The following is a 65,117-nucleotide window of genomic DNA, read 5'->3' on the forward strand; positions in this document are numbered from 1 at the left end:
TCAAGCACCTTTAAGCCACAATTTGCTTCAAATTAACTCAAAATTTAAAAGGATAAAAGTAGTTGTTAGTCAGTAAATTAGGTGTTTAAACTGTTCAAGGACACTTGTGTGACATGATAACTATTTAAAAAACTCCATTAATAATATAAACCCTTGGCCACATGGTTAAACTGTGAGTGTGAGTGTACATGACATCATTTACAGTGTACAGGCTTTAACAGCTGTATTAACAGTGGAGTCTGCTCAGCGCAGCAGCTACCTTACGGAACACTGTGATGTCATAGTAAGGTCACATCCATCAGAACTCTATATAAGCAGCACTTACACTGTCAGTTATCATTTCATCTTTGACGAGCGATCGAGCAACACTGTACTTTTGAGCTAGAGAGATATTAATTGTGATAAGGTTTAAACATGTGGAGGTTTAATGATAATTTGCGAACACACCTGGATGAGCGGTTTGTCATGGAACGGATCTGGCTCGAGGAGCGTCTAGACCAGAACCAGACCAACCTGAGCCAAAGGCTTAGCCAGAAAATGGCTCTTATGAAAGCTGAGTGGAGAAAAGAGGAAAGGATGAGGAGAGAGCAAGAGGAAAAGACAAGGCCTGATGGCAATGTGGATAGTAAGTCACTCCAAGCAAGCTCAATATTAGTGGACAATGAGGTGTTAAATCTAGCTTAAGTTAAGGCTATGAGGTGGCTTTTTTATCTGTAGCTGTGATTGACTATTTCATATACTAAATAGAGGGTTTTATTCCAAAAGGCATTTAGAGCAAAACCATAACTGATATACACAATAATAAAAAACAACAGCAGTCAAATTAGCATGAGTATAAAGATTTAAGGATAATAAACTATCTGCTTTTTAAAAATATAATTCTGGTCAGGTACACAGTGGGTCTGGGGCACCAACAAAGACAATGTGCAAAGCAAAACAAAATTGGAAAAGGTAGCAATTCTTGGCAGGGTGATACACATTCAGCAATTCACCCACTCACTCATAGGGCCAATTTAAAACAGCCACATGATCTCTTCTCTGCAGGTTAAAGAAAAAGGCACAAAAAAAAAAACATTTTCAATATTTCTGGATCTGACATGTGCTATAGGTTTATTCAGATTGTAATATGTTGTAATCCTACATTACAGATCTGAAGGACATCCTTGAGAAAGTGAAGCAGATGGAGGAGAGGATGATGAAAAAGGAGGAAACATTGGATCAGAAGTTGCTGGAAGTCAGTGAGACTCTGAAGCAACAGAAAGAAGGGTACAATCTCCTACAGGAGGAATTCGAAAAGATTAAGATTGAAAGAGAGGAAATGTCAGCAAGAAAGTTGGAAATTGACAGAGAGAATGAGAGTCTGAGAAAGCAACAGGAGAAATTGGTGGCTGAGGAAAAAAATCAACTCATGAAAGTCATTCAACAAAAAGAAGAACTTGTCCATCAGTGGGAAAAGTTTTCTTTGGAGAGACAAAAACTTGAAGAGATAAAATGTGTAAGAGAACAGAAACAGAAGGAGATGGAAATTAGGATTATGGAAGCTGTAAAGAATGAAGAGCTAGCAAAGCAGCGAGCAAAAGCTCTAGAGATAGAAAAGAACATGGAGATTGAGCGTATGAAAATTGAGATGGAAAAAGAGGCCATCAAGAAAGAAAAAGAGAGAGAGCAAGCATTGCAAGCTCTAAGACAGACTGTGGCCAAACTGGAAATGAAAGAGCAGAAGAAGAAAATCACAAGAGAGGAGAAAGAGAGAAAGAGAGAGATGGAGGAGGAATGGAGGACTATTGAGGGGGAGAAAAAGATCATCGGAGAGGAGTGGAATGCCATTGAAAATGAGAAAAAAAAGCTTATGAAACAACAGAAAGATGTTGAGAAAAGCATAGAAAGATCCCAGGAAGACATTGCATATCAAGACAATGAGAAAAGACCAAAGAAAATACCAAAAGAGAATTCAGCTGAAGAAAAAACACAGCAGGAAAAACGCATGGGTAAAGACGACCAAGTAACATCCCAGGCATTAATGGAAACAGAGATGGCATTTGAAAATAAATGGTGGGAGAAAAAAGAGAATGAGGTGGCAGAATGGCAGGCTGCAGAAAAGAAAATGACAAAGGATCAAAAAAGAGAGGAGAAAGAGAGAAAGAGAGAGATGGAGGAGGAATGGAGGACTATTGAGGGGAAGAAAAAGATAATCGGAGAGGAGTGGAATGCCACTGAAAATGAGGAAAAAAAGCTTATAAAGCAACAGAAAGATGTTGAGAAAAAGACAGAAAGATCCAAGAAGGACATTGCATATCAAGACAATGAGAAAAGACCAAAGAAAATACCAAAAGAGAATTCAGCTGAAGAACAAACAAAGGTGGAAAAACGCATGGGTAAAGACGACCAAGTGACATCCCAGGCATTAATGGAAACAAAGATGGCATTTGAAAATAAATGGTGGGAGAAAAATGGGAATGAGGTGGCAGAATGGCAGGCTGCAGAAAAGAAAATGACAAAGGATCAAAAAAGAGCAGATGTGGGCACTGCCCCTGTACTGATGGAGTCGGAAAGCAAAAAGATTGAGAAAAGCATGGCAGACAAGAAAAAGAAAAAAAGAGAGGAGAAGCTTGTTAGAGAGAGACTTGATACAAAAACTGAGATGGACAGTAAAGAGGAGCTGTTTAAAACTAAAAAAGAGACAGCTTCTCTCCTGACTTGCAATTCTCTCAGGCCTCCTCCCACTCCTTCCCCGATGTCTGAACAAGGACCAGCACTTTCCATCAGGAACAAAGCTAAAACAGATAAGCTCCGATTTAACTTTAGGAAAAACAACCTGAAAGAAGCCGACATCAAACCAATTGAAGCAAAGGTTGTCTCCCAAAATGTTCTTATTACACCAAAATTAACAAAAGAGGTAGATCCTCGAGATGAATTTGACAGAGAGCTTGATGCTCTACTGGACTCTGAAACTGAGAAAGATTGTGAGAAAGACCTGTTTAAAACAAAAAAAGGGACAGCTCCTCTCCCAACTTGCAGTCCTTTGCCGACTTGCAATCCTCTCCCAGCATGGACAAAGACTGAACAAGGATCAGAAAGTCGCATCCAGAACAAAGCTGGTACAGATCAGCTCAGATTTAACTTAGGAAAAAACAACCTGAAAGAAGCTGACATCAACCCAACTGAAGCAAAGGTTGTCTCCCAAAATGTTCTTATTTCACCAAAAAGAACAAAAGAGGCAGATCCTCAAGAGGAGTTTGACAGAGAGCTTGATGCTCTACTGGACTCTGAAACTGAGAAGGATGGTGAGAAGGACCTGTTCAAAACCAAAAAAGAGACAGCTCCTCTCCCGACATGCAAACCTGATGGTGAGAAGGGCCTGTTTAAAACGGAAAAAGAGACAGTTCCTCTCCTGACTTGCAGTCCTCCCCCAGCATGCACAAAGACTGAACAAAGATCAGGATGTCGCATCCAGAAAAAATCTGATAAATGCCAGCTCATATTTAACTTTGGGAAAAACAACATAAAAGAAGCCGACATCAAACCCAAAGAAACAGAGGTTGTCTCCCAAAATGTTCTCATCACACCAAAATTAACAAAAGAGATAGATCCTCAGGAGAAGTTTGACAGCGAGCCTGATGCTCTACTGGACTCTGAAATGGAGAAAGACGGTGAGAAGGACCTGTTTAAAACAAAAAAAGGGACAGCTCCTCTCCCAACTTGCAGTCCTTTGCCGACTTGCAATTCTCTCCCAGCATGGACAAAGACTGAACAAGGATCAGAAAGTCACATCCAAAATAAAGCTGGTACAGATCAGCTCAGATTTAACTTAGGAAAAAACAACCTGAAAGAAGCTGACATCAACCCAACTGAAACAAAGGTTGTCTCCCAAAATGTTCTTATTTCACCAAAAAGAACAAAAGAGGCAGATCCTCAAGAGGAGTTTGACAGAGAGCTTGATGCTCTACTGGACTCTGAAACTGAGAAGGATGGTGAGAAGGACCTGTTCAAAACGGAAAAAGAGACAGCTCCTCTCCTGACTTGCAGTCCTCCCCCAGCATGCACAAAGACTGAACAAAGATCAGGACGTCGCATCCAGAAAAAATCTGATAAATACCAGCTCATATTTAACTTTGGGAAAAACAACATAAAAGAAGCCGACATCAAACCCAAAGAAACAAAGGTTGTCTCCCAAAATGTTCTCATCACACCAAAATTAACAAAAGAGATAGATCCTCGAGAGAAGTTCGACAGAGAACTTGATGCTCTACTGGACTCCCTTTGACCTCAAAGCTCTGCACTGGTGGGCTAGCATTTCTGACTGATGTGCCACCCAAAGACCTTCAAAGTGAAGAAATGATACTCTGTCAACCCTCCACCCTATTGCCGAATGAACCTTACATTTTTCCAGACCAGTTGCAGACCCCTTTTAATGTAACACATCTTTTGCTGATTTCATTGTACCAATATATTATTCAATAAAATATAATAAAAAATGTTGATTGTTGTTGACTGTTGATTGATGACTGTTTAATGTGATTATTACTGAGAGTACGAACTGGTAGAAAAGTGCAGTATTTAGAGAGACTGAATTAAAGGCCTTACTTAAGCTGTCCTAGACTGCCACCTGGTGGTACCAGAGCCCTAGTGCCACTGATATTACTACTGGCTGTCATGTTGCATGGCACAGGTGTTACACCCTTACTTCTAATGCAAATCCTATAAACATTAAACAAAAAAACATATAAACATATTTAATTCGTATTGAAACAATTTCCTTAGTGGCAATTCTAAATCTGTGAATGGTAATACACACTTTTCATTTAATAAACAATTAATACATATTTTAAATATTAGGGCCCATGGGTGGCGCTGCTGAAATCTGGGTTTAAATCTAAGTAGTAGTATCTATGCAGACATCAAGTCTGGGTTGGTACTCTGTCCAGGGTATTCCTGCCTTGTGTCCAGTGTTTCTTATTTTTATCCCTACACCAGTGTCTACACCAGGTATTTTTTAAATAGCCATTATTTTTAATGAATGTGCAAGCGTTAAATTAAATATATATTGCACATAGCACATTAACTATTAATTACTAGAACCATTTTTTTACTACAAATCTCTTCTTGTTAAAACTATACATTTGGCACTAATACAACATAACTTATATGTTTGCAATTTATTTATTAGTAATTAATTAATTATTTATTAGTAGTAACAAACATTTGAAGTTTGGAAAAGATAAAAAGTAAGAATATAAAAACAAGCCATGTACTGTTACCTAGCTCCTGGCTTGGGTAATTTCAGGTTTGAATGAACTAACACATCATCAACAACAACTTATACTACTACTACAGACAAAAATCCTGCATTGGTAAAGTCAGAAAAAGGTCCTGTTCATGTGATTTCAGTAGCAATTCTTCCAGCAGGACACACTGGAGGACCAGCAGATCAAGACCCTGACATGGCCTATTGAGAACCTTTAGAATGTGATCAAAAGGAAGATTGATGGTCTTCAGTCATCAAACAATGCCAAACTGCTTGTATTATTGCAACAGGAGTGGCATAAAGTCACCCAAAAGTAATACAAAACACTGGAATATATGATTAAAAGGGTTATTCCACCAAGTCTTCCTATATTAAATCATTCATATTTTCTTTTTAAAAATATATGAACTTGTTTTCTTTGCATTATTCAAGGACTAAAAAACTGTATTGTTATTTTAACCATTTCTTATAGAATAACTTTTTCTTGCTTCATCCTGGTCTGGGTTGCGGCAAGTACAGGTTAATTCGGAACATATGAATCAGGGCGTGTCCATCACAGGGCTTTGCCAAAATGAGCCTAGAAGGGATGGGAACAGCTCTGAAGACCCACCCACAACAGCAGGTCTCTGGCTGGAAGACAGCACATAGGAAAACGTATATGTAATTTACCGGCACTATTAGGAAGAAGATGCCGATAGGCCTATTATCAAAGCAAGACAGTGAGTGAGTTAATAAATGACGTAGCCCAGCCCAGCCCAGGTACCACTAGCACCTACTGGTTCACAAAAGGCATTTAGCACTGATCAAGATCAAAGCCATTCAGCCCCATGCTGCTAAACTGAAAGGCAAAACTAGCAATCATCTTTACCCTCGCTCTAATAGTGTCCCTTTTATAAAGTTAATAAACTGCACATTTCGGTCAAACTAAATCAGTCAAATGGTTCTGAGATCTAATAACTTGAAAGCAGAGAACCACTGCTATTGCCCTCTTTGAACTGAACTGTGGAGTGTGTTGTGTGTGCATGTCTGTGCTGGGGGGGGGGGGCACATCAAAGCCCTCTAGTGGTGTGTTAAAATCAGAAGGCATACACACTTTGCTTGAAAAAAAAAAAAACATTAAAGAGACACAATTCATTGGCCATGAACTTCGCAGGTGTTTCCTTTTTGACTAGTCCGAGAAGAGCAGCACTGAAAAGTGGACATGTGTGCTACAGAAGTCGAGGCCTTTCCTAATGAGCTCAATCTTTGTTGTGCATAACCTTTTGATCTTTTGATCTAAGACCAAAGGAGAGGAATGGCTGATCAAAAGTGGGTGAAAAATAGCAAAGAGACAAGGATTAAACTGTAGTGTTGGAGGCGGTTACCTAAGCATCAATTACTCTGCTTGGTTTTAACTCAACACCAGATGAAGTAGAAATCTTTATTTTAATATTATTCAAAAATGTGTCTGATCTGGTGTGCTGTAAAACGTTTCAATTAATGCTCTCAAAAGACTCTGGTACTAGAGCTGTGTTCAAGAGCACTCCAAGTCCAAGAACAAGACTACAAATAGCTAAAAGCCATCACAACCAAGTTTCAGTTTAAAGCAGATTAATAATTTGGGACAATCAATATGCCTTTTATTATTGTTGCCAGTTAATGTATTAAGCAAAGTGCTTCTTAATATGTTATCATTCTGACAAACACTGAAATATTCCTATAACTATATCAGATTATTAATTAGATTAATTGGAACTGAATACATTTAGTCTTTCCTATTAATGGGAAGGTAAAGGGTCACAAAGCCCTCTGGTGGTCCTTTACACTTTGCTTTAATTGATTAAATATGAACAAATGATCAGCAGGTGTTTCCTTTTTTGTTGGCCAGCTGACCAATCAGAGGAGAGCAACACTACAAAGTGGACGTGTATATTGCTTTTCCATAACATGAAGGTATTTGTAATGAGGTTAATCTTAGTTGTGGATAACCTTTTGATCTAGGCCTGTGAAGAGGGTCTCTGATAGAAAACATTATTAATCAGTGTGTAAAGGTAGTGCTGTGGGCCTGCTTAAGCTTTAACTGCTTAAAAAGCCAGAAAAGCAACTTTATGACATTGATGGGCTCAGTCGGGAACAACGAGGTCCGTCATTTAAACATGCTAATCTACCTAATGTATTTTCCGAGTGTTGGTTTATAAAGATCAGGCTGATGTCTCAGAGGAGGCTTGTGCTACCCTAACTGTCATTTACCAACACAACGCCAGCTATTTTGTTATAGAAAACACCCGGAAAATGGGTGGAATTTACTGGCTTGCATCATTCTCTGACATTTTGTGCTGGATTAGTTAGCAGCCTGTGCGTGGGCCATGCTGTCTAAGCCCACCCTCCCGTAGGAGTGTCCTACTGGGCAAGAGGGAACACCAACAGACTCAGTCTCTCTCACACAGATGCCTACAGAATAAATACCATTTCCGAATTCTGAACTATTTTAGGTCAAGATCAAAGTGGCCATTCTCCTCTACTGACAACCATGTGGGTGTTTTTTTTTTAGCTGGACACTCATCGTAGGTCAGCCTACACTGCAGCCTCTGTGTAATTAGTAGCCACACGGAGGTTTATACAACTTGAGAGCTTCCAGAGAAGATGTTTTTTCTGTGATCAGAGGAGTTAAAAATGACCAACAGACAAAGGTTTTAACATCTGGTCAAATTTTAAGCCCATGAAAGTGGTAATGGAAAAACTTAATGTTCATAATGATTATTACAAGCACCATTAATTCAGGAAATGTATGGTAATTTACCAGGATGGGATTAAATGTACATACAAGCCAGAGTTGAAATCTTGGGTTGATGGTCACGATCATGTAATGGGTTGAAGCCTGTAATTCCCAGAGTATACATGTGAACAAGAGCTCAGAAGTTACACAGTTAAAGGCAGGTAGTTTTAAAATAAATTTAGCACAGTAAAAAAAAAAAAACAGGAAATAATTAAGCTGATCATTATTCATAAAAGCAATTACAATCACAAATTACTCCTAAAAAGAAAACTGTGGATTAATGGGTTTATGTGTAAAAGGGCTTTAGACAATGTGTACCATATTCCTCTGACTGTATATTACATTCCTTCCTACACTATCCTGTACTATATAAGGGGGTTGGGAGACTACATTAAATATTTTTTAATTAAAGCCCATATTACATATTAAAACCCATACTAGTGGAATGGAAAGTCCAACAAGCTCATGGTCAGCTGTCAACACATTTTTGACCATATAAAAATTTTTTTTTTAATTAATTAAACACAACATGGTAAACTAAAACTACCTCAAAGACTTGTAGTGTCTAATAATTATACAGTAGACTATATTGTATAAAGTTTAGCTGTCTTGCAAACACAGCTTTAACACACCGCTGCCATTCAACTTGGGAAGAATGAAAGCACTTTTTCTGTTGTTCCATTATTTTGGCACACCCTGACACGTTGGACCTTTTGATAGCCGTTACTTATACTTAGAAACTCAGAGCCAGAGCTGCAGAGCCCTGCTGTGACCCTTGTTCATGAACTGAGTAGAAAAAGAAACTCCCACATTTGCTTTGATAAGCTGCTTGCTCCCAAATATGTAGGATTGGATTCCACATTGTGAGTTCCCATGAAACAATTTGGGTTTTTGGGTTAGTTTTTTTCCCTCACCCCCCAAAGGTTTTAGAGAGCAGGGTACAGAGAGGGGCTGCCTCGCTGGGTCTCTGGAGAAAGAGTTAGCTCTCAGCTTGGCTGCTCCACATAAGAGGAAAAGGCAAGCACAGTGAAGCTATTCAAATCTCTCTCACACCCCCTACAAACACAAACTCTCTGTTTTTTTTCTCTTTCTTGTTCATTCACTTCCACTTTCTGTGAGTCTTTCCTCTTGGATAACCTCAGAACTATGGCACTGGAAGAGAGTTCTTTTTTTGGTGCTGTGCCTCTGATCCAGATGTGTTGAGTTCCATGTGCACTGAGTCAGACTGATCTGACAAATTAAATAAATAAACAAAATCAAAATCTGTGTGTGTGTGTGGGGGGGGGGGGACGACTTCACACTCAAATATACATTCAGCGTCAACGTTAGGCAATCAGCTTCAAAGCTGTCGGCTTCTGAAGACTTAATTAGGTTCTGATACACCAGATGAGACATTTTCGTGGATTTGAATCATTATTCCCACAGAGAAAAAGGCAGAGAGTAAGAGGTAAGATGGGCAGTAAAAAGCAATGAGGGCAAATGTACACAACACAGGGGGTCTGTGATTAGCCAGGGGGTCTTTGAAACTACCAATGATTGACAGTAACTGCAAATCATGTGATCAAGTCTAGCATCCAATCAACTTGGGCAGCTGATTCATTAAGACTTAGGTGGTGGATCAGCAGGACCTCAGAGGATCTCAAAGCAGGCCATAGGGAGGGGGAGGAAAATTAAAAGACTATTTGGACCGGTATCTCATTACTTGGCCAGAGAAGGAAGGCCTGCACATTTTGGTTGAACTTTTTACTTCTGCTGGAGCTAAAGCATTTCCTTTGGACCACAAGATGAAAAGCAGCTAAGGCATAGCAAAGTTAGTGGCACCAAATGGTTACTTTCATCAGGGCTGCTGATGCTGGACTTTGTTCAGTTGTGAACTGACTGTGTCCTGTGGATGTGCAACAACGGTGTAACAAATGAAAATCTGAAAAATGTGAAAATCATAGAAGAAGGACATATTACTCACGTATACAGTAAACGTTTGCATATGCTAGTAAAAGACATGTCATGTCAGGTTTTTTTTCTTCTTTTTTTTAATTTATTTATGCATTTTCTCCCTGTTTCTCCCGATTTAGCAAAGCCAGTTAGCTGGGGATGCGTGCACAGTCCCTCCACTTCTGCACAGGCACCTTGTGCTGCTAAACATGGTCCAGTCTTTTGCCACCCAGCAGACTTGATGGCCAATTTTGTCCGCTGCAGGCACTGCCAATTGTGTCTGCTAGATGGCATTCAACCAACCGGTACCAAAGCTGAGATTCGAACCAGGGAGTTCAGAATCTCAGTGCTTTTACATCTTTCTTTCAACTGAATAATTAGAACACATACTTCTTTGTTTTTTAAACATTTTAACATTGTTCAAAATTAAGCAAACTTTATATCATCTTGGACTGATCGGCTGAAAGTTTGTTGAAAAGGAAAAACGAGGGGTTAAGGGGGTCACCGCTTTGAAACCCACAGAAATGTAAAGCTCACCTGTGATCCATCAGCTTCATGACAGACCTGATTTCACTGGTGCCTGAATTACATCTGACAATCTGGAAAAATTCACTGGGCATAAGGTGACAATTTGAGTTCTCCTTCCTATCTCGGAAAGGTGAACACTGTTCCATATACTTTTTTTTAACAGGTACAGCAAAACTAAGAAGTCACCGGCTGTACTCACTTCTAAGAAAATAGGAAGCCATGCCTCAAAGTTACATGACATGACAGAACTTTCCACACCACTGGATTAATACGAATCTAAGTTGCTGTGTGTATATTTTTAACCAACCCATTATATTTTAGGAAACCCAAAAAAATATCCTCCGTTTTTGAGGTATGTAGTCAGTAAAATGTTGTAGTGGCTGTGACAAAACATTACACAACCACAAAATGTCTTGTTTTATTACTGGATAGTTTTTATAAGTATTAAAACAAATGATGGGAATAGACTAAATGTGTTTTATCTGGATTGTTAAAAACCAGATGGCGTGTTAACTGTGATATCACACACCATGACTAATCCGAGTTACACCAAAACAAGCCCAGCAAATAGATAAATTATGAAGCTTTTTAACGGCTGTTTTTATGTTAGCTGTTATCAGTGATATTTTAAATTTTTAGTCACATACAAGATGTAGGAATAATAAACAGATGTATTCAGCGTTCACACATGTGCACTCTCACTCTTCTGTGGGTAACACACTCATGCACACCTGTACAGGATTAGCTGTGCTTTAGCAACACTGAGCACTGCCATCCCCATTTAAATTCTCTCTCTCTTACTCACTCGCTCTCTGTGGTTTGATCCCCTTTACTATAATATTTCCCACATTTTTCTCTTCTCTTTCTCCAGTTGGGCCCACTGAGACTTCCCTGTTTGACTGTTACACACCCCATCCTCTCCTCCTTTTCCCATGGATGTATCTGGAAATGTTCACATGTGGGTAACAGCTCGAACCAATACACAAACATTAAAGGAAAGAAAGTCACTGTGACATCAGTTAGTTTATTTTTCATCTTATCATTTTTGAAGTGGCGATAGGAGGGGGTAAAGGAAGCTGTTATGGTCAATATACGCTTTAAAAAAATCAAAATCTCTGTAAAATATTATTTTTAGTTGATCCATAAAACAAATCAAAAGAAAGAAACAGAAGCATTTCAACAATTCAACAAAAATGTAGAAAATAAATTAACAAGATTTAAAAAATGTCACTTTGACGAGCTTTGACCCGAGTATGCTGAACTGTTCGATAGTCAGTAGGTACAGGGGATTGGGTGTGATTCTCACCTCTGGACATTGCCTATGCAGAGTTTAGCCTGTTTACCCCAGTGTTTGTGTTTGTTTCCTTAAGATACTCCAGTTGCCTCCAAACTGTCATAAACATGCAGAAAGTGTAATTGATAAAAGTAATGGTACCTGAAACCCAGTATTTCCAGGCAGCCTTGGACCCACTGTGATAGTGACCAGTGTATACAGTATGTAACACATTAAGACTGTCCAAATGTGATCCACCTGACATTAAACGTGTGACTGATGGGTAGATGTATGATTCTGACATGCATTCTGACAGCAAGCAAAGTACAAAGACAGCGATTGCGCTTTTTATCAGTTGCTTTGTGTTGGTGACTTGCTGTCAATCAAACATGGCATAATGGTATGGAACTGGCACAGACATAAAAGCCTCAAAAAGCTGAAAGGAATATGGCATCTGGGGCAAGAGATGAGAGAGACAGAATGAGCGGGGGGTGGGAGGGGGAGAAAGGGTAAAGAGTAGAAGATCACAAATCACGCTAGAAGAAAGAAAGAAGAGGGTAAAGAGAAACAGATAAGCGGGAAATAGGAAGAGTGGTGAAGAGCTGTAAGGGGGTCAGGAAGAAAGACAAGGAGGAACAAAAAAACAGTGGGAAAGAATAATAAGGACAACAAGCAGACGCTGAGGAAAAAAAGAGAAAATAAAGGCATGTACGTAAGATGTCAGACAAGACGTGTCTCATAAGAGAAGACTGTGAACACTGTGTGTTTCTGTTTTACTATGCAGTGGGACATAAGTTGACTAAGACAAAGTGTGGCACTTCAAGAGCATGAAAAAAGTATTCATAAAATCAAAAGAACAAAGCTAAACACGTATAAACAATAGACTTAAATGTAAAAAGAAGTAGTAGGATACTGTATAATAAGTATTCATACTCCTTTTATTTAAAAGACCAGATTTAATGCAACAAATTTGCTTGCCAATTCAGAATCAGAAACTAATTAATCTAACCAAACCTCTCGACTGACTGTAAACCCCACAACTTAATGCATTGAAAACACCAGCCGTTACATACATTTGGATTATGCATTTACTATGTTGCAAAATTGAACACAGGTTATTTCAAAACTAACACAAAAGCAGTTCTAGTACTGGTCTTCACTGCTTCAGTGCTATAAAAGTACTATTATTGTTCATCTTACCGTTTTGAAATGGCAATAGGAGGGAAAAAGGCAGCCGTTATGGTCAATATACGCCTTCAAATATTCAAAACCCTTCTAATATATTTTATGTAATCTCTAGCTGCACATTAAAACATTCAAGACAGTTATTTTAGTTGATTCATTAAGCAAATCAAAAGAAACGTGTAAAAAAATTAAAATAAGAAATTAGTGAGTTAAAAAAAAAAAAAGACTAGCTTTGACCCGAGTATACTGAATTGTTTGATAGTCAGTGGTGTAACTAGGAGCCCCCTGAACAAATTTCATACATATGCTGCATTCTAAATGGCTGAGCTGAATGTCACTCACATATCGCCAATACAATATTGTAATATAATAAAAATGACCTGGTGAGTGCAGCCAATTGGGGGGGGGTTTGGAATTTCAGTGCAGTGGGGGGGTTGAGTGGTGGAGGACAAAAATAATTATCTGTGTGGTCAGTGACGCAGAGGCTGAGCAGAACTAATCAAATAAAAAATACAATGAAAAAAGTCTTGGACCAAACGATACAAGATGCTCTGAGTATGTATTGTAAGAAAGTTAAAAAAGAGAATTGATAATAATGGTTCCTGGAATACAAACTGTTATTCTGACTGAGTTGCAGAAGGCAGTGAATGTGACTGATATACGTATATAAGCCTTCCAGTTATGTCGACATTACATGGCAATTTTTTAAAAATGATTAAAAAGTACTATTATCACAGTACTAAAGTTTTAACTTTGTCATACCTATGTTAACTGTTACACACTTAGATTAGTATTTACATTCCTATATCCCTATTTATCTGATCTCTCTTCTGGTAACTTATAGCACTGCAGATCTTAGTGCATCACCTCAAGTCGAAGATGTTTCATTTCTGTCAAACGTAAATTTTTAAAGATCTAAATGTCCACGGCAAGCCTGGACTATTCTGAAAATGTTTAGCATAGGCTTGTCACTGAAAGAGCAAGAAGAAAGTGATACAGACAGCTTTATTGTGCTGCCAAGGGCAGAGTAAAGCCCTGCTTAGATCAAGTCTCCTTATTAGATCAAAGCTATGCTTAGAAAAGCATGGTGAATAGAGTGGCCTCTGCCTCCGATCTTTAGTGTTAGTGCACAGGTGATGTAGACGATATAACTGATTCTAATGCCACGCTAATCTGGGTGCTGCAATAAAACGTACAACAACGCTATCTGAACTCATTTAATAAAATTCTTATTAAAATTAATGCTCACTGTTAACACACTTGGTTGTCTGTGCTCAGTAGAAAAAAGATATTTTTTTGTAACCCATTCTAAAATCACAACCTTTAATTTAGAACCAGGATCAAGGTCATGGCTCTGTGCAGGTTACTGGAGTTCCTTCACACCAATCTTGTCAATCTTTGTGCACAGGGACACAAACATGCCAGAACATAAGAGGTGGGTTTTTCCAAACTGTTGTCAAAAAGTTACAAGCACATTACTGTGCATTTAATTACTTATTTTATATCATATATTTTATACACGTTGGCTGTGTGTATGGTTCTTTATTAAGAAAGGATGTCCATGTGCTTTTGGGCATTTAGCTTATAAGAGCAGAAGATCATTCTCAGCACATCAAAGACACTGACAAAGTGGTGCTTCTGTAATTTCACTGAACCTGTTAGTAATTCAATTTAAGCCACCAAACTAAAACTAGCACAAACTTACATGAGCAAGTCCTTATTAAATCACAGCTTAAAATGATAAGTAAACTTGCATCACAGAGCCATGGCCACCCCCTGTTGTCTCTAAGAGGAAATGCAGATTATGAACTTAAAAAAAGCTATTTATTTGTGTTTTATTGCAACTGACCTACCACATGGTTTTGCTAGAAAGTAAGGGTGAACAATACAGCTGAAATCTCTTATCGCTGTTCATGTAATTTTTATATAATGCTACAGGTACATATTACAATTAGTACTTTAGTTGGGAAATTTAAAACAAACTGAGCCAAATTCACACATACAACACGTGTGGCCTTTTAATTACAAGCTCATTCTTTGGTTTATTTGAAGTCCTGTATAAATGAATTCACACTCTCCTTTACAACACTGTCTACCAAGGTATAAAAAATATAGCAAAATCTTTAACAGTTCACATATCCATATAATTATATATTTATACAATTAAAATACATTAAATTGTCACATATAAATAAATATAAATAAACACATGTACAGGACAATGAAATTCTTTAGCTGGGCTCAGAGCGCAGGGTCAGCCACTGTACAGCGCCCCTGAAGCCGAGAGGGTTAAGAGCCTTGTTCAAGGGCCCAACAGTGGCTGCGTGGCAGGGCTAAGATTCGAACCCTAACCTTTCGATTGATAGCCGAAAGCTCTACCCACTAGGCTACTACTGTCCCCATATTATATTATGTATCATATATATTCACATATCGCCCAGCCATACTAGAGCACACAGATGAGAGTGTAAAAGCATCTGACTGGTTGATGTTGCGCCAGTCACTGATTATGCCAGTGAAACACGTGTACGTTGTGTTAGGCTGTTGAAAAGAGTCAGAAAAGCAGCATGTGACAAGACACCAGAATAACCTCTTTACACAGACAAAAAGGAACATCAAAGGTGCTGAAAGCATGCAGTCAAAGCGAGGCTTCAGCACCAGTAATTGTGCAACATTTGATTAAAGAAGGATTATGATTTCAAACGGACTTCAAAAGTCCTACATGACTAAGATGTAGCATCTTAAGAAGCTCAATTTAGTGCCGCTCAGACATGAAGGGCTGACCTAATCCAACTATTATGCTCTCCAATTTCAGGACTCTTTCCCTTACTTTCCTTATCCAGAACACGCACTTCAAAGCATGGAGTGGCATTAATGATTTATGCTAAATGGGCATGTCCTAATGAAATTATGATGAAAGCGTTTTTCGCTAACCTCGATTGTTGCTTTTATTTTTTGGGGGAGCGGGATGTGCACGCTGCCTGTAATCACTGTCCCCAAGTTGACAGAATAGGAAGATTAAGTGACACAAACCACGCCACTTGTGAGTGGATTCTTGAGTCATGTCAATGTCATGCCTGTGTGTGATGTGACTTCAGGTCTCTGACTGATAATTATAGAGAGAAATCTGGTAGCCGATTCTATGTAACAAGCCCATCTGCAGAGGTGATTGGCGACGTGGCTTGGTTATGGAATCATGTGCTTCTGCACTGCCAAATATGACTGTCAGAGGGGGCATAGAGGCACAGATGATTGATGTGTCAGTTCATCTTAATTAATTGTCACCTGCAACTCGTTAAACAATAATTAGCTCTAGGTGGAAGTGTTTCTATTTATCATGGTTTCCACACTTTTGTCTCTTTTTTACAGTCGGTGTCACAGCACTTTTTTTGGCATCACAATAGAAGCCCCCTGGATAAGTGAGCTGCCCCAGAGGCAGAACAATGGCTCTTTTCCATAGCCAGCCCCACATTTGCACCTACACTTTATGTGGGTTGCACAAGTTGGTGGGGTGGGGTGCAGCTCAGCTTGTTCCGAGTTTTCTATCTTTCCTCTTTGTCCAAGAACTTGGTTGTCTTGAATTTTATTTCTGTGCTATCCCTTGTCTATCCCCCTACTCCACTGTGGACTGTAGATGTTTTGTGTCTTTCATCTGTTACATTGTTGTCATTATTTTGGCCACGGCTTTTATTTTTCTATTACACTTTTTGTGGCTTTTTAGCCACAGTGTTAATCCTTGGGTAAGCATCCAAAAACCATGATCCCTGCAAATTGGGTTCATTTAAACTGGAGGGAACTGGTGTGGAGCTACAGTAGCAAGGCACAATCTACTCCATTACATACTACCAAAATTTAATGTGGTTGTTAACATAGCTTAACATGATATAGCATAGCACATGACACCATGGCAGGCAGATGACTTACTTAATCGAGAAGACACTTCCAGTGCTTTAATCCAGCCTGTACTTTTAGACGAGACTGTGGTACCCATTCAGTTTGACAATAATGATACTTTATAAAAAATTTTTTAAACTTAGGTATTTCTATTAGGCTATAGGTATTTCAATTCTAAGTCAATTCATCCCTACTAGTGAACTCCTGTTGTTGCTAGCAACTCTGTCTCCCAGCTGTCACTCACATACATGCTAATCTGATCTCATAAGACCTGACAGACATTTCACCCCTCACCTCCTCTTCTGGCTCCACAGATAAATACATACATCTGCTGAGGGAGACAGCAGACCTGCTCTGGGCTTTCAAGTGTCGGCACAACACATATATGCCTGCTGTTTACACACTAGTGCAGGAAGGCTATCCAACAGTGTTTAAACACAGGCCAGAGACAGACTGGGAACAGCTACAGTGAAACAAGCAGGACAAAAGCCTCCTAGACTTGAAGGTGCCAGACTAGGTCCTCCCATCTGACCCCAGACTCAAGGGCAGGACAAGAGAGAGGTCAGCTTTCAATGTGTTCCATTAAGACAATGGACATTTTGACATTTTGAGTTACCGTCTTTGTTCTTACACTCATCCTCTTCATGATCCTTTTAATCGTTACTCTTCCCTCAGGGATAATTCACCTAATGTTCTATTATTAGCTGAGTTTGAAATTATTGTCTCCGAGTCAATACATACTAAATGAATTTAGTTCTGAACCTTGGTTAAAATCTAGTCATATCCAATTCCCCAGCTGTAACTTCGTCCAGCACTGAAGACCCCACACAATGACCGAGAAAAGCTGCAGATGTTCACGTGCCACCTCCCACACATGCGACAAATACACAAACATAAAAGATATCAGAAAGGGGCAAATACCTTTTTACAGCACTCCACCAAAAAAAGCAACTAATGTCAATTTGCACAATAACAGATGGCCTTTTTTTATTAACATTTTAAGTTTTGCCAGGTTACGTAAGGAGCAGGAATGTACAATACTTAGGTGATGGTACAAAGGTTCAGTGGGATTAAGATTAGACCGACTACACAACTAAGTTTTACAAAACAACAGCCGATGGTAAAAGACTAAATTATTTGCAATCTTGCATTGAGAAACGTTGTTTTTGAACTGATTTGAACAGTGTTTCTGGGTAAAACTGGCCAAACACAACCTGAACAGGATAAAGCAGTGGTAAAAATAAAAAGAAATTATCTCAAGTTTGACATAAAGTGGTGAGTCAAGGCCAGTGTTGTTTGCAAAGACTGAGACTTTGGTGGATCCTCCTTTTATACCCAATCATGATTCCCTCACTTTTTACCAACTCACCTACTTATTGTGAAACACTGTAACTCAAAAACTCTATAGCTGCACCACATATCTAACAGAAACATCCTCTAGCAAGGGAGATAAACGTACAAATATCATTGCATTTTCTCTTCTGAAACTGGGTAAACTGAACTCCTGTCACTCAATGGCTTAATAATGTGAGAAAAGCAATAATAGGGGAAAAAGAAGAAGAAGAAGAAAGAATCCCCCAGATCCCTTTGGCAGAAGAACACCTTTAAATCTGGATTTCCTTGCTGGGAAGAAGCCTTTGAAACCTAATGCATAAACATTATCCTTCCTCCCTCCCCTACTAAAAGCGCCGGCTTCCCAGTGACTTTGGAGAACTTTCCCTTTATGAAACCCTCTTCAGTAACTTAAATAAGAGTCTGCTCAGGCTTTGAGATCTCTTATGTTTCATCAAAGAGAAAAATGTGCAGGAAAGTGTCAGCTTCTTCCAGACGTCACTCACTGTGCCTCTAGTTAGAGTTTCTGAACTGATTTACTGAGGAGTAGGAGAGATGTGTATTGTACTAAGATCCGGGACACATTATTTAAGTGATTGACATTTTTACATCGATTACAGTCTCTTTATCTATTTCTGTTACTAATAATTACTGGGGCAAATCAAAGCAGTAAAGTCATCATTTAAAAGGTAGTACATTATTACAGACAGTATTTGCTTAACTTCAGAATAACAGTATTGTAGCTTTCTCAATACTAAGGTGAGGTCAAGAAAAGACCAATAAATATATCAAGATATATTTTAAGCCCTAAATAGTTCATTTCTGCTTATCTTGCTGGCCTTCTAAAGCTGTACAACCCACTCCATTAACTTGCTTTGCCAACGCAGGACTTCTGGTAAGTTCTAAGATCATTTCCACAGTAATGTGAAATACTATCATGTAAAGCATGTATGTGCAGAAAACGACAACTCATCAAAATGATAAAAAAGATGCAGTTTGCAGACATTGAATAATGCAAAAAAAAAGTGACACTGACACTCATTGTATCCTTTTGGCAATAAAGCATGGTCAATAGATATTTTGACAAAGTCAGTGCAACAACTGCTTTTCAGCAGTTCTAAACACTTCGAAATTCTGAAATGTATTAGATTTTTACTTTTTTCCATTACAGTAATGACATATTTTGTAATAAAAATAATGCATTCAAATCAAGAAAAACACAAATAGAAAGATTTTCCATGTTGACACTGACTTTTAGCCTCCAATGTACAGTATGTGTGTGTACATATAAGTCGCTATTCCACCCATAAGTGTTATCCGTATTTAGATCCTTACTGAACTTCATTGTGTGTGGTTTGTACCTGCATTCCTGGAATAGTTGAAGCTAGCATTCTTTACAAGCTCTCCTTCTTGCTCAGCACACTCGGTTGCCTAGAGACACCTGCAGGGAATGCTGGGAGTTTCTTAAAGGGAATAGAAGAGCACCAACAAATCAAAGAAATTATGCCTTAGTTTGGACTAAAACCACTCATTATTAAATTAGAATTAAAAAGCATGTTGTTCTTTGTTCAGAATCTCACGCAACAAAATCCAAGTGAGAAAATTAGTTATATTAGCATAATTATATTTAACTCAGAACATGAACAGAAACAATCAATTGTATAATAAAGAAAAGTTATTCTTTTTAGACTGTTAGATTGTTGTTTTTTACATAATAGATAGTATTAACATTATGCACTTAGATGATAGAGTATTGCTATATCTGAGAAAGAGGAGTTGGTGGAAGAGCCCTGTAGTGGATTTACTCCCTGTACTGGGTGTAATCCTGCCTTGCGCCCAGTTTCCAGGTAAAACAAACCAAACACAACCCTGAACCAATAAAGCAATGGTGAAAATATATATTAAATTAAAATTAACACTGGTAAGTTTTTTGGTATGGTTTTATGAACGCACACTAAAGAACAATTTTTAGTGCAGTTTTAGAGTGTACAAATAATTACCAAAAAAAGAAGCTGATATAGTAAAATGGTTTAAAAAAATTTCTGGACTGATATATAATTCACTAAAACTCTTGGTCCAAGACAAAACTAAATATGGTTGAGACTAAGATAAGACCAAGACTGGTCTTGAGAACTACAACCCTGTCCTTTCCCAGAGATTAGTCATCCTCAAACCTAACCCAATGTCAACTTGTCTCATGTTTCCCTGGGATAAATCTCAAACATCTGAGTGTCCTCAGCCTTTTTTTCTTTAACCACAAACAACACGTGGGTGGGCCTTTCCCTTCAGCCATGTCTGATCTTTAGCCAGAAAGAATTTCTTCTTCTCCAGAAGGGCATATGGAGCTAATCACGACCGGCCATTGTTGACATCACCATCATGTGAGGATATCTCCAGGTGCACTTCCGGGACTCCTGAGGTTTCTTTAAAGTCCTGGTAACACCGAAGTTGCATCTGTGACCTTTTTCCAGCCACCTTAATTTCCCTGCTTTTAACTGCTTCAAGGGAGATTCCATTTAAGTATGTTATTTAGCAATGATGTCATTGCCATTAGGAGAGAGAAATCACAGCTTAAATTTAGAAAAAAAAAACAAATAATCATCTAACACTATAATCCAGTGATCAGGCAGCCATGAAACTGGCTCAGTATCCTGTTTTTTTTCCATTTACACTCAGCAAACATTTAAATGACTGTTGAATAAACAGATGGTGGAATATTTGGAATATGCATCCCAGGATTCCCAGTTCCCCCATAATGTGGGAAGTAGGCTGAGAATTCTGAATAGTCTCAGGAGGAAATGTACATGAATAAAGTCAGACATTGAAGCATTGCCAAAAAGATGCTCTTGTGTTTTTAATGTAAAGGGGCATTAATCATGAACTTCAATCAGCAACTTCAACTCGTGTGAAATTCACCATGACGATCAGGATTCCCAGCTCCACCTTTTTTAAAAGCATGGCTTATGTTACCAAAGAGCAACTGCATCCCTGAGTTAAATAAGCATCTCAGTGTTGTTTGGTTGTACCAGTGACCTTCAGTATAAAATTAAGGGAACAATGAGGTGTAGGGTGGCACTCTTAGTCAGCACATGGAGGTGAGATTACACAGGTTAAAACCTGCTAAAAATAGAAGGAATGAGACATGAAGGACATTAGAGAGAACAATTCTGCCTGTACAGCAGGTACACAATGTTGCTGAGCTCTGATACTGAGTGTACAGCTGTGTGCCAAGTAATGTATCTGTGGGCATTTTATGAGTGCAGTGAGTGCATTAGCATCCTCTACTGTATATCCCAACGTTACACTAAATATTGATTTTTTTTTTTACTGAAATATTGTATTGTAAGCAGGAAAATTATACTTTTTAAAATCAGATTTTTGGACATAATTTACATAGATCAGTTAAGTACACTTTAAGGCTAGATTAGCATTTGAATAAAGTAGACACAGAAAGAACTGTTTTAAATTTTGTTTTAATGTTTGATTCATTATGTATTTATTAGGACAATAAAAAATAGTAATTAATACATAAATCACTAAGTATATAAATATATGTAAATTAATACGTTAAGGCTTTAAGATTTTTTATATTACTGTTGATGGATTACAGAACTACTTTTGGCTGGAAGCTTTACCAGTTCTGGTTAGTCAGACAGAGGCTCGGTTTTTTCTTTAAGACGTGACATTAGTAAATGCAAATTTAACACTGCATAACCTTCGACAAATACTCGCACTGCTGTTAAACAGAAACACAGCCAAGGTTTTTACATCCTATTCTAAATTCGGCAAAGCTACTTTATATATCTGTTACTAAAATATCTGTCATGAACCCACAGTGTTTATTATATAAATACATTATATAAATGATGGAATTCACAAAGACTTTCACCCTGCCTGTGGTGGAGAAATTTACTTTCAGGAAGAAATTAAAACTCCCTCTTTCCTTTTCTGTTTTTCCTCACTTCTATCCCAAACATTTATTATACAATTATTATATAAATATTACCATATGGGATTACACTATTGGTGAATAAATGATTAGAACGAGTACATCATTGTCTGGGGGGGAAAAAAACTTCCCATGACTTTGTGTTCTTTTATTTAATTGTGAATTTCCTAGACATATAATCCTAACCTTAAGCTTAAAAACATACAAAGAGACATGGCCCAAATATAAGAATCCCATCAACCTATTTAAATAAAATCTGAATTAAGTTAAAAATTTAATTTTGATTTATGACTGAGCATATTTAAAATAGCTGCTCAGGGGGCACAGCAGTAAGTTGACCCCACTACCGCCGGGATCCATGGTTCAAATTCCAGTGGTGCTGTTGGCTGCTACCAAAATGTATCAGTTCTGTTTTACAGAAGCATCAATGTTATTTTGACAGCAAGTTAAAAACTTGGGAACTCCAACCATTCATTATTAGTCTGTACTGTTTTTTTTTTTTTTTACAAATTGTGTGCATACTTTAGTCATTAACTTGGAATAAAACTAGATTTTTAATACATTATTGATATGCTAACAAACACTGTTGTTTCATGATATTCAGAAGTCCATTCCGTTAGTATTACTATTTTGAAACCTTTGTAAAAAAAATTTTATCTTCACTGACCCATATATAGTCCCATATACACACTGTATATATATATACAGTTCTGCCCATATTTGCAAACAGATTATGACAGGTCTGCCCCGCTTTTCATGTCCAACCTTGGAGTGAGCATGCGATTTTCCCATAAGATAAGAAAAAAACATGTTTTTCACCACCCGACAGCATCCCTCCTACGACTACATTGCAGTACAGGTTGTCACTGCCGGGCTCCGGTGATGTTTTACACTGACACTTGGCTCTGTGATGCTTCAACCTGGGCCGGCACTCGCACAAGCGCACACATACACATGCACACAACTGTCAGCCTGGCCTGACAGAGCGTGCTAGACAGCTAGCGGCAAACACATACCGCTATGCCGGAGTTAAGAGGACGGGCGCCCATTATTCCGGCAGCAGCAGGGACAAGGAGATCCAACGAACCACACAGAACATGATGAAAAGCCATGCCCAAGCGTTCTCTCAGCAAGTCTGGCTAGGCTTTGACTATTTCTGTCTCTTCCACCTCCACAACTACAGCGCTACAGAAACTTTTAGACTTTTTCTTGTGCCGTGACATAGAATGCTTCGAGTGCTTACAGAGTTTTGTGGAGAAGTCATTGCTGGTATGAGACAGTGGCTATACTTTCTTCATGGCCAAAAGAATGTGGACACCTCTTGGAACTGATGGACTTGGTTAGTTCAGCAACTCCCACAGCTAATAGATTCATATTAAGCATACAATCAAGCATAGGTCGTCGTAGAATAATCTCCACAGAAAAACACTGCTGGACCTTTGTTCTCGACCACTTTTGAAAATGTTGTTTTTCAAGAACTATCAAAAAATATCAACCGTATAAAAGTTAAAAAAATAATCTTTTGTTTATATGTTTAATAAGATTAGGCTGATTATATTACTAAGAGGCACCAATGCTCTGTGATTGATTCGGATTGTCAAAGTTGATTTGTCGGATGTCTCCCCTCAAACACCAAATAAAGAATCCTATTGTCACGCTATAACCTTCCCTGGTATTGTTTGCCTTGACATCAAAGCATGATGGGGCACATTAGCATTTTTAATCAGCAGCTGGGCGCCACGCTGGCACAGGATGCCTCTGGCCTCCTGTGCGTCCATTACCCTCTCTCCTACAGGAAAGCCAAACAAAACGGCTCCCTTTCAGTGCGCAAAGTGACCCGTCACTAGAAATTAGCGAGACCCCCTTTCAGCTCTCACCCCTGCCACTTGGCACTGGCTCATCCACAGGATCTCTTTTCATCTCATTTGCAGATGGGCAGATGGAGAGTAATGAGAGCAGGCTCAGCTTGTTCCCCTTGTGTGCTCCCCTCAAACCTTAAACCATTAAAGACCACTCTGCAGGAGAGAAGGCTGAAGCAAACACCACTTGAGAACTAATCCCGCTCATCATTGTATGCTAAAACGAAAAAAGCATGTAAAAATTAAGCTTTGTTCAAGTACAATAAACATAAGGTAAGTACAAGTACTGACTGCAGAGGAAGTGCTGGCCATGACCCTCAATCCCCATCTAAAGACACACCTGAATAATTTTCCATTCCAGACAGACCAAGCATAAAAGCAGCTGCCGAACCACAAAAGACACACAACAATAGGTGTCATGAAAGAGGGTGCCAGAACACACTGAGCAAAAACAAATGTGCCAGCTACACATTTAACATACCATGCAGTGCAGCGGGAGGCTCAAACATCTTGTTTGTTTTGCCAGGCTTTGTGAATATACACAATGGTTCCACTAGAAGGGAGCTGAAAACATTATGACACACTATTTAAAGAGAACTGTGGGATTTGAGATTCAAGCAATTAAACATGAAACACACTTTCTTGAATTGTTCATCTCCTCTCTTTCCACTACATTGTCCTTTTTATTGCCTATAAGTGAGTAAGCACCTGTCAAGAAGCTGCCATGTACAGAGGAAATAAAAATGAGAATGTCTCGGTTATGCTTTACAGACCGTTTTACCAACATGATTTTTAACTCAGCTACCTAACAACATAAAACTGACCTGTTGATGCATGTTCAATAATCCAGGTACACAAATCCACAAAGTTAAATCAGTTCATCTGGACACAAGTTTGTTGTAGAGATACGTTTCGCCACTCAATCCAAGTGACTTCTTCAGTCTGAGCTGGTGGTGGATAAAACTGATTAAAAAAAACCAGTACCTAATTCTAGAGAGACATCAGAGTTTTATTTGGTAAAAAGCCATGCTGTGTATACCATGTAGTATGTCCAAATCCTTACATGCTCAGACTGTCTATGTCCATTTTCAATAAATCAATAATGCACATCCCAAAGTCAGCCCAATTACATTTCACCCAGTCACCCATAGCTAAACTTGGATTAAAGTTTGAGAAAAAAAAAAAACATTACATGGGATTTTGCCAACACACCAATATATATTTGTTTAGAGCCAAATATATAACATTGCTCAGGTACACTGCATCAATAATTAGAAAGTTAGTTGTAATTTACATTACACAAACTAAACATTGATCAACATTGTGGTTGATAAAACACTACAAATTATTCTAAAGCAATAACATATTAATATATCTCAGTATTGTTTTAGTCACCGGTTAGGTAAATAGAACTATAAGTCTTTAATGGTAAGGATTTATTACTTTTTTTGTTTTTGTTTTAAAAGTTGTTTTGTTTGATCCCATTTATGTTTTCATTTATTTTGTTTTATGTGGAACAATTAAACTAATAAATACCACTGTGAATTGTGCATTTTTATCTTCTAAACAATGTGATGTGGCTAAATACTAAAAGAGCAGTGAAAACAGCATCAGGGTTAATGTTAATATGACATTCGTTTCAGACTTTTAGTCTGTCTTAATAATAATAATAATAATAATAATAATAATAATAATAATAATAATAATAATAATAAATAGAAGAAGAAGAAGAAGAAGAAGAAGAAAATAATAATAATAATAAAGCATCAGGTTTAATGTTAATATGACATTCTCAGACTTTTAGTCCATCTTAATAATAATAATAATAATAATAATAATAATAATAATGATTAATAATAATGATTATACAAAGAATAAGACCAGTGCTGTAAAAGCGAAATGAAAACTGACACAGGGAATCTAAAGACTCTGCATTATACGCATAAAACTAAATGAAAATACACGTACAGAGCACTTTATTAGGTCCACCTGTCTAGTACATACATTAATTGATAATTTTATACATCTACACTAACCATACAGATTAATTCCATGGGTATATAATTACTGACTGTACGCCCATTAGATGTTTTGCATTAAAATATCTTGAAGTGACAAACTAAGGTGTCTTTTGTTATGGAGTTGTGCCACCTTGTGTGAGTTCTACAAGACTGAAACTGTCCGGAGGTACCTGAACACAACAATTCTTTCCCTTTGAACCTGCTGTGCCACTGTACTGTCATGTTGTAATACATGATGGTATCCTTCCAAATGAACTGTTGAACCTTCCTTGAGAACGGATATGAACATCCTATACCCCATTGACCAAAACAAGTGTGCGTGCATGCCTGCCACTTGACAGTAATTAATATGCGGCACTGCTGAAAGGCTCGGTTGCTCTTCCTGTATCCATTCATGATTTTCCTATCATTCACTGCATCACTTTTTTCCTGTGCCATCTCGTGATGTCCAGCCCTCACACAGACAGGTTGACCTGCTGCCCGGGGCACATTGGTAAAAAAGTTTTATGACTGTGTGTGGATAGTAAGAGAGAGAGAGAGAGAAATGCAGAAGAGAACAAACAAAGTCGGGCTGAGACAGCTCTCACCAACATCCTGCCTGTCCAACTTAAAAGCACAGGAAGGAGACTGCTCTCTCTTTATGGCCCGCAAGCTCCCCCAGATAAGAGCAGAAGGCCCAGGAGGGGCAGAAAGAAACACAGCTGGACAGTTAGGGTCTAAAGGAGGAGGAGAAGTATGAGAAGGCTGGCAATCTTTCTACCAAGCAGGTTCCAAAATTTTCATCAAGCCAAAACAAGAAATGACACCCCTACACTTCTGTCATATTTTATTTCTTGTTCTGCCTCTAGAGATTAAATAATGAGAAAAATGAGCTTGGAGCCACATTGCTATTGATGTTCAAACACACACACACTTTTTTGGAAAAAGCAGATCCGAACAAAAGGAGGAAGGATCTCATTTCAGTGACATGACAGAAAACACTGAATGATGGTCTAAGAATGATTTAAAGACAGACAGTCATTAACGAATGACCTGGAAACTTGCGTTGAATGAGAGCGCCTACTAACTTATCCAATTTGCCGACGTATTTCTTGAATATAAGAACTGAGGCACTGCAAATGTATCCAGTGGGAATTTTCAAAAACTCACATTTCAATATAAAATGAGCAAATTTATGGGGAGATTAGGGACTAATATACCCTCTGTGATGACCAAAAAGATATCCCGATTTCAGGCTGGTCTTGACAAATTATCTGCTCAGATTACATTTTGGCTTATAACTAGAGTCAAAGGAAAAAGTCAGACATTGGGGGGACAAAATCCGATCACAATTTTGATTAAACTTAGAGTTTTAAGGGTCAAATCAGTAGCATTTGTGACAGTAAATGTGTAATTTTAGCCATTCTTTACAAGAATTTCAACCACCTATCTTAGGGATTTTATAAATAACAATTTGTAAAATACAAACGTAAAAATGCCAGGCCTTAGAAAAGCAACCACCAACCCTGGAACACCAGCACAACAATCTGTGCACCAAACCTAAACAATAACAAACAGTCATGTACATGGACAAGAGGGATAGACAAGAGCTCAGAGCACTTATCAGTGAATGGATAAAAGCTGCACTTACCCAGGAAAGCGGGGAGATGGACATCACTAGCTGCTTTGCACCAGAAACTGTCTCTCTCTCTGTTTTGCCAGAGGAAGAATCTTTTTTCTGCAACACAAGTAAGATACAGCCCTCAGGGAACAAACCAGGACCTGTCACTCTTCCCTTGTACACCTCCTGCTCACCTGTTACTACATGACCCCACAGGCACCTTTCCATCATAGTACAGTCCCTAACTTTTAATAAATATACCATCTACGGTTTAATAAAGCCCTCGCTGAAAGTGAGGGCTGAGATCAGGAGGATTGGTTCTGTATTCTGGCTCCATATCTTACAATTTATATTACTTTAGGGTGCCCTTCTTTATTGACCTCCTAATCCTACCTCAATCAAAGACTGGTGCTGAGATGCACCTGGACCACATACATCCACTTGGCAGCCACATAAGCAGCAAAAACTTAATTGCTAGCATCTGTAAATGCTTCCACTGGCCAGGTCTTGATGCGAAAGGAATGGACAAGTTGGGATGGACATTATGGGTTTGCTGCCATGTTCAGTCCATCCTGGTCATCACTGACCATGCAACCGGCCTCCCTAAAGCCTTCCCCCTAAGAAAGCAACCTCCTGTAACATCTCCAGGTATTTAATGGTGATATTTATTAATGTGGGAATAAATATCACCACATGCAGAAGAACACATGCAGAAGGCCCAGCATGCAGGACAATAAAAAAAGCTTGGTCCTCTGGTCCTGATTGTTATGGTCTCAAAGGGCAACAAGACCCATTGGGTTTGTCACAACATCCATAGGCTCAACAAAGTCTCTTGACACCTATTCCATGCCACAATTTGACACCTATTCCATGCCACAAGTAGGCAAGCTGATCCAGCACCTTGAGTGATAGACATCTCGCACCTTGATCTAAACAAGGGTTATTGACAGCTGCCCTGGGCATCAGAAGCACACCCAAAACAATCTTTGTTACACCCAACAACCTCTGGCAGTACAACCCTTCAGGCTCCAGAGATGTAAAAAATAGAGATTAGTGCATGACGCTCTATAGGTGATTCTGATCCCTGTGTGAACCTGCCTGGTGCAAGTGAAAATATGCGGTTGGCGGCTACAAAGGAGAGCTACAACTGGGTACTTAGATATGACTACATTGAAAGAAATAATGTAATTTTTAATGTTATGGATGTCTTCGGGGTATATAAACTGTTAGTGAGTTCCTAAAGATTTAATGGCAGCTTTTGTGGCATCAGTTGAAAAAAGCATGGGGGGGGTCAGCCTTTCAAGAATAACAAGGGACATATAAAGAGTGATAGAGAGATGAAGAGAATACCTCAGATCTCTGCCATATTCTTAAGGATATTTGAGAGAAAACCTCAGAACCTGTGCTTTCCTCCTTTCTCTCTCTCTCTCTTGCCCTTTTCCCTTTCTTTCAGCCCAACTCTCCAGCTGGTCAGGGTCACGCAGGCGCAGTGATGTTCATATCTTGCGATTACCCTATGTGTCTTAAAAGGAAGACTTTGAAGTGACACCAAAGTCGGCCTCTTGTATCTCTCATCTAGGAGCTTTCTTTTAACACCAGAGGACCGACATTTCAGGCTTCTCACTCTCTTTGTGTGCTTTGAATTCCTTTTAAACACTAATTTTAAAATCTTCAAGGTAGAGGCTAAACCTCAGTTAAGATTTTACTCTTTGACGTCTTCCTTTGGAGCCAAACAAGAAGTATTCAAGGAAAGCTAAAGCCTATAAGAAGCAAAGGAGGGTATACTGGGTAAGGCGTTTGTACACCTTATATATTACAAGATATAAAAATATATATTATGTATTCATTTATTTATCTTTAGTAATCACTTAAACTGCATGAATACATGGACGCAACCCAAATTTAGTTCTTGGCACATTAGGTCTCATAATACTAATTAAGCATTATTTGAAGGCTGGAGCCTTTTTGAGTGCATCAAGTGCATCCCAAGTGCATCCCTTTATGGCCAAGATTTACTTAATTATAAGGACTACTTCCAGCATTATAATGTGCCATTGCATTTCAAAATAGTCCTTTTAACATGACAATGGGTTTGTCATGGTCTCCAGCCTGGCCTGTTCAAAAAGACAATAGGTTCTAACCCAGTGTTAGTGTGGTGTTTTTAATAAAGTGATTATATATAAATACTACAAAAAAATACAAATCTGTGCAAAGTGTTAAAAAACTGAATTAACACTGTACTGCTGAGATCTAGGATCTAGGATTCTAGGGTTCAAATCTTAGCAGTGCTATTGGCCGGTCGGCCATCTGCATGGGCAGGATTGGCTAATGTCCAAGGATGAGAAGGGATGCCTGAAACAGCCTAGCCACTAGTAGGCACACTTGTTGGTGTGCTCTCAGTGCTGGTCCAAATCCAGGATAACAATAAGAGAGTTGCATCAGGTAAAAACTGTGGTATGTGAACCAGATCTGCTGTGGAGATCCCTGTATACAGGAGCAGCAAAAAGGGAAAAAAAAAAAAAAACATTTTATCAGATTATTTATGCCACGATTTTTGCTTTTTATCGCATAAGTAATTGAATAGGTGAGAACATGTTTTAAAAATTAGAGTCAAAATGTACTGTGGTAGAATGATTTACAAAAGTCTAGGTAAATTTAATCTTTATATACCAATTTGGTAGTGTGAAATTTATTGACATGTGGCTTAGCTGTGAAAAAATGTGCTTTAACAGCAGTGGATTGTGGGTTCGATTGCTGCGATGTAAAGCTAAGGTTGATTTAGTCCTGGAGAGCATCAGGTTCAGGTTTCTCTTTTCCCTCAAACTGCTGACAAGCCCTTGAGCGAGACCTTAACCTCAAATAAGCTCCAGGGACACCGCAGCCAGGCCTCTGAGCGCCCAGCATCTCACTTTTAAACACGTGTTTCATTCTGCTGCTGAAAGGACTGTATACAAATGATTATAATTGCAAAAGAAACTGAATTAATAACCTAAACATGAACTTCAACTTTCCTCTCACCTTCCTAAAGCATACAGAAAAGTGGATTAGCTCTTAACTGAGTTCCAATGAGCAAGTTTTTTTGCCATGGTGATGGTGGACGCTGGCGCATTTGGCTGCCGCTACCGTTACCGTATTTTACCGTATTTTATTGTATTTTTATCGTTTTTCGTTTTCATCTTTTTACACACCTTGTGGATCTATTTCTTTTATGTTACTTTTGATACTTTTATTTGTGCTTTTGATACTTTTTGTTCTTTCTACTGTACATCGCGTCTGCGGCCGGTGGTGAACGGTGGCTGAGTTTTCCTGGGATCGGCACGATGTTGAACTATTCCGTTGACCAGCTGAGGAAGTTCAACAACTGCACTACTCCATCGTGTATTTCAGTCATCAAACAGCTTGGACTCCTTCGCCGGCCTCGTTATATTCACAGGGGCTCCCGGAGAAAGCTTGTTTATCTTCGAAACGGTAACGCTATTCCATCCTTCTGGTCAGCCGTGCGCACTGTCGCTCCGCAAACACGTCATCAGAGCGCTGCTGCCTTGCACACCAGTAGCGGTGTAGTCTCCATGACAACGCTGTCCACGGAGTGGGATAGGAAACGCGGAGTGGACTTAGCAAATCTCCGTTCTCTTCCTCGTTCCTCACAGCCAACTACACAACAATACCACTTGAAAATGGCATTGCTTAATGTTCGTTCACTCAACACAAAAAGTACTGTACTCAGTGAATTTATATCTGACAGTGAACTAGACTTTTTCTGTCTCACTGAAACTTGGCATAAACCCTTGGATTATTTTATGTTAAATCAGACCACGCCAATGGGATACTCGTATATTGATGAACCTCGTATGGAAGGGCGAGGTGGTGGTGTTGCTGCAGTCTATAGGGATGATATTAAAATAACCACTTTGTCTTTTCCTGCTGCTCTTTCTTTTGAACACCTGGCTTTCAAGTTGTCAGGGCCTACTCCTCTGGTCACTGCTGTAGTTTATCGTCCGCCAAAGCCAAACGCTTCCTTTCTCTCTGATTTTTCAGATTTTTTAACCCAGCTTAGTGCCCTCTCATCCTCTGTACTGCTTATGGGTGATTTTAACATCCATATTGATGACAACAACTGTAAATTTGCCAGGGAATTTTTGGAATTGTTACAGTGTTTTAATTTCACACAACATATACATTTTCCAACTCATAAAAAAGGTCATACTCTTGACCTTGTCTGCTCTACTGGTGTCCTAGTTCATCAGCCGTCCAGCCATGACCTTACTGTCTCTGATCATTTGACAATCATCATGGACATTGAGGTCACTAGGCCCATCACTAGAGCTAAACGTAAAATATCCTTCAGGAATCTTCAATATATCTCTCCCTCTGCTTTCTCAGATTCTCTTGTTAAAAAGATGTCTGTCTGTCCTGTACTGTCTAGTAATTCATCTGACCTTGTCGATTACTATAATGACATACTCGCCTCATGTCTTGATGAGCTGGCTCCTTTGAGAACCAAATTTGTTTCATTTAGTCATTCCGCACCATGGTACACAATTGAGCTTCACCAAATGAAATCCCGTAAACGCCAGCTTGAAAGACTTTATAAGAAAACCGGTCTAACAGTACATTATCAGATTTATTCTGATTATCTTCAACATTACAAAGACGCTCTTACGGCAGCCCGATCCACTTACTATTCCGAACTCATACATGCTGGATCAACAAATCCTAAGACTCTCTTTTCCACAATAAATAAACTTCTCAAACCAGTTGACAATACTACCAATTCCTTTACAGTTGACAAGTGTAACTCTTACCTCTCATTTTTTCAAACAAAAGTTGAGAATATCCACAATTTTCTGACAGTTTCCCCTGTCATCTCTGTTTCTCCGCCTATCTCATCTCAATTTATTACCCAGCCTCTGTCTCAGTTCTCACCTGTGTCTCTTTTGGACCTATCTGAGATCTTAACAGGGATGCGAAGCTCCACTTGTGTTTTGGATCCTGCTCCATCAAAACTTGTTAAGGGTTGTTTTCCAGTTATCTCATCACTTATCACAGAGATAATCAATTCCTCTCTTAGTTCTGGCTCAGTCCCTCAATCACTCAAATTGGCTGCTGTTACTCCCATACTTAAAAAACCTGGACTTGACTCTAACATTATGAGTAACTTTCGGCCCATTTCCAATCTTCCATTTCTGTCGAAAATACTGGAACGTGTTGTTGCCTCACAGCTCAAAGATCACCTAAATTCCAATAATCTATTTGAATCATTTCAGTCTGGTTTCCGCCCCCAGCACAGCACTGAGTCAGCCCTCCTCAAAGTCACAAATGACCTTCTTCTTTCCTCAGACTCTGGACAAATTAATATTCTCGTCCTCCTTGATCTTACTGCAGCTTTTGACACCATTAATCACTCCATTCTTCTGTCCCGCCTTGAATCCTCTGTCAACATCACTGGTACTGCCCTTTTGTGGTTAAGGTCATATCTCATAAACAGACAACAGTTTGTTAATATCAACAATTGTAGTTCTGCCATTGCTCCACTGTCCCAAGGCGTTCCCCAAGGCTCAGTGTTAGGTCCCCTTTTGTTTATTCTTTATATGCTCCCCCTTGGTGACATCATACGTCGGCATGGTTTACATTTCCACTGCTATGCTGATGATATTCAGCTTTACATCTCCTCCAAATCCATTAATACTGAACTTCACTCCACTCTGACAAATTGCATCACTGAAATGAAATTGTGGATGAAAGCTAATTTCCTCAAATTAAACTGTGAAAAATCAGATATGATCATCGTAGGTCCTACAACCCTGGCAAAAACCACAAAAAATTTTCAAATTACCATTGATAATGACACTTTGTCTCCGTCTTCTAACATCCGAAATCTTGGTGTAATTTTTGATAGCAACCTCTCTTTTGACCGCCATGTAAATCACATCACCAAAACTGCTTTCTTTCATCTAAAAAACATAGCACGTCTACGTCCATCACTCTCCTTTTCTGCCGCCGAAACCTTGATTCATGCTTTTATTACATCCAGAATTGATTATTGCAATAGCATCCTTTATGGTACATCTAACAAAATCCTAAAAAAACTTCAGTATATCCAGAATTCAGCTGCTCGCCTCCTTACTCATACTCGCTCCCGTGATCATATTACACCTGTTCTACAAAAACTTCATTGGCTTCCCGTTGCTCAACGCATTCAATTCAAAATTCTTCTATTCACTCACAAAGCTCTCCATAATCAGGCCCCATCCTACCTCACCGACCTGCTCCATCAGCACATTCCCTCCCGTAGCCTTCGCTCTTCTGAGGCTAACCTACTGTCCATACCCTCTAGGACCAAGCACCGGACCTGGGGTGACAGGGCCTTTTCCATAGCTGCTCCATCTTTATGGAATGCTCTCCCCAAACACCTACGAGATTGTCCTGACCTGTCCAAATTCAAGTCACTTCTCAAAACTCATCTATTCAGAGTGGCATTTAACTTGTAACAACACAAAATAAATGCTTTTATTTTTGCTATTCTTTTTAATAGTTTTTATACTTAGATCACGACAGAAATGTGAAGTCCTAGATCCTAAAACTTGTAAAGTTTTCAGTTTCCTGATTGCATGTACAGTGTATCACAAAAGTGAGTACACCCCTCACATTTCTGCAAATATTTTATTATATCTTTTCATGGGACAACACTATAGAAATAAAACTTGGATATAACTAAGAGTAGTCAGTGTACAACTTGTATAGCAGTGTAGATTTACTGTCTTCTGAAAATAACTCAACACACAGCCATTAATGTCTAAATGGCTGGCAACATAAGTGAGTACACCCCACAGTGAACATGTACAAATTGTGCCCAAAGTGTCAATATTTTGTGTGACCACCATTATTATCCAGCACTGCCTTAACCCTCCTGGGCATGGAATTCACCAGAGCTGCACAGGTTGCTACTGGAATCCTCTTCCACTCCTCCATGATGACATCACGGAGCTGGTGGATGTTAGACACCTTGAACTCCTCCACCTTCCACTTGAGGATGCGCCACAGGTGCTCAATTGGGTTTAGTCCATCACCTTTACCTTCAGCTTCCTCAGCAAGGCAGTTGTCATCTTGGAGGTTGTGTTTGGGGTCGTTATCCTGTTGGAAAACTGCCATGAGGCCCAGTTTTCGAAGGGAGGGGATCATGCTCTGTTTCAGAATGTCACAGTACATGTTGGAATTCATGTTTCCCTCAATGAACTGCAGCTCCCCAGTGCCAGCAACACTCATGCAGCCCAAGACCATGATGCTACCACCACCATGCTTGACTGTAGGCAAGATACAGTTGTCTTGGTACTTCTCACCAGGGCGCCGCCACACATGCTGGACACCATCTGAGCCAAACAAGTTTATCTTGGTCTCGTCAGACCACAGGGCATTCCAGTAATCCATGTTCTTGGACTGCTTGTCTTCAGCAAACTGTTTGCGGGCTTTCTTGTGCGTCAGCTTCCTTCTGGGATGACGACCATGCAGACCGAGTTGATGCAGTGTGCGGCGTATGGTCTGAGCACTGACAGGCTGACCTCCCACGTCTTCAACCTCTGCAGCAATGCTGGCAGCACTCATGTGTCTATTTTTTAAAGCCAACCTCTGGATATGACGCCGAACACGTGGACTCACCTTCTTTGGTCGACCCTGGCGAAGCCTGTTCCGAGTGGAACCTGTCCTGGAAAACCGCTGTATGACCTTGGCCACCATGCTGTAGCTCAGTTTCAGGGTGTTAGCAATCTTCTTATAGCCCAGGCCATCTTTGTGGAGAGCAACAATTCTATTTCTCACATCCTCAGAGAGTTATTTGCCATGAGGTGCCATGTTGAATATCCAGTGGCAAGTATGAGAGAATTGTACCCAAAACACCAAATTTAACAGCCCTGCTCCCCATTTACACCTGGGACCTTGACACATGACACCAGGGAGGGACAACGACACATTTGGGAACAATTTGGACATGTTCACTGTAGGGTGTACTCACTTATGTTGCCAGCTATTTAGACATTAATGGCTGTGTGTTGAGTTATTTTCAGAAGACAGTAAATCTACACTGCTATACAAGTTGTACACTGACTACTCTAAGTTATATCCAAGTTTCATGTCTATAGTGTTGTCCCATGAAAAGATATAATGAAATATTTGCTGAAATGTGAGGGGTGTACTCCCTTTTGTGATACACTGTAAATCTGTCCTGTTTCTGTCTAATTTTAAGAAATTGTTCTATATTTGTTGTTCTCTCTCATAATTTAGCTAATTTTTAATGAACTGTCTTATGCTGCTCTCTTTGTTTTTATCTTAATTATTCTTGATGTTGATGTACTATTTTGATTTTGTACTATGATTTGTATGGTGTATGTACGTATTTGTTTTGATTATTTGTCTTATGTAAAGCGTCTTTGAGTATCTTGAAAAGCGCTATATAAATAAAATGTATTATTATTAACTGCACATAAATGTAAACATTTAAGTGTGTATATAAAAATTTTGATGTATAGGGAAAACACTGTCTTGTGACCACAAATCCCAGTATGATCTTCATTTGATGACCCTGTGATTCTCAAAACATTTTATTAAATACAAAAAGCTGGAATTTGAGCCCAAAACATGTATATAATATGTAATAAAGTGCACATACTGTATACACACAAGATAATTGGACAGCCCTTCTCATTAGTGGCTTTTATCGTTTATGCCACTATCAGGTGCACTTAACTATAAGAACAGTTATTGTAACATGAAAATGTATATTCAGACCAACAGCTCAGGCACAAAGTGCTACGCCACACAAGCACAGACAACAGGACTGTGGCAAGAGTTGGAAAAAGACTGAAAAGATTTCCGGTGTTAGCATAATAATGCCCTTGTGCACAAAGCAGAGTCTTAAAGAAATGGGTTGCTGAGTTTGATGTGGAAAAACACTTGACTAGTCTGCACAGGGCCCTGACCTCAACCCGATCCAACATCTTTGGGTTAAACTAGAGTGCTGATGGTATGCCAGGCCTTAATCCCATCAGAGTCCAACCTCATTAATGCTCTTGTGGTGAAAAGAAGTGAATCCATGGAGCTTCCTAGAAGAGTCAATGCTTTATAGCATTAATGAAGGGACCAATTAGATTGTTTTAACAAAAAATGTTGGTACTAATATGAATATGAATCACAAACCCTTTCATCATTTTAACTGGTAGAGGGCTACACTATAATGGCTTTTTTGATTGCTCCTTAATGACCAGTGATGGTCAGTGGAAACTCCAGCAAGAAAACACCGTCTATATTGACTTCACTGCTCTAGCTAGCCACCAACCAGCTAAATAACTGTGCAATGTTATTACTAACCAAGACACTGATTATTTAGTACTATCCAATGACTAGTACATTTCCTCTACAGAACTATCCACTAACCAGTAAACTGACACTACAGTACCATTTACTAACCAGTACACTGACTATAGTACAATTTACTTACAGCACACTGACTCAACATTTCCTTGTTTCCTTTTGGAAGATTTCTCAGTGCACAGGATTAAATGTTGGCTTAAACACTTGGTTTGTTTACACCAAGGTTTGGTTCACTCTCCTTACCACCATTTCTTAACCAACCAAATCACTGATTCCTCACCCTGTCCTTTCGCCTCTTTCAGCATTACCCAACTACCTGGCTATCAAACTGGTCCATGCTTACAAGTGCTCCTCCTGTCACTTTATGTACCCATGTGTTCTGTCTGTAGGCCTAGTAAGGTTGTGCGCTGTCTCTTTAAGCCGTCTCATCTCAGCGGCAGATCTGGATGCTGAGATGAGGAAAGCGGCTGCTCGGTGTTGCTCAAACCCTTAGCATTGCTTTCTGCTTCTTCAGAGGTGCATGACTTCATACCAAGGGAATGCTGGAGAGGAAGGGGCAGCTCCTATACAATCACCCACTCCTGTTGTGGGTGTAGTTTATGTATGTATGTAATGTTGCTCACACTGGATCTCCACACTGCACATGGAGGCTGTAGTTCATGTGGTCTTCATTTCACACCATGGCCTGTATGACTCTTACAAAGGGTTTTTAGATAAATGTTTAGAAAACTCAAAGTTCCTGATTCCTTCTACTCACTCAGTCATTCTCTTTACCTTCATGTTCATGTAATGTACCATCATGAGCCATCATGCAAGGGAGCATTTTTGTTTTTTCTCCTGCTTGGGCGTCTCTGCAACCATACTGTTTAATCACCAGGAGGATGTTTAGATTTCCGTTGCACATCGCAGGGAACAAAACATAGCTGCTAGATCTCAGCTCTTTAAACAAGAACCATATGTTTGTCTCTCTCTCTGTTTGCCTCACCACCTCATTCCTCCCTTCATTCCCTTTCAGAGGCCCTCCACCCCGCCTGAGCCAACACTACCCCCAACCGGCTTTCCATGGGAAACGTGGAGGCCCAAAGATCCAGAAACACATGTGGTTAGCCATAAAAACTGCACATATGCTGTACGCTCTCCCCGCACTCAGCCCCCGACCCCTCAACCCTGTGCACATACCCTTCGAAAAAGGAGAACTTCAACAAGAACAAAAAGAAATGAAGAAGAATAGAAAGAAGAAGAGAAAACAAGAGGCATGAGAAAAGCCTTTAAAACAATAAAAGCAAAGGAAGTGGTAAAGAATCCCCCAGGAATAGTGGAAAGGGGAACAAAGGCAGCAAGTGGCCACATAGGGGTATAGATCTGACTCCAGGCCATAGCTTTAGCCAGGCTTCAGAACAATAGGGATCCTGTTGCAAGACAGGGCATCTCTTTCACTGCTTTAACCTTAATCCAAAATTTCTCCAAGAGGGACAATGAGCTTGGATCTGGTTTGAGCGTGCTCACATTCTGCTACAACCTCTAACATCCAATAAGGTTCTTCAGAGGGGCAGAATTTCAATACCTGCATGCCCTTGTCCTGGATTGTCCTTGTCTGCATTGCGACACTTCTTTGTGGATAATGTTTCTGGCCTCGGGATCCCAACCTCTGCTTTCCTGATCACAAGGAAGATGTTAGCAATTTAAAGCCTATTTGCTTGTTCTTTCTTTGCTGTTTTCCATGCCAAGAAGCAATGGTTTACAGCTGGGAGGCTGAAACAATCTTCTCTATTCTCACTGACTCCATTCACACTGAAGATACCTATTATAAAAGGCACACACTGCTATGAAATGCTGATTCATTATATAGCAAAAGTCTTCTCAGCTTTCTAAGACCCCAGATCCTTGGGGTATCTCATTTCCATTTATATCCCTTTGACTCAAAACCCAGTACATTACCAGCATTCCTTTACCAGTAATATCCCAGCCATTAAGCTCCAATTTAGTTGCAAACTCAGTACACATGACGTTATGTATAACAACAAATTCTGTACACAGAGACGACTGTCATTCACTCATACTGTAAATGTCTGCATTTATGAACAACTGAATTCTCGTCATGACTTTTTTAATGTTCTAGACTTGCACACTGTCAGTTTCCACAATTGATACCAATCTGGGAGAGTGATGGTTTAACACAGTGTTTGTTCGGGATGTGTAGATAAATTAATCTTAACAAGCTGCAGTGTAGTTGGGCAGGTCACTGAGGGGCTTCCAATCACATCAACTCAGAGATTGGCTGCCAGGGATTAGATGCTGTTGCGTGTTGCATGAAATACTGTTCGTCCCACCAAAAAAGCACGGCCAATCTGCTTTCATTTCAGGTACAGCTTGTGATATAGTTGGAACTCAGACTGTTGAGGTCAGAAATATGGGCTGCATGCTTTTTCTGTGGTGCCACTTAAAAGCCATCTCTCTCATTTCTTAATCACTCTCATTAGTCCTGTTAATTAATTTTAGGAATGTCTGCTGTGCTGTTACTGTTCTTATATTTTTAATCACCTGGCTCAGAATGTGTTGGTGCATTTTCCCCTGGAATGTTTCAGCTTTTCTTCTTTTCTTGTATCAGCTTGTCTTTGTCCTCATTCAGAAACTGTAGTACATTTTAAGCCGTTCAATCAGCTAGTCAGTCCACCCAGGATTTACCCCCTGGCTTGCTTTTACACTTTGCTTTAAGTCTTCACAGTGCCAATTTCATTAAGGATAATTTACAGGCACGATCTTTAATCAGTGTGTAGTCAATAGGAGAGAATGGGTTACATGAGAGGTTTGCTCTCACCATGCTGGTGGCGTCTAGCCACTACCCAGACCGGCCCGAGCTGACCACAACACTCAGTGCTGCAGTCTGGAGACACTAGGGTGCGGTGGACAACTATGCATAACCATGCATGTTTGCACTCAAATTGTGGGGTTCGAGGAGGAAACCAGGGGCCCCGGCAGACATACGGAGTGAGAAAGAGAGAGAGCGAATCAAGCGCTCTTCAAAGCCAGACTGGTGTCATACCCAATCAACGCTAAGCTCTATCATCATGGATTTAACTTCCTGTTTGTCCCGTTGTTTAGCTGCGGCTTTGATCAACCATCTGACGTGCGGCACAAACAGGTGCTTAGTTAAGGTAAACAAGCACCACAACTGGTGGGCAAAGATTGCGTCACACTTCCGTCAATATCCAGCGAATGCTGGGGCTTTTTAAAAAGGCATTTCCATGTAGCTGCTGACAATCTATATTTGGTTATTTTCTTTACTGATTAAGCGATGAGATTCATTCCTTCCTGTTTGTGGGGTTTGAAGCAAACATCAGCGCATGAATCAATCAATTTTCTTTGTGTTGTGTTATCGTTTATTTATAGATGATCAGACTGTAATTAAGACTAGCGAGATCATGGTCATCAATCTGTGTTTATGTACAGAGAGTTTGGTGGTGTTCGTAACCTACCACAGGGTCAAGTCATGCCAAATATCTCTATAATTTACATCTCTACTTACATGTAAAATGGCCAGTCCACCTACTGTATGTTTTAAGGAGTACCTAGTGGCTAACTGCACTTGTTAGCCACCAGACTAACTAGCACTGCCTGATTAAAGGGGGTCTCCCCACCACATGATGAAATCATCAGGGCACAAAATCAAAACCTCTGTGTGCTAGTGCAAATGCTTTTGTGTTGCACCGCTCAGAAAACAATTCCAGCATATAATGATGTATGTTTATGGTTATATGATATATTAAAGCCACCCCCCACCCATTATTTTTGTATCTTGTATTTTCCTTACAAGTGTAGAAGTCATTTTAATTTTTGGGCTTTACCCAAGAGGGCTGCACAAATTACAAGAATGGGCTGACCTGCTTAGTCAAGTTAGACAGTAACTGGTGTAAATCTGGTGTAAATCCCTATTCCAAGTAGCTGTTGTCTAAAAATCTTTGGACCCCAAAATCAATTCAGCATGACTGAAGAACTGGGTACCAATCTCTGGTCCTAAAAGATTGGTACCTAAGAGATCTGAAGCCGAAGCCCTGTGATGGATTGGCGCCCTGTCCAGAGTATTCTTGCCTTGTATCAAGGGTTTCCCTTTACGACCCTGACCAACATGAAGAGAAATAAAAAATCATCGTATGAGGTTTTATACAGTTTTATTTTGAACTCTCTGGTGACCTGAATGAGCCCTGGCGACAACACAGGCATTATGCCAATAGAACTGTAGGTCAGTGAATACCTTTGAAGCCCTGGCAAGCAAAGAAAGATTTCAAGAAGTGCCACACAAATAAGCTGTTAAGAAAAGGTTCATTCAGATGAGCAATTTGACTCAACAATGCCAGAGGATTTGGTCTTTTACCCTTTAAGCCTGGTAAGGGATATGCACTGACCTTTCTGATGAAAGTGCTGCAAAACTGGTATTTTAACAATACTGCCATGACCTTTCAATATAAAAGAAGAGTAAGAAATGCTCTGAGCGTATGCACAAGCTCAGGAGGTGAAGTGGAATAAAGCAGGTGCTGCACTTACAGTGATTCTATCACTAACATACTGTTCAGTCTGTAATGACAGGAAAGTGTATGCAAGTTTTATTCTTTAGGTTTGTCTACACTTTCTTTAACGCAGGTCTGGAAGGAAGAAAAATTAGAAAGAGCATTTGGGTGGGAGTTTCAAATGTTGCTATTGTTTGAGATGAGGCCGTTTCAGATGAAGTGTTGGGCAGTAGGTCACTACAAGAACTAAAGTTTTGCAGCTGGAGTTTGTTTTAGAAAGAAGATACTATAGTACCTCAGTGGATACTTAAATTCAAGGAACATAACAAGTGTAGATGCCATCTAGAAAACACTCACATACTTACTCACACCTAAAAGTGTAGTCAATTGAAAGTAGTCAATCCACCTTTTGAACATTTGTGAGGTGGAAGAAAACCAGAATACTCAAGGGAAACCCACACAGACACAGAGAGAACATGTAATACATCTTAAAGACAATGACCAGAGTCCTGGATCGAACCCAGGTCACTAGGACCCACCTTCCCAGCTGTGATTTCATCCATTCTGAACTTGTTTTAAAGACACGACTATGCAAACCACTACAAGAGAGATCAAGCTCCCTAGGTCCAGTCTGAGCAAGTAAAGGTCAGATACGGCTGAAACAGTGACTCCTGCTATCTGGTCTAGGCTCCCATGAGGGCAGTGTTAGTGTGAGATCATTGGCAAACGGTACATCTCTCTTCAAAGATCGACCACTGGGTAATGTAAAAAATGGCCGGTGACTTTACAAGGCCAGCGTGAGGGTGGTGCAGGCATCAAAGGAATTATTATAGGGAGCTGAAAATAACCACACTGGGGAGAAAAGTGAGAAAAAAACCCACACATGATTTAAAAAGCCTTAGACCTAGACCGTTTCCAAATGGGTAAACCGATGTGGCACTTTAAGCACATGCTCAGGAACAGGGTGCAAAAACATCAAGCACAAAGCAGCTACGCCGAGCCAAAGTGAGAGGATGAGAGGAAAGGGACAGCGGCAGTTTTGGAGGAGTTTCAGAGGTAATCCAACATGAAAGGCTCGTCTAAGCCTTTCACATGCAACCTTATCCAGTACTTCAAACGAAGTGCAGCATCTGACTTAATGAGAGCCTGGACCCGGCCGGAGTAACAATCAGAACCACGATTCATTTGTCCGCTGCGTTCACTGCAAAGTTCACAAACCTTCATGCTTTGATTTTATATAAATAAAAATAAGTAGAGATAAAAAATATCCCGACATCATCATGCTGGGAAGCGACCCAGTGTCGGGACACCCGGTGCTTCTCTAGCTGTAATCAGCCTGGCCTAAAGATCTACCATTATGGCCACCCTAAACTTTCCTTTCTCTTCCGTTTTCAGAAGACACTCAGCTTTAAGCTTTTCTTCTCCCCCCACCTCTTCCCTTGCAATGCCTTTTCTTAAAAAATCATTAGTAATCCCTTCAACATAAACATCAAGGGAGTGCTTTGATGTGTCTCCTGACAATAGCCCACCTCCCCAGTCTTCATCCTGCTTCTTCTTTTTGTGTTTCCTTCCCTATTCATCCCATGCTTCCTTTCTTATTCTCTCAGCTTCTGTTTGTCTTGATTTTTATTCCAAACCTCGTCCAGGTTTCTAGTCTTTACCTGGCAAACAGATCCATCAACGTTGACCTGTTATGCTGTGGACCTGGATTGGAACCTTAAAGCAACAAAAGCTTGTGGTACAACTCTTCACGGTGGCTCTTCACAGTGCTCATTCATGCCAAGTTTGTTTCCTGTTTCCTGTAAAAATAAATCCTGAAGGCTTTTAGAGCTTCATGGGATGACAATGATAAATTTCATTCTGGACTTTAATTGGAAGTGGAGCCTCAACGTCAGGTTTCAGAGGAATCAAGGATCTATCTGAAACGTTCAGTCGTAGGACTACTGATTTGAAGAAGTTATTTTTGAGCATTGATTTTACCTTTAGAGCTTAAAAACCTATAAAAACTAAGTAAATAAGGACCCAATCAGAGAAGAGTTGAGGGTCAAGTTCACACCACTTTGACCACAACATGCCAGGATTAAGCCTGGCATTCCATTTAAGCAAACCCCAGCAGTGTTTTAGGCAAGACATTAGAGAGCATCACCCATTTTTTACTGCTGTGTTTATTAATTTTCTACAAGGGAGCAAATTAAGAAGCTGATAACGGAAACAAACATGCCTGAAATTTTCACCAGGGTCTGAAGAGCTTAATTAAGACCCAAACATTGTCTGGCTTTGCTGTGTTTCTGGGGGTAAATCAAATTATCCCAATTAACTCTAGAAAAAAGGCCTGGATGGGATCTTCTGCTTTTTGTGGGAGCGGTGGAAGCCCTTGACATAAAGACGGTGCTGAGGAATAGCACAACTTACATGTCAGCCTAGAGGACTACACTCAATGATACGTGGGAGTTCTTATTATTAAAGAGTCTTTCTACAAGACATGAAGGCTTTTTCTTGGAAAAATCTTTCAGTTGGAAACTGGTTCCTCAACAATTTACACATGGACATGATGAAAGTCTTGAACTAGGGGCTAAAGTCCTCAGTCGAAAGTATGTACTTTAATAAACCGGGTTAATGGCAAGTCTGAAAGTTTTTTATTGTGTTACCATTCGAGGAGAAGTGCCAGACAAGTTCACTAGCCTCTTTAAGACTAAACAGCCAGTTAGCTGTTGTGACATACTGGACTAGTGACAAACAACCACTAAGCTGTGACTGTTGGGCCTTTGAGCAACGCCATTAACCCCATATCAGCTTGCACTGTAATCAGTCACTACTGTAAGTTGCTTTGTCTGCTAAATGCCTTAAACGTAAATGATCTGCAGGTCGTTTACTCTAAAAACTGCACATTGTGGCACTGAATCATAAACATTAAGAACAGTTAGCGTTCAAGTACTTGAGTAAGGACGCAGGTCTTCAGTCATCGTCTAAAGACAGCGAGACAAAGAGACTCCTGCTGTTAACAGTCAGGGTTTGTTTATTCCACTACCTGGGTGCCAGTACAATGAAAAGCCTTGATGTTCGTCTTTGAAGTTTTGAAGTCGGGTCTAGTTGAGCAAGTCTTGTGGCAAATCACTTGTCTCAGTAAATGTGTTTCATGGTAATGTTTCAGCTTTTGATGGCATTGATTACCCAGGAATTACTCAGGAATTTTCCCTGGTCAAATTATATCATCAATTTATGCAGTATTTTGACTCTGGGATGCGTTTACACACAACCATATACCAAGGCTGTTTCTGTACTTTATAGTTCAATAATACAGTATTTGTAAAGGCGCAAGAGGTAAAATCAGTGGCACAAAGCAGTAAAGTAAAACCTAAAGTAAAGCAATCAGGCAGAAACAAATTCACTTGAAAAATATAAACATTTTAATAAAGGCTACATCTCTTCATAATTACAATAATTAAAGTACCAAGTCATCTTTAAAATGATGCTCTATATAATGCATAATTTACATTTAAGTGGAACAGAAATAAGTCTTGGAAAACAATAGATTACAAGATATCCAAAGCATTAAAAAATCTTTAAAACATAAACCCCTTTGGAAAAGCAAGGGAATAATACACCCTGAAGCAGGGCAGCACACGGCATGGTATCCATGTAGGCACAGGTACTGCAGTCTAAAACACTGGTGAAAGTGTGTAATCCTCTGCTGATGCCAATGCATAACTACACCCTGTCTAGGAGCTCTGTGCTTCTGTAAAACACGTGACTTCCATACTGGACTTCAATACTGGCACACGCAGCTCTACCTGCTTGTCCAGATTTAACAAAGCCACAATTTGACCAAGTTGAATTTGGTTTTTTTTTCAGGAAGGGGTGTGTTTTTTTTAAAATTATGCTTAAGGCTTTATGCCAAGGCAGTTTCATTGTGTGCAATTTTTGGGCTCAAAAACACAAAGGCACTATAATACAAGATGTGACATGGCTCTGGGTGAGCACTGACTGGGTCCAGAATGGAAGTCATGGCCTCGTTTGACAGCATTAGAGACTCCAGGTATAGTCCATTCATTTAAGAGGGAAGGGGACTCCAGACAGAACTATGACCATGCATGTGTTACATTGGAAAGAGCTCCCAATCGAACTAAGCAGCTTGTCCATTAGCTGGACATGGGGCAGAAGGGAAATGACAGTTCAATAAATATTAATAGTCTTTTTACTAGTGACAAAAGTATAATATAATGTGCACATATAAGCACCTCTGCATACACACTCACACAAACACACACACAAACACACACCAACTCAGACTTTCCAAAAACCTACAATTAGCACAACTAAATCTTGGTCAGCAGTCCACGGTGTGGGAAGCACCACTTCTGGTGCCATGTAGTCCCTCCACAAGTAGAAGAAAATGTAGAAAAAATATAGAAAATTCCACATAGAGTCAACCCGCATCTTCAGACAGTGGTATACTTGCAGCGTAGTGTGTCCATTCCAATTGCTAGGACAGGTGACAGAGGTGGCAGGCTGCTTGGCTGGAGTCCTCCACCAGTTGGTATACTGTACTTCATTGGCTAGTATTCCTTCAATAGCTCGATAGGCCAAAATGACTAAAAAGTCTTCGTGGATATATTAATATTTCTTTAAATTGAAAATAAATTTAAGCAAACAAGTCCATTTCTTGGCCTCAAGTTTGTGTACAGAGCACTGCAACCTGGGCAATGTCCGTTAGTCCATTCGTTCCACTTTGCCCAGGATTTTGCCCTCATACATGGGAAGAGCTGATCCGTCGTTCCATACTTCCTCGAAAACAGCCCCACAGTCGAACTCGTCACTGGCCTTCTTGAAGTAGTACCTGCACACAGTAGGCACATTAGGGGTTAACTCCAGGGACAGGTTTTAAAACCCTAGCTGTTTTTGAATCCTATTTCTGAGCAAAAGCCTGCCCCCCTACACGCTTGCCTCGGGTCTTGGGTTTGTCTGCAATTATTCGCCCGAGTCAGTGGGGAGCCTCGGAAATGAACTACTGACGAGAGGAGAGGAGCCATCGGTAGTAAGCCGACGTGCAGGGGTCAAAAAAAACCTTCATGCTTTCCACCAGGAAGAACAGACGCTTCCGATCTTTCCAGGCAGAAGTATGGCTTAAAAAACACTAAGCTGTAATTAAAATAAGCCCCCCCCCTCCACAGAACTCTTGTGTTTTGCATTGTTGTGCCGGTCCACTCTGGGCCAGAAAGGGGGCTTTGCTCTAAATTAGAGGGTGGCTTAAACCCTGACGTCCCTCCTCTCTCCTGCTTGTCGCCAGAGTTCTTCTGTCTGCTGGTGTCTAATTGGACCGCTGTCAAATGAAGGCCTTCTTTCACAAAGGTTGATATTTCGGGTGCCGGCAAGTCTGCATGTCACCGGACACACATGCCCACACGCCCACTGGCTGCTGCTTTCTACTTGTTCTTGAGCAATGACTGAGCCCGGGTTAACGGGGAGACAGAGGTGGCTCTCAGGTTGATGGAGTGCTGTGACCCGAGGTGAACAAGATCATCGTCTCCGCGAGGCCACATGCTCCGAGCGTGACCCCCCCTCATTCCCTTTCAAACGGAAAGGGAAGCAGCAGGGGAGAAATGAGAGGACAAGAAGCAAAAGGGGGCTGTTCCGAATAATTAGCTCTGTAATGGAAAATGCCCCCGTTCACTAATCAACCCTAGTTGTAGTGCGCTCGAATTCCAGGACTCAACTTTACTTTTTTTTATGAGCGGACTCCACCAAGTCATAAAAACAATGCACATAAAACATCTAGAAGAGTGAGGAGTGGGGGGAAGGAGGATTGTGCAACTTCCAGCAAACAGTTGGCAAAAGCCAGGGCTGGTAATAAAAAAAAAAAACATACAAGGATGTATGTTTGCTATACGGGCTGATTTCTCCTCCAGCATAAGCTTTGTGCAAAAGTGTCTTTTTTCTGCATCACATTCTCAAGCATGGCTCTAATTTGCTTAAAAAAAGAAAGAAGAGCGAAAAAAGAGTGCACAAGTGAAGTCTTTCCACTGGAACACATTTTATGTGGCAAGATTCCTTTACTTGCAACATCTGGCACCAATATCGTCTGGCAGTGCTGGCAAGTACTGTTCTTTGTTGAACCGTTGCCATGTTGAAATGACCGAGCTACACACGCTTTTTTTTGCTATTAAAAACTTCAGCTTTGGATTCGCTCGGCCTTGACAAAACATTATTAAGAATGTGCAAGGTAGGCGATTTAAGTTTAGAAAGAAAAATCTATTACGCATAATACACCGGCCAAAACTGGTGCTAAGTCCGTTGTGCCAAGCATAACGCGGGAAATGCTTCTTTTGTGCGAGTTAGTCAGTCGGTTTAGAATCAACTAGAGCTGTTCCTGGTGGCAGGGGTCGGAAACGGTGTCGGAACTGTATTGTTTAAGTTATAGTTAGCGGTTTTATGGTCTGCCCTGCTTCAGTATTAAAAACGTATAGTGCAGCATGAACAGGAGAATCAGACAACAGCGACCAGGGACTGTTGAGCAGATGAAGTCTCGTATTAGGCAAAAATGACTGAAAATTCCACTTGCAAACCAGCAACAATTAGTGTTCTTCATTTCCAAATCATTAAAAAGTGGAATTAATAAGAAAGGATATTGAACGCATCGGTAAACACGCATCTGTCCCAACTTTTTTGATGTGTTTTTATATTTACAAGACACAATAAAGTTGCTCAGGGACAACAATGTTTTTTTATACTTTCATCAGTTAAATAAAGATTCAAGAGAATTAACAAATCATAGAATCTTCTCTTCATTGTGTTTTACAAAATGACCCAACTTTTCTGACAATAGGGTTTGTGCATTGAAATGACGGCTTCTCAAAAATATGCACAAGGTCCTGACGACAATGCAGCTTAATACAATAGCTGAAGAATTTGCGCAAGCCTTTGTGCATGAAATGAAAGACCCGGGCTTCAAAGACGTGCTTATTAAGTGTGCCTTGCGATGAAATTAATACCAGATGTGCGCGACTAGCTCCAGTTTAAATTCCCTCTTTCTTTTTTTTTCCTGTTCACCCAATGCATCTCTCTTTTCCTTCCTCCCTCCCTCTCTCGCTCCCCTTGCCTCCTTCCCTTCCTACCACCAACTGCAGTAAACAGCCGGCAGTAAACATTCTCCTCTTACACAGAACAGCAGAGTCTGTTCTTCGAGCCCGAGCGCTCTGGCCAGGGCCCGAACCACTTCAAGCTCCTGAACCCTTTCAAGGGCGCCTTTCTTTTTGGTTACCTTTAATTACGTACAAAGGGAAACACGTGGCTCGGACCGCGTGTCTGCTTAAAGGGGGTGGCTTAAATTTGCCGGCGGCGGTTGAGCCAGCCAAGCCTGGGAAGAAAAAGGAATGCATACCTGTAGTTGCCTTTTTTGCGAAGCTGCTCTTTGAAGTGGCCCAAAGTCAGGCTGTGGGTCTTCATCATGCGCCGGTAGGGGATCTCCTCGCCGCAGAAGAAGTATGTGACCACGGTTTCGTTGGCATGGCTGCCAAGAGGCTTCTTTGGCTCCTTTAAGCTGTGGGGGAAGACAGACCAGAGGAAGAGCTCTGTGAGAGGATGTAGTGTGCAAGCATTCACCACATGAATTATAACATAATAGCAGTGAGGATGATGTGAACAGGAAGAGGTGTGGGTTCACTGTATGGGCAGATTCTTTAGTCGTACTTACTCTTCTGTGTGAGGCCCCGGGCCCTGCAGAGACCCAGCTCCACTCTGAACAGGCACTACATGGCTCTTGTCTTTCTGAAGGCCTGGCGTTGAATGCCTGACAAGAAAACAATTCATAATGAGCCCACATATTCGACAGGATGTATACATGCACGTGTACATGATGCATTCAGTGACTTCAAAGATCCTCACCTTTGTTTGGGTGGTTTGGAGACCTCTTCCAAGCGACGGCATGCTTCCTCCAGCTGGGCCAGGGTGTTGGGTGGGGGCAGAGGGGGCATGGCTGGGTCCTGGATGAATGGCTGGGCAGGCTGGTGTGTGCGAAGGTGCCCAGAAATGCCAGCACCGCCCCAGGTGTGGCTGCGCGCTGACTCGGAGCCGTAGAGCTTTCTGGTGCTCTGTGTGCTGAGGGGATTGCAGAGATACTTTGTCAGAATCTGATCAACTGTACAGGAGTAAAGGATCGTGGGAAAGTTTGGAGTTAAAGCTGTACCTGTGGGGCTTGTGCCTGGTTTGGCGATCGCTCTCGAGGATCCACTGCCAGACGTTTTGAGAGCAGTCAGCGCTGTCTGCGGGCAGCTGCAGGGATACGTCTGCACCCTCGGCGTTGACCTCCTCGCCTGACTTGCACAGACGTTTGGAAAGAGCGCTCGGACATCTGGATAAAAGAAACATGAGATGTATATATTATATACGCTTGTGTGTCTGTGTATATATGTAGTACATTTAGTATATATTTATAGTGTGTGTGTGTGTGTGTGTGTGTGTGTGTGTGTGTGTGTGTGTGTGTGTGTAAAACTCACCCTTGGCTCGCCGCTCCCATGCTGGTTCCATGTTCCCGACCCAGGCTGCGGCTGTGCGTGTACGGCGACGGGCAGCAATCGGGCACGGCCGGACACATGCCCTGGACCCGCCGTGCTGCCTCCGCCTCTATCTGCTCCTTGCTCTTGGGAACAGAATGGTGGTGGATGTAGTGGTGATGAACGTGCTTGGAGACGAACGCTCGGCTGGGCGGGTGAGCAGGTACGTTGGCGGCTGCGGGCCTGGTCGAAGGCTTTGACTCTGGCGAGTGAGAACGGGGCGAATGGCGTGCCACGCCGGGCGACTGGCAACCGGGAGTCCTGAGCACGCGCGAGAGGTGATCGTCCAGGATGGCTTGAGGGTCGTCCTCGCGCAAGCAGCGCTGCGTGGAAGGAGGGGGCTCTGACTCATCCCGTTCTTCTTCCTATGGGTGAGAACAAACACGGCTGTAGATGGACGCTCCCAATCGAAAAGCAAACGTCTTAACATTACTGGGCCATTATATGTATAAATGTGTATGAACATTAACTTTAAAATGCATTTTTAATTAAGCAAAGTGCCCTGCACATATACAATCATCTTCCACTTGGAAACCTTGTAAAAATTAAACAAAGTTGCCTGTGATTGACCAAAACACATTCTGAGTAGTTAAGTGTGTGTTACTAGATTCAGTGTCATACAAAGATAAAAAATGAAGTTTAATTTAAGCTTTACTTAGAGTTACTACACGCAAATGGCCCCCCCTATGGGTGGAATGGCTCTACAAAGTACAAAGACACAGTGGTGTGGAGGGCACTGACCTCCTGGATCTGCTGCAGTCTCTCCTCCAGTGAGCTTAGAGTCTCCTGCTCCCTCTTCAGCCGTTCAAGTTTAACAATGAGCTGAGCCGCGAACACTTCTGGCTTGACTGGTGCCATGTCCTTCGGTGGTCGCATTGGCCTCTGCACATAATTCAACACTGTTATTCACATGTTATGACCATGTTATTATTATATTACTAGACACCACATTGTAACTGATTTGGAAACAGTGCACAAGAGCAGCTGATACTTAAAACCAAAGCTCTGAATGTACGTAGAACGCAGCATTCACGTAAAATGTATAGAGGGGAAAAAAAGTCACATCTGATTTTATAGACATCCAGTATTTCAGGTCAGAGCCCACGCTACACTGTGGGCATGAGCAGTTGGTCACACTCTGAGGAGCCTCAGCTTGCTCTCTCTGTAGTTCCACCAAGCCGCTTCAAAGAGGCCTCGACAAATATCAAACGCGCACCAGGGCTGGGAGTGACGGTGGCTTTACATGCAGAAATAAAAGTCACAGATCGACGGGAGAGAGGCGGCAGGGAGGTAGAGAAAAAAATGAAAAAGGACGAGGATTAAAAGAAGGGACAGGAAGATGAGGAGATGAATGGAGGCAGCGGGAGAAGGTAGATAGAAGTCAAACAGACGGAGATCAGAAGAGCGAAGGTAATTTATTTGCCCGCCGCATGCTGGGCATCTTTAAGCTACAATAGCCACATTACACACGCGTTTGGGTGTGGAGCAAAATCTGGACATATTTTTAATTTATTATGTGTGTATTTTTGAGCTGGCTTTTTTGATGTGGTACGGCCTTTTTGTTCCTCTCTGAACTTTAAAGAGACTTGTTTGGGAGTTTGCTTAAACCAGACCAGTGGCTGTTTCTTAAAAACACGAAGAGCTGAATTCACAAGTCTTTAGGATCTTTTTTAAACTGTCTAGCCAAGCACAAACAACACAACACAACACAAGTAGCTTCCTGTGTTGGAAGGATTAAAAAAAAGAGGCGGCACTGCTGGATGTTGTCACTTTCTTCAAAGCTGGTTCTATTCATCTCCTGATCAAAGCGAAGGAGTAGACTTTGGTGCCATAAAGAAATCTGACTCGTTTAGAAACGCCTTATTTACATCAACATGCTACTCAGCTGCTCCGAGAGTAAGAAACGAAACAAAACTCGAGCTTACAGAACCAAATCAGCCATCCCAGGCATTTTTTAAAGACAGACTAATGAGCTGTCGTGATACTGGAATGGGTGTGGGATAAGGAAACTTACTGGAAAGGCAGGCAGAGGGACCTGGCCGTTCATCCTCATGTTCCGATGCATCTCTCTTTGAAGTTGCTTCTTGCTGCCCAGTTTGTATGGAGGGATGCCATCACTGCCAAGAAACAAACACAATCACTGTTACTGAATAGTAATTAATTAATTATTTATTACGATTTTAACGTCATGTTTTACACACTGTGGTTACATTCATGACAGGACAGGTAGTTTCTCGTTACACAAGATTCATCAGTTCAAGTCTTAAATGTCAAACACAGTCATGGACAATTTAGTGTCTCCAATTCACCTCACTTGCATGTTTTTGGACTGTGGGAGGAAACCGGAGCACCCGGAGTAAACCCACGCAGACACGAAAAGAACATGCAAACTCCACACAGAAAGGACCCGGACCGCCCCACCTGGGAATCGAACCCAGGACCTTCTTGCTGTGAGGTGACAGTGCTACCCACTGAGCCGAGAATAGTAGTACTTTTTAAAATGGTACTTTAAAATGATTAATAATGCTTATTGTTTTCACAAAATGTTACATACTGTGGCTCAGATGTGTCATTGCTAGCAAAACTCCACAGCACTTTATCCAGACACGTTTCTCTCTCCAAACTCTAATAAAATAAAACTTTGATGTTTTTATCTACTTTTTCTTTCTTAAAGCCTGGACACTTTCCTCTGCTTCACACCTTTTTTTTTTATTTCCCTCGCCCACTTGGAAGTGTCTGACCTAGCCCTGAATGCCGTCTCCAGCACGGCTTTGAAAGCTCACAGTCATGCGCACAAAGCCAAAGCTCCAATCTTCATTTGGCAAGCAGCGCTGCAGTGAGCCTCTGATCTCAGCAACATCAAAAGCCTGGTTTGTAAGATAAGGTAATGTTTGAAGTCGGCGCAAAAGCATTCCCTAGCGTCCAAGCAAATCCATAAATAAGATATAAGCAACCCCCCCAACACATACTTCCCTTGCTCCCTCGCTCTCTTTATCTGGAAATGAGATTCAGATTTGTGTGCTGTGCCTTTTAACTGACATAAAAAGAGCTATTCTAATCAAATCGGTCCCCAAACAAATAGGACGCTGCATTTCCCCCCCACGTTCGCCTAGCCTACAGTGATAAAAGTTAAATAAGGAAAAAAGCCAGCACAATGACGAGCAGTGAGCGAGGCTGAGCGGAGAATTTAATGGAGATGAAAGTGTGAGATTGCCATTATTACCAAGTTTGGAACTATCCGCAGAACATTTGCGATTACAGCAGGTCTGAACTTTCATGGACCGCTTAGAGGATTATTAGGAGCTGACAGAGCAAATTAGTTTATAAGCAATTCTAGGCTGAAAATCTCGACTCAGATTGCTATGAGGTTTGGCAAGCTGCATAAAGGAAAAGCTTTTTAAACTCCAAATGCTGGAAACCTTGGATAATCCCACACCTTGCTTAATAAAGAGCAACCAGGCTAGTGTCATGACCTCTGCCAAAATATTAATCTCCCAAGTTTAATCAGGCCGCCTCTCTCACACTCATCTGTCCAGACTCCCACAAGCTGTGCACTGGCCGGCCCTTTGAGGCATCGGGGGAACAGAAGCTGGCCTCTTTCACCGGCCTAGCTTTATGGGGATCGCCTATTCACTTGGGCAAGTAATTTTCAAAGCAGCCAGCCACCCTCTTATCCCCCTAAGCTTGCCTTGCCTAACAATGGGCTGAAAGCGATTCGCTTAAGCCTTTCATCCACCATGCACTTTATTCCTCACTCCCTGCACTTAACTATGCACTCGCACAATTGGCTCCACCGCTGACACACACGGGGGCGGGGTGCCCTGGGATGCCGAGGTGTGTCCATGAGTGCATGGAAGGGTCCGAGTTGAAGTTTAGTTTTTAAGGGACAGACGGATCCAGGGTGCAAGAAACCCACTGGATTCCTGGTGATGCAGAAGTGGCTAGCATCTCACCTGGATTTCTCGTCTTGTTTTACACACTTTGGTTACGTTCATGACAGGACAGGTAATTACTGGTTACACAGGTTATCAGTTTAATTCTTTGATGTCAAACACAGTCATGGACACTTTCGTATCTCCAGTTCACCTCACTTGCACGTCTTTGGACTGTGGGAGGGAACCGGAGCTCCCGGAAGAAAACCCACACAGACACGGGGAGAACATGCAAACTCCACACGGAAAGGACCCAGTCCGCTCCGCCTGGGAATTGAACCCAGGACCTTCTTGCTAGTCACCAGCCACTGTGCTGCCCCATAAGCCCCAGTTTGCTGCGGCATCTAAGAACGCACACGTTTCTGTTAATAAGCGCTCAAAGTGCAAACAGTGTTATCTGTTATTTCCAGCATCAAACAATAAATCATCAAAATATAACCGGAGCGATAGCAAGCCAGCCAGAGAGTAAAAGAAGCGGGCAATGAAAGGCTTTGAAAGCCTTTCAACATCTGCTAACAGTCCAAAAAAAAGCTACAGAATATTTTAACCTCCATTAAGCATCTAAGCACGCCACACTGAACAACACCGACCCAATCAGGACTGGGCTGCACTTCTGAACGGCAGATAGATTCAAACACTGTGAATTCAAAAACCTGTTGCGTGAGCTATACTATATACAAGCAAGCCAACGTTGTACACAGCGCATGGTGTTGTTTATGATGTTGTGTACGTGGATGCGGCGGATGTTTAGAAAGACCCGGAGCAAAACTTACACACTGCTGTCAGTCACAGACATGGAATCGTCTGTCAGGGCGTCGCTGGAAATCTCGCTGTCGTTGGCGCTGGTGACGGGCGCGAAGCTGCATCCGGAGGCCACATGGTACGGCTTAGCAGAATCTGAGCGCCTGTAAGACCTGTATGAATGAGAAGGCAGAATGAGACTTGTTAGATCTATTATTTACTCATTATGGACAAATTTGGACCATATATGTTGGATCTAAAACATTTTTATATCATCTACTGGTGCAAAAACAACTACCATGCATTTGGCTTTAGGATGCTTGCTTAGAGAGGGAACATATATATTTTATACTTCAAAATACTTGTTTTTACTTATTTAAAACCCTGATTCTAGAATGTTATCAAAATAAAGAAAAGCACTTCATGTGAGAACAGGTCGTGGACAGACTGTTTCCATGTGTCACAAGCTAAACATGAAAGAAAACTATTTTATGTTTCTCAACAAGACTTCCTTCATTGTGTGCAAACAGCATGTTCCTAAAACCAGGCTCTGGGGGCATTACACCACCTCAGTGGGGCCTTTCATGCCCCTTCCCCCCCAAACATTGCTCGAGGAGTGCTGTGTGAGCTCTAGTAGTAATCAGTACAGTTTGGGGATTGTCAACAATACTTTCTTGTGTATTTGGAGTCTTTTGTGAGTTCTCGTAGCTTCTAAACAGCCCTCTTTACCTCTCCTCCTATCTGCTTCCTTAAATGTTATTCCTCCTCTCGTCCTCTCTTTTTCTTTCATCTCCTTCCAACATGGTGGTGTACGTCTTTCAAATACCCACCCGGTCCCTCCCTCCCTTGCTCACTCCATTCCTCTATCCTGCTGTGACATATTCTTGTTTGGGAAAATAGCCCCAGCTCACTTTGGAAAAGAAAACTAAAAGACTGCGATGGCGGAAGAGAAAGACAGAAAGCGTCCGAGACCGATGGGAGAAAATTCCGAGTTATGGAGAACATAAGAGTGAAAGGAAAGGAGGAAAGAGGCAAAAGGGGAAAGGAGGGCCTCCTTTATGAGAATGTCTACTGCCAGGAGGGCTGCGAGGAGTTAAACAGCATGACTGCGGCCCGCGGCCCCAACTCAGACCTGACCTTTGGAGGCTCTTGCAAAGAGTCAGGTATTTAGCACAGCTGGGCTCGCATTTTTACCCCCCCCCCTCTCATTCATCTGTTCTTTCATGAGGAAGCCCCCTCCTCCTGTTCTCATCTTCTTTTCCGCTTAGAAAGTATGCTTAGTCTTCATCCATGGGATCCCCCTCCTCACACAATGTCTTTGGCAGAGATAAAAGAGGGAGCAGAAATGGTTGGATAACGGATGGGAAATCAGAAGCAGAGGCGATGAAGGCAACTGGGCTCAGGGAAAGAGTTGCTGTGGCTGTTTTTTTTTCTACTTTTTCTTCTTCACAAATAGCCAGAATCCGAGGAGCGATGGAGACAGAGAATCAAAGAGGAAGTAAAAAATGAGTTCCACATGGCTCAGATGAAAATGGCCCATATGCAGAGAGAGAGTTACAAAAAAAAAAGAGAGACAGAGAGAGATAAGCAAAGCCGGTTCAAAGGCCATCATAAAGGCCTCATAAAGATATCAACTTTCTCTACGTTTCAGCCTTCAAACAATAAAAAACAGCACATAAAATAACACGCCGCCTCTAGTACTATTACACTAGTAAATAAGTACAGTTTATTTCTTACATAACGCTCTTGTTTTTCAAGGCCAGGTTCATCTACGTGACCAAAAGAACAGAGAAAAAAAAGTTATAACCTCAGTCTGTCACCTTTTACTGATTACCCTGCCTACAAGAGCTATTAACAGATAAACATTTGTCTGGCACTACACCTCGACACCTCTGCTCATTTCCAATGCTAAACATGTTAAAGTGACACGACCAATCAGATTTCTGGACAGTGTTTGTTCTGATCAGCAGTGCTTAAGCACGGCAAAGTTGTTTTTCACAGGTCGTTGGAATGAATTCGGGTTAAAGCTGCTAAAGAAAACTGGACCACTGATGTCACTGTGTCTGTATCATGCAAGTATCCCAGACTTAATGTAGCCTGAAGCAGGAGGTGCAATTTGTATAGCTGAAAAAGCAGTCTGGGTAACTGCAAAATACAGACACATACGATATTGGTCTGGATCTGTCTGGCCTTTTTCCACGTCAAAAGAATAAAATAATTAAAGCTCTGGCATGCTCAAGCAAAGTGTTTTCATTTAAACTAACATATTCATTACTAACAAAACAATGGACATGTTGAGATTTCCCACACCTTTTCTTTTCCATCTCACACACGCACACACACACACACACGCACGCACGCACACACACACACACACACACACTGTTCCACCTCTTTGATGGTTAAAACCAGATTTGCTCTGTGAAGTTCCATCCATCAGCGGAGCGATTTCAAAGCACAGGAAGCCAGCGCGCGCCAGCAGAGGGCCGAGTGTGCGCACATGCTTTTGGCTGTTAGGACGAGCAGTTCTACTAATGTGAGCCAGGTGAGGATAAATCCCTGTAGCTGAACATGCTTGAGCACAGATGTGTAATATGTGTGCAAAAGAGCGGTGGTAGCTCAGCACTTCAAAAGGTTGCTGGTTCAAGCCTCACTGTTGGGACCCTCAATTGTCTGAATTGTGTTAACTCACTGCTAAATGCTGTAGATGTAAAATGTTAAAGTACACGGCTGTCGGACCTCTAATGACTTGAGTAAAATATACTAGTACATTATACTAGTACATTACCAGACATTAATGACCAGTTTCTCATGGTAAAAGTAGAAACGGCAGAATATATTGGAGAATATAAAGGAATCTGGTATATAATACAGATATATGATGTCTCAATAAATGCCAATAAATGTATAAAAACTTATAAGCAAAAGAAAACAACCCTTCATTCATTTACTAGGTTATTAAGACAAGTAACAATGGATTAATAAAGCACTAATAACCGATTATACCTTTAATTTTGAAATCAAGTATTCAGTGATGTTATTATACTGCAACATCCTGTAACTCAGCTCTGAAAGTGTGCAAACTCTGAAAGTTTTTCCTACCTGTAGCCCTTCTCAAGCACTTCCACAGTCCTCAGTGACGGTGCTGACCGGACAGCTTTGGCTGATAGTCCGACCACAGCCAGTGCTTTGGCCTTAAAGTCATTACAACTCCATTCCTCCTCTTCGTTCAGGGTTGGCAGGTAACCACAGACAAGCTTTAGACTCCCAATTCCATCGGGACCCGTGTGTGCCGTGTTCTCCCCACCACTGCGCACGTATTCAAGGTAAATATCAGACTGTAAGAAGGTCTGGTAAGCATTGTCCTCCATGCTGGTCTGGATCTCAGTCTGCGCCTGGTCGAACATGCAAGAGTCAATCTGCTGCCGCTTGACATTGTCCCGGATAAAGGTCTTAGTGGCAGGTTTGAGGCGGCGGGCCACAACCCCATCGCTTTCAACATAACGTTTGTAGATGGCCCTGGCCACTCTGAGCGTCTTGCTGTCCTTTAGGTCCATCTGCCGGAATCCGTTACACGCAAACCAGAAGTCCAGAAGGTCAGCGCAGCGCTCCCGTTCCAGATAAACCCGAAAGAGGCGTGCGCCGTCCTGGTCGCCCAGCAGCGTGTGCAGGGATTTGGTCCATCGTGTCATCGGAGAGTCCGGTGAGGCGCTCCCCTCCGGCTCCCCCAGGCCCTCGTCGTCTCTCCGTGTCGCTTTGGCTGTCTCCTTCACTCGCATCGCTGTCACTTTGCTCGGCACTCTGCGGCACTTGGCCTCGCCCTCTTGACCCGGCACCGGCGGACGCGGAGCATCTTCTCGGAAGCTTGTGGGCTCCGCAAGTGCCCCCTTCATGGCTAGTCCTGAGCTTGGCTCTAATCTCCCTCCAACTCTCGCTTCAAGTTAGCGGGGGAGCGACTCTCTCTGGCTTCTCTCTGAAAACACACACACACTGATTTAGTATTGATCTAATCAAAAGCAGATCCGCCCCAAACTTCAAAGGCAGAGCGGAGTCACTCACACTCACACACGCACACACACTCACACACACACATTCTCAAAGGCTTTGAGAAAAGTTCTGGTTTTTCTTTTTAGGGAATCTGCTATTTGCATTTTTAATAAATATTACAGACTAATGACTAAAGAGCAAATGTGAATAAAATAGATTATAGACACACTGATTATCAAAAGTAAACTACAGGACTTTTGGGTTTATGAAACATGTTTTACTCAGTTAGGTGTTCCCAACCCCTGCAACCTTTTTTTTTTTTTTACAGTTTGCACATCTATTTAGGTGCTTAAAATGTTTATAAAGCATAAAATCAGTTCTTCACCAGCCTTAAGGTACATTAACAAAACTATACAGCACAAAACTGGCTATAAGCCTAAATATTAAAAATTAAAGGACAAAAGGTTATCACCACATTTTAAATTCTTAATGGCAGTACTCTTATTTAAAAATCTAAAGAATCGTATCAGAAAAGTGCATTCCCTAGAACCACCAACCAAGTGCCCACATCAATAAAAGCAATAAAACAAATAAATAGACTTGTTTTGCTTTGAAATGTAGCCAAACAGATCTAATAAATGCCAAATCTGTGTGTGTATAATCACAACTCTGGACTGATCATGACTGAAAAAGAAAAAAAAGTCCTACCAAGGCAAAACCAATCCAGAAACACGAACAGAGACTTAACGAACTTTACATTGTAGCACAGTTCATGGTAAACCAGTAAAAGGTTCACAGTGAACCAGTAAGACAGTAGGAAGCTTCTGATCAGAATGACCGGATGGTCCCGGATGGAGCAACACTGAGAACTCAAATCTGCTACAAATGTAACTCAACCGGAGTCGCTTTGAGCCCCGCACCTCCACATCTCCTAACACAAATACCCCAGCTCATTCAGCACACGAATCATCCCAGTTCTTCCTAAAAATCGTCCAGTTACTCGTCTCGTATTATCAAACCTATTTAACGCTTTAATCTTTTTTTTTTTTACTTCAGACAAGTCAGTGCGAACGAAATGCAGCGTTCAACTTCAAACGTTTTCCATTCAGTGTACAGAAAAGATCTCCAGCGGAATTCCACACAAAGTTTTCACCGGGGGAATAAACACCACATTTAAAGCAAAAACAGCCTAAACTGAGGTAAAACCACACAACAGTTCGAGTCCGAGACAGAAAGTTATTAGTATGTTAGTATTCTATGTGGTTTAAATGTAGACACGCGTTAGCTGAAGAGATGAAAAGCCTCCTTACCCTGGACTCATGAGTTTAGTCCTTCAAATACTCCAGCTTTCCCACCAATTCCAACTAGTCCACAATATCCAACTCGGCGTCGCTTTATTCGCTTCCTTTAGTAAATAAACGCGAACTCGTTTTGCTCGGAAAAATAGTCCTGGTTCTCTCAGCTCCAATCTCAGGCTGCCTCTGCGCACACCAGCTCTTCTCCAGGCGCTTCCAGTATGCACCGTGCTCACCGTTTAAGTGCCGACTTCAAAGTAAAAACCGACTCTCGGGTCCCGAAAGATACATAGCAAGCGTAAGTCTGTTTAAAAGCACAAAACACACGCCGCACAACAGCACCGATAAAAAATCTCCTCTTAACAGACGAAAAGTCTTTAAAGCAAAATCAGTAATGCGGAGATTTTACACAAACCGCTCTATCAGCGCGATGTGAGTTTTCCCGAGACTAAAGTTAGTACTGAATAGCAAGGACCTTATCAAAGGCAAGCCGATCTTGCGCCAACTCCCCGAGGCTTTGAAACGTCAGAAGTAAGTGATCTGCCGCCCCAATAGCGTTACATCTCCACTGCTGCCACTACCTCCACTGCTGCTGCCGCTGCTGCCAGCCTCCCCCCGCTGCCCCACACACTTTAAAGAAACAGCGCTCCTTTCTTTCACAAATTCACACTTTAACCCATTCACTGCCAAAAAATCACGAGAGTTCGAGAAAGCTCGCAATCACGTGGTTATGAGATCGAGTCTCGAACGTAAAGCACGAACGATCGTTTCTGTGACTGAAACAGTTTCAATTAGTGAATACATGTTTAAATAAATGCACACAAAACATTCCTGCCATATCAACAACTGATGGGAACACTGACAGACCCTAACATTACTCAAGGCTAAAAAGTAAAATATGTTTATTTTATTTGTTATATACATCAGTATATTGGGGAGGAACATTCAAACCTATACTATTATATTAATATATACACAATATATACTTAATATATTAATATATACACAATATATACTTAATATATTAATATATACACAATATATACTTAATATATTAATATATACACAATATATACTTAATATATTAATATATACATAATACATACTGATATATTAATACATACATAATACATACTGATATATTAATATATACACAATATATACTTAATATATTAATATATACATAATACACACGGATATATTAATATATACACAATATATACTAATATATTAATATATACACAATATATACTAATATATTAATATATACACAATACATACTAATATATTAATATATACACAATATATACTTAATATATTAATATATACACAATATATACTAATATATTAATATATACACAATACATACTAATATATTAATATATACACAATATATACTAATATATTAATATATACACAATATATACTAATATATTAATATATACACAATATATACTAATATATTAATATATACACAATACATACTAATATATTAATATATACACAATATATACTAATATATTAATATATACACAATATATACTAATATATTAATATATACACAATACATACTAATATATTAATATATACACAATATATACTAATATATTAATATATACACAATACATACTAATATATTAATATATACACAATATATACTAATATATTAATATATACACAATATATACTAATATATTAATATATACACAATATATACTAATATATTAATATATACACAATACATACTAATATATTAATATATACACAATATATACTAATATATTAATACATACATAATACATACGGATATATTAATATATACACAATATATACTAATATATTAATACATACATAATACATACGGATATATTAATATATACACAATACATGCTAATATAATAATATATACACAATATATACTAAATATATTGATATAAACACAATACATACTAATATATTAATATATACACAATACATACCTAATTTATAATATAATATTAATATTATGCCTTTGCACACCTTAAGATCTAACTTGTGTCAAATAATAAAACGGTAGATCCATCTTTTCTTTTCTTTTTTTACAAACATGACTTTACAAACAAAGACTGGGTGTGGATGCATCAGTAAATGTTCATGTAATTATTATAACAATACTTCATTGTTATATCTGGAGTCATTAGATAATTAGAATTCGAGTTTGTTAACTTGTGTAATAGAAACACAATGGGCATGATTGACATGGCATTTTTAACTCAATATGTACTGTAGGACGGAATACAATAATTGAGCATGAGTCAGTAAATGTCTTAACTTGATCTAAAAAGAAAATATGAAAAATATATTTAACAACAGTTGTTTAATTCTTGTTTTAATGCTACAGGAGTTTTTTTAATCATATTTTTAAAAAACGGTCAACTTCAGTGTAAAGTTGAAACTTCAGTGTAAATGCTACTTGCTAATTACTTTAAAGGTCATTGTATTCAAAACCCCAAGACATAATAAATGAACACATTATAACATATCCTATGATGATGTCTAGTTTTTGTCTCAGTAAAACTAAAAAAAAGGCCTGTCTAAATTTTTAAAATACAGATAGAAGATGCCCCACTTATGTCATCCCCCATCATACCTTAATGTCCCTTTGACGCTGAACATTAAAGAACAGAACACTGTAAAATAAATGAATTAGATTAAAAATGGCTTGTACTTGTACTATAAACTGTAAATAAAAGGGGAAATGACATAATTTACACTTTGTGTACAAACCATAGTACAATCCATTTTAACCCCCTTCCTCCAAAAATGAAAAACCCTTCACAGCATAGCTTTTTTCCCTAATGGTTCCGAGCAATTAAACATAACAAAAAAGCATTGTTTATTCACACCCAACTAAATCCAGAATTAAAAGCATTAACTGGACCTTGATTCAATTAGCACCAGCAAGCCACACTTAAGGGATTATAGTCCAGGATGGACCATTTACAGTGCTCAGTGCAAAAGCTCATGCATATAGACAATTGGACAGAGCCCGTTTAGCCTTGGGAACTTGTGGTGATGTGGTGACATTTAGAGTTTAAGAAAAATCTAGAAAATGTTTAGTATCATAAACTGACAAAAACTGACAAGAGTTTTGGCATAACACAGTCACCAGACACACATAAGGCAAGAACTGTTGAACTCTTCTTTTTAAGAAAAATCTTTTAAAAGGAACAATGTAAGGCCCAGTCAACATCTAGTCTTTAACACATGCACACCTCTGTGGTTGTGAGTTACCTTAAGTACCATTAAATGTAAAGATATTAGAGTGTCTCTGCCCCCTCCCCAGAGCAAACCAGTGATCAGCAACTCCTCTCAATTACTGTATTGTCTGGTGCCTCCTTCAGTTCAGGGTTAAAGTCTCAGCTGTTTGCTTTGAAGTGATCATCCCTTCATCTCGAGCCAGACCAAAAAGACTGGAGAGGACAATGGAAAAAGACACCAAGTGGGACGCTTATATCAATTATTACAAAAGGTCCATGAGGAGGGGAGAGTGATGGTCCATTTGTACCACTGCAGTATGCATATATGTGTGAACAAGCGACAAAAAGAAACGATAATATGATGAAGAAAGGCAGAAAAGGAAAGTGAGTAAAAAGAAACAGATAACAAAGGTTTCTGTTTATAATTGGCATGGTATATACCCACCAAGGGCAAAGCTTTTAGAGGAAGTGATAGCTTAGGCAAATAAACATCACCACTCCAGGACTGTATCATTAAGGAGGCCCAGAGTGATGGAGGCACTTTGAATGGAGGGAGGGAAAATAAATGTGGCTGTCAGCAGAATCAGTTGGCATGCGGGCTGTCTGAAAAAAAAAAAACCTGAACTGAAAAGTGTGTCGTTATAACAGGCTTTGAAGTAGACAAGATACATTATGCCGGACTCTTTGAACTGAGCAACTGTTAGAGATGTTTACAGATTATTTAAAAAGAGTCATTATCTAAGGAATCATTATTATATTCAAATAAAACTAAATCTACACAACTAAAGACTAATTTGTCTATATATACAATATGGGCTAAAGCTAAACTCTTATTATATCATAATAATTCAAATATTTAGTAAATAATAAAAAAAAAATATATATATATATAACTACACTAATCTGGAAGCAATTAATGAAACCAGGTTAATTAAACCCAGAATGATTTGTTAGTATGTAAGCAGGAAAGTAGGTATCTGAAATAAAAAGCAGTATCTGCAACACAACCGAGGTTTTTTTCAGTCTACAGTTGGGTTATTTAGAGCAATTTATTGACTTTTCTTCTGTTTTGGTTTTTAATCCCATTCTGTGCATGACTTTGAGTTCAAACAACATTAAAAAATCTGCATTATCTGCACTAATCCCTTTTTAGTTCTAGAACCCAGCACATTTTCTTTCCTCTGGTGATGGTAGGGTGCTGGGAGGAGCTGGCGGATCACAGTTGTAGTAAAGAGTGGATGAAGTTGACCTCTGCCTGCCAAATGATTATTAGAGTGGACAGGCACTGGTGGCTTTAGCTGCTTTGATGTTGCTCAATCAAAGCAATTCTGGAAAGTTTTACAGCTATGTGGGCATGAAGGAAACCCCCACATGCATATATCCAAACATACACACACACATACACACACCATGCTCATCGTCTTAAAAACAGAACGCTGAAAGCATTCTCTGATCTTCAGTTCAGCCTCTTGAACTGTCCAGTCAAGTGTGGAGATCCCCCCACCCCATCCCAAACCAGGTCTGTCTCTCCTACTCACACCACCCTGCTATAAACAGCAAGCAACAGACTGGAAAAGTGAAGTCAACTGTTGAACATCAAGCTTTGGTCCAACAAACCGAGCATTATGCTTAGTCTTTCATACTCATAGTCATTTTAAACTAAGCTAGACATAAAACAGAAGCTGCTTTTGCTTGCATTTTCTTCAAGGGATTTCTTTATGCACAAATTTTACACCAGCTCCAATTTGTTTGACCATCTTAGTCCAGCAATTCTCAGTTTTGGGGTCAGGACCTTACATGGCATTGGCTGATATGAGGGTAGGGTCAAGACGATTTGTACAAACCATTAATATAAAGTTTAATTTTAATACAGCCTGACATCTGGCATCGTGATTAGCAGCATGGCTGGAAATATTTATATTTTTATTTCTAG

At 40.3% G+C, this 65,117-nt stretch overlaps 2 protein-coding genes across 2 annotated transcripts; one reads left to right on the forward strand and one right to left on the reverse strand.

The window, feature by feature from the left end:
* Nucleotides 1-358: 358 nt before the first annotated feature.
* LOC134300181 (cingulin-like) lies at nucleotides 359-4,486 on the forward strand. Its single transcript, XM_062984854.1, has 2 exons — nucleotides 359-625; nucleotides 1,149-4,486. Exons 1-2 carry the CDS (start codon nucleotides 415-417, stop codon nucleotides 4,262-4,264), a joined length of 3,327 nt encoding a protein of 1,108 aa, XP_062840924.1. The 5' UTR covers nucleotides 359-414; the 3' UTR covers nucleotides 4,265-4,486.
* A 40,377-nt stretch (nucleotides 4,487-44,863) lies between these two features.
* axin2 (axin 2 (conductin, axil)) lies at nucleotides 44,864-58,624 on the reverse strand. The gene is made up of 10 exons (XM_062984692.1): nucleotides 57,766-58,624; nucleotides 54,696-54,836; nucleotides 52,005-52,107; nucleotides 50,732-50,872; nucleotides 49,934-50,355; nucleotides 49,624-49,788; nucleotides 49,323-49,535; nucleotides 49,132-49,227; nucleotides 48,820-48,978; nucleotides 44,864-46,278 (listed from the first exon to the last, which is right to left on the reverse strand). Exons 1-10 carry the CDS (start codon nucleotides 58,554-58,556, stop codon nucleotides 46,152-46,154), a joined length of 2,358 nt encoding a protein of 785 aa, XP_062840762.1. The 5' UTR covers nucleotides 58,557-58,624; the 3' UTR covers nucleotides 44,864-46,151.
* Nucleotides 58,625-65,117: the final 6,493 nt, after the last annotated feature.

Source organism: Trichomycterus rosablanca, chromosome 22, assembly GCF_030014385.1.
Source record: "Trichomycterus rosablanca isolate fTriRos1 chromosome 22, fTriRos1.hap1, whole genome shotgun sequence".
Taxonomy (NCBI): domain Eukaryota; kingdom Metazoa; phylum Chordata; class Actinopteri; order Siluriformes; family Trichomycteridae; genus Trichomycterus; species Trichomycterus rosablanca.

What these genes read in the sequence shown, in the direction of transcription:
- LOC134300181 (XM_062984854.1), top strand. Translation starts at nt 415, where the DNA reads ATGTGGAGGTTTAATGATAATTTGCGAACACACCTGGATGAGCGGTTT. An exon ending in GCCTGATGGCAATGTGGATA is followed by an intron (nt 626 to 1,148) that starts GTAAGTCACTCC and finishes CCTACATTACAG; the next exon opens with ATCTGAAGGACATCCTTGAG.
- axin2 (XM_062984692.1), bottom strand. Translation starts at nt 58,556, where the DNA reads ATGAAGGGGGCACTTGCGGAGCCCACAAGCTTCCGAGAAGATGCTCCG. An exon ending in TCCAAACCACCCAAACAAAG is followed by an intron (nt 49,228 to 49,322) that starts GTGAGGATCTTT and finishes TTTTCTTGTCAG; the next exon opens with GCATTCAACGCCAGGCCTTC. An exon ending in CGCAAAAAAGGCAACTACAG is followed by an intron (nt 46,279 to 48,819) that starts GTATGCATTCCT and finishes TACTGTGTGCAG; the next exon opens with GTACTACTTCAAGAAGGCCA.